The 68,895-nt window shown below is 58.3% G+C and overlaps 2 protein-coding genes across 5 annotated transcripts; both read left to right on the top strand.

Annotated features, from left to right (window-relative positions):
• Positions 1-13,992: 13,992 nt before the first annotated feature.
• Positions 13,993-32,745, top strand: NGFR (nerve growth factor receptor). Its single transcript, XM_059670687.1, has 6 exons — positions 13,993-14,159; positions 21,222-21,363; positions 24,722-25,081; positions 28,380-28,632; positions 29,816-29,976; positions 30,529-32,745. Exons 1-6 carry the CDS (start codon positions 14,097-14,099, stop codon positions 30,828-30,830), a joined length of 1,281 nt encoding a protein of 426 aa, XP_059526670.1. The 5' UTR covers positions 13,993-14,096; the 3' UTR covers positions 30,831-32,745.
• A 30,301-nt stretch (positions 32,746-63,046) lies between these two features.
• NXPH3 (neurexophilin 3) lies at positions 63,047-67,873 on the top strand. Of its 4 annotated transcripts, none has more exons than XM_059670686.1 (2): positions 63,047-63,165; positions 66,135-67,873. In XM_059670686.1, the coding sequence occupies exon 2, from the start codon at positions 66,216-66,218 to the stop codon at positions 66,837-66,839; it is 624 nt and encodes a 207-aa protein (XP_059526669.1). In that variant the 5' UTR covers positions 63,047-63,165; positions 66,135-66,215; the 3' UTR covers positions 66,840-67,873. The 4 variants fall into 4 exon arrangements, with proteins under 4 accessions (XP_059526669.1, XP_059526667.1, XP_059526668.1 ...); XM_059670684.1 differs by lacking the exon at positions 63,047-63,165 and adding an exon at positions 63,292-63,822; XM_059670685.1 differs by lacking the exon at positions 63,047-63,165 and adding an exon at positions 64,809-64,987.
• Positions 67,874-68,895: the final 1,022 nt, after the last annotated feature.

Genomic DNA, 68,895 nt, shown 5'->3' with positions numbered 1-68,895 from the left:
TGGAATGATGCATTTGTCAGGGGCATTTAGGTTGTCAGTCCAGAAAACCATCTCAACTGGCTTAAGCAAAAAAAGAGAATTTATGGTTCAACATAACTGACATTTCCTGGAGTTGGATTAGGGTCAAGGTCCAGGCAAAGCTAGACACAAGCGCTAAATATTGCCACTGAGCACCTTTTTAAAAAAAAAATTTAAATTTATTTCAGAGAGGAAGGGAGAAAGAGGGAGAGAGAGAAAAAAGACATCAATGATGAGAGAGAATCATTGATCGGCTGCCTCCTGCACTCCCCACAGTGGGGGTTGGGCATGTGGCCTGACGGGGAATCGAACTGTGACCTCCTGGTTCATAAGTCAATGCTTAACCACTGAGCCATGCCAGCCACTGGGCACCTCTTGATTCTGCCTTTCTTCTTGTGTTGGCTTTATTCTCAGCCAGGCTCTCCCCAAGGGATGGTAAGAGGGCTTACAATAGTCCACCTTGGCACCCCAATATGAAGAAAGTACTTCCCTCCTTATAGTGTCAAAGGAAGCCCAGCCCTAACTCTCATTGGGTGGATTTAGCGATATGCCCATCTTTGAGCCAATCACATGGCTGAGGGTACTGTATACACTAATTCACTCGGCTTTGGTCACATCATGACCATTCCTGGAGTGAAAATAAACTTCTCCACACAAAAGAGTTGGTAAGAGGAAATATCACATGAGCTAAAAAGGACAAAGTGATGCTAGGCAACAGATACCCATGACAAGTGAATACATGGATGATTGGACAAATGAATGGGGCCGTGAAGGATGAATAGGAGTTCACCAGATAGAGGAAAAGAGAGACAGTCACCTTATAGGTACGTGGACACACAGAGACTCTGATTTCACATTCTGTTTTATATGTGTTCCTGGCTGCCCATCCATGCCTGTCCCCATCTGTATGTCTGGATCATCCTGGAAACCCCAGAGGGCAGGGACAATGTCTGCCACACTCCGTCTGGGCACTGCCCAGGCCTGTCCATTTAGAGATTCAATCAAGGCCGTTTAGGCCCTGCGGCCGCCTTCCCCTGCAAGTAGGGTGCTCTCCTCCTCCAGCAGGTCCGGGCGAGGCCAGGCCACTGTCCAGGCCTGGAGGAGGGGGTGGAGCAGTGAGGAGCCAAGGAAGGAGATGATGGGAACCCCCTGCCCACATTCTCTTCTGTTCACGTGGGGATTCCGCCCTGCCCTTTGTAAGGCATCAGAAAGTCCTTAAAAAGCCATTTGTGAATTGTAAACATCATAACCCAACATTAAAAGAGGGTTTTAAAAAAACAACAATGTGCAATTGCTCCCTTCTGGTCCTTGAGCACATGGCATATTGAATTTAGATAGACTTGCAATTCCACTTTTTTCTACTTATTACTCTCCCCATGCTGCCCCTTGCTTCCTAATTATAGCTTTTAATGGCTACATAAAGTTCACAGAGGGGCACGCCTGCTTTGACGTCCCTAATCCTCTACAGGTGGAGTTTAGGCTGCTGTTGGTTCATTGCTCCTTCCTTCATTCACTTCTTTATCCATGCACTCATCCCCCTCTCCCCCCAGGCCTGCAGGAGGCAAGGAGGGCCCCAGAGAGATAACAGGCACAATCACTTCCCTCCCCAAGGGGCTGAGCACCCAGACAGAGAGCGAAGGCAATCACTGACCATGCCACAGTGTCCTGTGACAGGGGGTAGCAGTGTGCCTGAGGTTCAAGGGGTCAACATGGAGGGCTTCCTGGAGGAGGTGATGATTCCTGTGCCAAGTTGTGACTGGCGAGTAGGAGGGAGTGAGGCAGTTCCAAGAGGAAACACAGTGGGTGATGAGGCTGGAGAAACAGGCTGGGGGGATGAGCATCCCCGGCTTCGGTTTTTCTCTTTGGCTGAGTTCTTGTCCCTCCCTGCTACCAAGTCTTCGTTTGTTTGTTTGTTTGAGCATTCATGCAGCCCATTCATCCCTGCCTGCCTCCCTCAGTGCAGGCACAGAGCTGGGCGCCCTGGAGCCTGACAGGGACGTTCTGTGGGGCCCCAATGGGGCCGTCGACAGCCCTCTCCCCCAGACTCTGGTGGTATATGCTGCCAGTGGGGGAGGGGAGGTATAAGGAGCCCAGGGAGAAGGAGTGAGTGAGAGGGGAGATGCTTTTTTATTTAGGAAGAAAGGTGCCATCCTGCTCCCTGAGATCCAGAGTTGGGCTGAGATTGGGGGCATGTCATAAGCCCCCCCCCATAAAGTTGGGCTCTACACCCCTGTTGCTGGTCCACAGGAGGAGGGGCCTTCAAGGAGGACTGGGATGGGAGAGGGACCTCAAAAGGCAGAGGAAGGAGAGAAAAGCTGTGGGGAAATTACACGTTTCCGAAGCCGAAGCCGCCTGGGCCCTGGTAATGAGAACCAGAGAAGGGGCTAATGGAGATCAGATTGCCTGGGGGCTGGCTCCCAGCAGCCCCCTCCCCAGCTCCCTGGAAAGGGAGGCCCAGGGACAGGATGTCAGTGGGAAAAGGCCACTGTCCCCGCCTGGTCCATCCCTTCATCTCAGCTGGGGGAGGAGGACCAGGTGGACGGTAACAGGAGGCCGGAGCCTCCGGAGGTGGTGAGAGAATGAGTCAGCCCCCGAGGCCATGAGTTCCAACAACCGGCCCCCTGCCTGGGCCCCTCTGCCCACGAAAGGCCAGGGTGGGTGCTCAGAGGGAAGAGGACCTGGGCTGCCCCCGCCTCAGGGAACTCCCAGGCTGATGGAAGGAGACGGCTCAGGAAGCTCTCGGGATGGGGCGCAGGCCACAGCCCTGCTCTGGGGGACCCCAGTCTGGCTCTCACAAAGGGGTTAGATGAGGAAGATGACACTAGCATTGCCACTAGGACTAGGACTCCTACTAGTCCTGCTAGCAGTAGCGCCATCTCGAACGGAGCACTCATTCTGTGCCAGACCCTGGTTAAGATTTCTGTATGCGTTTAACCTTGTTTAATCTTCACGACAACCTCCGGAGGGATGAAAGGGCTGACGTCACAACCATTGTGCAGATGGGCAAGCGTTCGGAGGGCAGAAATCACCTGCCCAAGTTCACGGCACTCGAGGGAGCCCACCCAGCCCTGGCCTCCCAGGCCTCAGCTCCAGCTGGCCCTGTGACCGGGACCCACTGAGTCAGAGCCACCTCTCTGGGCTCCCCTCCTGTCCATCTCTATGTCTGTCTCTACGTCTCTGCTTTTCTCTCCCTTTCTCCTCCTTCCTCTCTAGCTCAGCCCCTCTTTCTCCTTCTCTCTGTGCCTCTGCTTCCATCTCCTTTCTCCCTTTCTGTCTCTCCCTTCTCTCCTCTCTTCTGACTCAATCTCTGTCCCCTCCTCCCCTGTCCTCCACCCACATCAAGCCGGGCACTGGGTCCAGAAAGACAATGAGCAGAGCCCATGGGAGGCCTGCTCCCTCTTGGCCCGGGTCCCTTCCCCCAAGGGCAGGGAGCCAGGGCCTGCCTGCTGGGGGCTGCTGGGCACTGGGGTGGGGCACACAGGCCACATGATTTCTCGAAGGATGCCAACAGCTCTGGGAGAGGAGACACGGGAGGATCTTGACTCGAGGCAGCTGGGCACGAGGCAGGATGGCGCTAGAGCAGCCGCTGGGTCTCTGGCAGGGGTCATGGCACAAGGCGGGGATGGACATGCCCCTCCCACCCCTTTTCCTCCCTGTCACTCTGTTCCCTTGCCGCCCTTTTCCTTTCTCATCTGTCTCCCTCCTTCCTCCTCCCTCATTTTTCTCCTCTCCCCTTCCCATTCTCTCCCCCTCCCTGCACTTATCTAGGGCTGGCATTTTCTCTTTCTCCCTCTCTTCCCCCTTCCCATCCCTCCTCCTCCTCCTCCTCTATCGATCAGTCTCCCCAGCTCTAGCCAACATAGAGGCCTTGGATGGTGCTCACGGTCTTGCTTTAAATTTATTGCCCAGTAAAGGAGGAGGCAGATGGAAGTCTCCATCACCCCACCCCCACCCTCCATGTCTCCTCATTACAAGAAAAGCCAATCCAGCCCATCAAATGCACCAACGTGGGGTTATTTATAGGCTACCTCCTTCCAAGAAAGCTGAGTGGTCTCTCTCTCTCTCTCTCTCTCTCTCTCTCTCTCCCTCCTCTTTGTGCATTCCCAGCTCATGAGTGAGGGGGACAGTCAAGTTCAATATTTGAAAAAGCTGCACAATGAGGTTCCCATCCCTCCGATTCTAGGGTAGGGGGGCGCAGAGGTGTCTTGATTGAAAATGAATTAATTAGAAGTGAGGCTCTTCAAGTCTCCGCGTTGGGTTATTTATAGAGTTCGGTTAATTTTGATAATTAACAGTGGGGAGGAAAAGCGAGTTCCGGGCAAGGCAGTGCCCGCCAACAGAGACACGCTACCGGCCCTGTCAGCTACCCTCCCCGTGCTGCTCCATTTGGATGATCAAAATAGGCTACTTACTCCCAGCCACGGAGTCCCTGGTTTTTCTAAAAGTAGAACAAAGGACGGAAGGCCAAAGGCACGGGGGCTGCTTGGGTGAGTAGCTGTTTCAGAGAAGTGGGGCTGTGGGAACCCAGGTGCCAGGTCTCCCATCCACTTAGAGTGAGGCCAGCACCCCTCTCCTCTCCTGGCAAATTTTCTTCCTGGACAAGCAGGTGCCAGGATGCTCGTCTAGGTGGGACGTGCAGTGCAGCCCATGAACTGGGGGAGTGGGAGAGGCGACACCCAAGGTCCAGGCAGACAGGCCCATCCCACGACAGCAGCCAGGGAGAGAGGCCAGCGGACCAGGCTGATGGGCGCCAGAGACAGCCAGACCGGGTCACTAAATTTGGAAGGAGAGAGGGTGGACCGGAGCCATTCTCGGAGAAGTAGGAGGTTTTGACTTGGAGCCTGCTGCCTGTGCCTGGGCAGGATGGGCATTTCAATGAGAGAGAGAGAGAGAGAGAGAGAGAGAGAGAGAGAGAGAGAGAGAGAGAGAGAGAGAAAGAGAGAGAGATCCATGACTAACAAGAAAAAAGGGGCCTTTGGGGTACCCCAAGATGCATAGCCAGCTCCATCTCCACCCATTTGCTTCCCGCATCCCTAATGCTGCCCCCAAACGGATCCCTCAGCATTTCATGCTTCCTTCCAGCCCGTGTGCTCAGACGTCCCTCCCCTCCCCGTCCCAGTGAGGTCCTCTCCCCTGGTCAAGGCCCAGCGCATGTGACCTCCCCCGGGAGCCGTGCTGAGTGGGTGGTTCCCCCTCCTCCTGTTCCCCTAACATTGTCAGGTGGAGCTCGCAGTGGTGGTAGGAGAACGGGTGGTAAAGATGGGGCTGGAAAGACACGGGGCGGGCTTGGGGTGCTCTGAAGGGTCCCGGACGCCTCTCTGCAGGCCCCTTTCCCAAAGCTGACCGGAGCTGCTTGCTTCCTGGCCTGGGAGCTGGGTGGTGGGGTGGGCTCTGGGCTGCCCCCCAACACCAGGATGACTGACTCACTAGGAAGGGTGAGTCTTCTTCCCGGGGTTCGGGGCCAACTCTGCTCCTGAAGGGAAGGCAGACGGGACCACGCAGCACAGGTACAGGCAGTGGAAGAAGACCTTTCCCTCAGGCCCAGTCTGTTCTCCGCAGGGCGCAGAGATGTCAAATGCAACCGCCCTCTCTTACACTCTCTTACACTCTGCTCCAGGGCTTGCCCAGGGCTGGGGCCAGACCGGAAATGGGACGGGTGAGCAAGGGCCGTGGGTTCCTGTGGTTCCTGCAGCCTGTGCCAGCTCCCCCGCCCGCCCCTCCCTCCCTCCCCCCGCTGCGGATGTTCTCAGGTGTCTCAACCAAATCCCTTCCCCTGCCACTCACTCCTCCTCTTGAATCCTGATCTCTGGCAGAAGGTGGGGAGGAGAGGGTAGAGTCCTCCTGCTGGCTTCTTCCTGCTCCCCATCATCTTTCTGTTTATTCTCCAATAGATTTTTATTGATTTCAGAGAGGAAGGGAGAGGGAGAGAGGGAGAGATAGAAACATAATGATGAGAGAGAATTATGGATCGGCTGCCTCCCACACGCCCCACTCTGGGGGTCCAGCCCACAACCTGGGCATGTACCTTGACCGGGAATGGAACCTTGACCTCCTGGTTCATAAGTCGACCCTCAACCACCGAGCCACGCTGGCCAGGCCCATCTCCTCATCTTTGTAACAAGATGCACTGTGTCCCTGTCTCACCCCTTCCCATACCCTTCCTACCGCTGCCCTGCACGCAGCCTCCCAGCCACTGTACGGCTCTGTGGTCCTCCTGCTGAAAGCCTGTGAGGCCACTGCTGGCTGCCCCTCTCACCACCTCGTTGCTCATGGCACCCTGGGCCACTCCAATGTTTGCTTCCAGGTAGTTTGGGGGAGCCACATGACCATTTCTCACTTACCCCAGCCCTTCTTGAGGACACTGACCTGTTCCTACTCCAGACCGGGGGCTCCCCAGCAGTGAGGGTCTATGAAGTGGAACTCCTTCTGCTCCCCACTCCACTCCCACCCCAGATCCAGGGTGCAGACCTGCTCACCCGCCCCCTGCCCCTGTTTTGGCTCTGTCTCCGGTGCCCAGAGGCCGTGGGGCTCCTGCTGCCCCCTGTGGACAGGGCCTGTGGGCACACGGGCACACGGCAGCTCCAGGCAGGCCCCCGACCCCAGGCCACCCAGGGCCAGCCCTCCGACATCTTGGAGTGTCCCCCCCCCGCCCCCCACACACACATTTCAGCCCAGGGGCCTTCGGGAGCTACGGTTCCGTCTCCAGCTTCCTCTGAACGAAGAGCACATTTTTAATTAAAGTAGAAAAAGAGCTAAAATCTGTTCGCATTTAATCATCTTGACGACCTTTTTGCTTAAGAGTTTCCAGCTGAGGGGGGGTGTGGAGTGGGGGGAGGCAAAGGCATTTCTCGAGCCCGGGCCTGGGTCGGGCGGAGGGAGAGCCTCTTACAGGGATGAATAATGGAACAGGAGCGGAGGTGGCTGGGGCTCCGAGTGCCGACTCAGCGCTTTCCTCTCCCCACTGGCTCCTGCAGGAGGTGACCCCGCCGGCCTGCACCTGCCCCCCTCCCCGGGCCCCCGTGTCTGGGCCAGGCTGGGCTGGACTAGAACCTGGCCGGCCTCAGGCCTCCCCGGGAACAGGGGCAGGGGCAGTCTTGGAGGACAGGTTTACTGTGTCACAGGTGGAAACCGTCCTGAGAGGCCCAGCGAGTGGTGCCAGATCCCGCAGGGAGCTGGGGCGATGCTGAAGAGAGAACCCCCCTCCCCAGCCTCCCCGCCCCCCCAGGGCCTTCTCCAGGGCACCCTGCGGAAACTGATCCGAAATTCTCTTCTTTGCAGCAGACCCACCTAGTGACTTCGAGCCAGTCAGGTACTTCTCTGGGCCTCAGTGTCCCCGACTGTGGTGGCTTCCGCTTCCGAAATCTGAGTCCTGGCCTTCCTGCCAGGGGTGTGAACCTCTCCTGTTTGATTGGGGAACCCCTTGGACTAGGAGACCCCCAAGGTCATGGCCAGTCTTCCACTCTCACTCCTTTGAGCGTGTGGGAAGAGACAGTGGCTTTGAGGTTCCTCTCCGGGTCCCAGGCGCATCTCTGTGCTCCCCTGGGAGAGGCGCCGGCAGCCTGGAGACTGTGCCTCCCTCTTTAGAGTAAGGGGACTTCCAGGCAAGAGCTGTCTCCCCCGCAGACTGGAGTTTCCCCCAGGCCAGGGCTGTGTCTTCTCTCAGACGGGGGCATCCATCAGCAAGGGGAGTGGATGTGGCTGAGCCGCTGCAGGAAGAGTGGACCACCCAGGCCACTGTTCTTCAATGTCCAGCCCCGCCTCAGGGTTCCCGGCCCAACGGGTCCCCTTGGGATAGTGGGACGGGGAAGGGATCCTCTTCCTCCAGCTCCTCCCCCATCTGAGCCCTCTTGGGGGTCTTCTCTCGCCTGGAAGACTTAACAGACTGTACACCCATGCCCTTTACCCTCCCCTGCTGGAAACCAACCCAGACAATTGCACTTGACCCCACTTCCCAGACCAGCCAGAGTGAAGATAAGCTCGGTCTGGGATGCCTCCTCCCTCAGCGATTCCCGTGGGAATTGTGCTGAGCCCGAGAACTGTCACAGCTCTGGCTCTTATCTGCCGCAGGAAGGTCCGAAGCCCGGGTCTCCAGTGCTGAATGTCATCTCACCCCTCATCCGGTCCCCAGCCTGCAGGCCAGAAGCCACCACCCAGCAGCAGCAGCGCAGGCAACAGAACGAGAGTAATTGACAACTTTCCAGCTCCCTTGACTTACAAAGCACATTCATTCAATACCTTCCTGACTCCTCGAACTAAATGAGACTGGCATCGTATGCCCATTTTATTTATTTTTTATTGATTTCAGAGAGGAAGGGAGAGGGAGAGAGAAACAGCAATGATGAGAGAGAATCATTGATTGGATGCTTCCTGCACACACTGGGGATGGAGCCCAAAACCCAGCATGTGCCCTGACTGGGAATCAAACTGTGACCTCCTGGTTCATAGGTCAACGCTCAACCAACTGAACCGTGCCTGCGTAATGCCCATTTTACAAAGAAGGAAACTGAGGTAGGGGAAGGGATTGGCTTGAGGGCACATAGCAAATAAATGGTAGCCTGCCCCCGACCCCCCCCTCCCCCGCCCGCCCCCGGCCCGCCCGGGTCTTCTGATGGCGCACCCTCTTATCTTCCCACCTGCTGACTTTATAGGGCTCTGGCCTTGGTGTAGCCCTCTCTTTAGTGTGGTCTTGAGTATCCTTGGGTGCAGGGTAGAAAGTGAGAGAGAAGACTGAATCCCTCAGAGCTGCCGGCAGCTCTGCAATCCCGCAGGGCTGGGAAGGATCAAAGTTGAGCGTCAGGAGGGATTTCCTAAAGGAAAGCTACTTCAGGGGTTGTGTGCCACGGAGATGAGGCAGAGGCTGGCTCAGAGGGCTGGGAGGGGTGGCCCCTGGGTCAGCAAGGAAGGCGGCTGCCCTGAAGGAGGTGGTACCCTCTCTCTCCATGTGCCCTTACCACAGGCCTGGGGCGCACTCCCCATTCAAGCTCTTGGGTGTAGCGTTGCCGTCTCTGGACAGGCCTTCTCCAAGACACAACTTCTGGGGAAACTAAGCCCCTTCTGTCTCCACGAATGGATCGGATCCTGTGGCTCCTTGGCAAGAGATATGGGTGCAGAATGGGGCACAGGTAGGAGGGAGGTTGGCCTCTGAGGGAAGAGGCTGCACATGAGATGCTGGGAGACTGGCCTATTCTACTGTTAAGTCAAAGGCAGAGCGGAGACAGCTCTCAGGGGAGTGTAACCCACAGAAGGGCTTGGGGGCGGGAAGGCTGGCGAATGTGGGTCAGACAGGCCCCTTGCAGGACAGGGTGGAGGTAGGAAGGGAGCCCTGGCCTTAGGCGGGAGCAGACGGTGGGGGAGGGCACAGTGCAACTGGCCCACTTTGATGCTCCAGTTAATCTAACTGGGCTCCAAAACTGACTAATTCCTCCCACCCCTCTCACTACTCCTGCAGCTCCAGAATCAAACCGCACTGACCCCAAACCAGTCCCTGGGCCCCACCCTGCCCCCCTCACTGGTCAAGCCCCCCGCCCGCCCCCTGCGGCCCAGAAGGAGTCCGCTCCGATGTAATCACTGCATCACGCTTCAAAGCCACCGAGCCAGCTCCTAATGGGGGGCAGCAGGTTTCACTTACCTTGCCTGGCTGCCTGCCCAGGGCAGATGGGATGCAGCTGGGGAGGCCCCGCCCCTCCCCTCCCTTCCTCCCCTTCGGAAATCGTTGTCTCCTTGTTCATCTCCCTTCACCCTTTCTCTGGTTGGACATTGAAACTGGTGGTAGGGGAAGTGATTCTCCCAAAGCAGGAAAAGTGAGCACTCGCTAACAGAGCTTAGAAATCACACCTTTGATCAAAAGGCAGAGGTCACCCCCTGGCTTGCCTCTGCCCATCTGTGCTAGGCCCCCCCAAGAACAGATTCTGCAGTGCATGTCTGGAGGGGCACCTGGGGGTGACATTGAAGGGCAGAGTGCTGCCCCTCTGACATGCAGGTTCTATCTCCCCAACTCATTGGGGTGAAGGTTAGGGGTGGGGGGTGGCTGGGATGGAGAGGAGGAGTGAACAGACATGGGGGTTAACACTGAAAAAATGTGGCTGTGGAGGGCCTCGTGCGATATAGTGGCCAGTTATGGTACCACTGCTTCCTTCTGGGGGTTCGTCAAGCCTCAGTCTTTCCATCTGTAAAATGGTGATCCCGGCACCTCCTTCACGGAAGTGGGGATTAAAGGAGCTGATTGGGTGACTCTCCCAGCCCATAGGACGTCTCAATAGATGTGTTTTCCTTTCTGCTGTCCCATTTCTGCTGGGAAGTGGGTTGGGCTGCAGGCTGGTTCCCTAGGGATGGGCAAGGGAGGTGTGAGCCATGCTCTGCAGAAGGCCGGCAGTGAGGGGTCCCAATGAGATGGGAGGACAGGGAGCGTGTGTCTGGAGCTTGCCTTCCTGGAAGTGTGTGACAGAGGGGTGGGGAGATGAACAGGGGAGTGGCAAAGCCATTTCAACTCTGACAATGCAATGCCACTCACCACTCCCATTCCCAGCTCCATGTAGAACTGCAATGATTTCCTCCACCCTTTCCCTTTAGGGTACCTATCAGGCTCAGGAAACCTTGGTGTATGTGTTGGGGGTGGGGGTCGGGGGTCAGGGCCCTCTATATGTGCAACTCTGTCATGGGAAATGGTTCTGGGGGGCCCTCCCATGAAAGCAGCTGCCTCCTTGACGCTGCCTGTCTGATCCCACTTGCTGGTCAGCTCCCAAGCCCACTCCCATGTCCACCCCACAGTGGCGGCTGCAAGTGCTAAGGATTAGGGGCAAGGGGGCTGGGTCAGGGAGAAATTTATTTAAAAAAATTTTTTGTTAAAAAAATATATTTTTAATTGATTTCAGAGAGAGGATGGGTGAGGGAGATCAATGATGAGAATCATTGATTGGCTGCCTCCTGCACGCCCCCTACTGGGGATAGAGCCTGCAACGCAGGCATGTGCCCTGACTGGAATGGAACCATGACCTCCCAGTTCATGGGTTGATGCTCAACTACTGAGCCACACTGGCCAGGCTGGAGAGAAATGTTTGAAGGACACTCATGTTTGAGGCCCGGAGTCATGACTCTTAGGAAATTAAGATGAGGCAGGCAGTGGCTCCATAGGGCCTCTGATATTGCTCCAAGGAAAAGGGACAGACCCCTTAGGAGCAGGAATCCCTGCTGCTTGTGATGGTGCAGATGAAGGAAGGCAGGTGGTGGTGGTAGCCATGACCTTGGCAGCTGTGATGATGATGGGGATGGTGGTGCCGATGGTGTGGCAGTCATGGTAGCGATGGGGAAGATGGTGGGAGTGGGAGTGATGGCAGCGTAGCTGCGGTGTTACTGGTATTGATGCTGGTGTCATGATGACGGTGGTCATGGTGGTGCTGGTTTTGGTATAGGTGGCTGTGATGGTGGTGGTGGTCACGGTGGTGGTCCCAGCAAAGGAACATCCTGATTGCAGCTGTGCTATCTACAGAATGGTCAAGCCGAGGTGTCACATCCTGAAACAATCCTGCACATCACATACCTAAACACACTAGAACCTCAGCTCCTTGAGAGCAGCTGCTATTGTTCGCTGCTGAGTCCCCAGTGCCTAGAACAGTGTGCGCCCTGTATTGTGTGCTCCACAAATATGCGTTGAGTGAGTAAAAGGGGATGGAGTCTCTCTCTGTGATGAACACGGTTACCTCATTTGTTCGTCACCATGCCCATTCATGATAGGATCTTTTTTAAAATTCCCATTTTATAGATGAGGAGACGGAGGCAGAGAGAGATGGCTTAACCTGCCTACAGCCGCCCAGGAGTAAGCCATGCGAGGTGGGGTGAGCTGTGTAGGCTTTTACTGCCAGGTTGGTCTGACTCTCAGTTCAGTGCTCTTTCCTCCATGTACTCTGCAGAGCCACTCTCCCCACCAGCACTCAGCATTTCATCGTGGTTGTGCGTGTGGGCTTACTCATAGGAACACTACTAATAATAGTAACAATTGCTCCTTGTAATTGTTCGAGTACGGCTTAAATGATCATGACCATGGAAATTATTAATAACCCCGGCTCAGCCATGGTTCTGTGGGTCATATTAAATTGTGTCGAGATGGATAACCTTGGCAATAATAATAACTGGGATCATAAATTAATAACAGGAGGATTTAAATTAATGCCACACCATGTATACCCTTGGTAGTAAGCAGCGCACTGCTGCTGTTAGTACTAATGTTGCCCCTTCCTGCCTTCCATGAATTCAGCTGAAAGGAAAGGATGGGCCGTAAAAGCCGAGGGAAAAGGAAACAGCTCAGAGGTAGGTCCCTGTCCCAGAGGAGGGACTCCTCAGGGATTTCTGAAGATGGGCTGGCTTCCTGGCCTCTTCTGCCAGCCAGCCAGGTGGTGGCTCATCCACATTCGTGCACAATGGTGCCTACCTGTCCTTCCTGGGTCTGCCCCCGGACTTAGTTGGTTGCCCAGGAAAGAAATTCACGGGGCAAAAATTTCCCTGCATGAATGAATGAATGACCTCCGGCTGATCTAGGAAGTCACCGACCAACTGCCAGCATGTCCTCTTCACAAGGGCACTGATCTCTCCTTCTGGTAACTTGGGAGATTAGCACTATTTTTTTTTTTCCAAAGTCAAAACTGAGGTACACACACACACACACACACACACACACACACACTTACACAAAGACACATGTTCAAGATCAGGGGGCTGGGATGGACTTTGTAGACATGCCCCCCGCATGTGCTACTGGGCCTTCATATCTGGGAACCAGGAAAGGGTGGGGCCAGGCCATGGCGAGCATCACGGTGGTGGTGGGAAGACGGCTGGCACATTCCCTGGCACATTCCCTGACTTGGACCTGTTAAGGCTTCTGGGACATGGTGAGTGTGGGATGATAGCACAGCACACGGATGTGTACTTGGATGTGAGTCCATCCAACCGCTTTCCCATTTGTTCTCTTCTACAGACCTTTATTGAGCACTTACTAGTACTGTGCACCAGGCATTCCAATAAGAAACCATAGTCATAAGCTAATGGAAACATCTGGCCTCGTAAAGGTATGCTGCTGAGGATACATCTGTGTGTGTGTGTGTGCGCGCATAAATGTGTGTGCATTTGTGCAAGCGACTATGCACATGGGGCTTGCGTGGTGACTGTACATGCACACAGGCCTGTGTGAATGTGTAGGTGAGCATGCGTGTTTGTTATGACCACATGTGCAATGAGTGTGTGTGTGTGCTTGAGTGTGGAGGTGCACACACATATGTAGGATGCGCAGGTCTACATGAGTGCATGAGGATGGTGTGGGCATATGTGGTACATAAGTATGTGAGCTTGAGACTGTGTGTCTTCCTGTGTTATGTGTGTACACTTGTGATCCCTTCAAACCCATCATTTGAGAATGATGTAGGGATGGGCTCCCCCTTGAATGCCACCCCCCTCATTCAAATAGCCACCTGCTACTCTTCCCTTCCCCTCCTCCTAGGCCTTTGCACTGGGAAGGGGCAGAGGTAGGGTCTGGACCAGAGGAGGAAGGGCAGGGCGGGCAGTGGACATCTTGCCGATAAAGGCTGGGTAGAGAGCAGCACACCAGGAAGAAGCTGAGGCCAGACGCTGGGATGGAGGGCAGAGGAAGATGGGTAAGAGCGTGAGTCCCGCGGGTGGGCGCAGCCGGAGGGGAATGGGAGCCGCCCTGGTCCAGGGCCCACAGTATCCGGGACAGACGTGCCCTGGGGCGGGCCTGGCACTCTGGGTCCCGGGGCGAGGTGAGGGAGAGGCTCTGAGGGCTAGGGCGATGAGAAACGGCAGCGGGGCGCGCGGCCGCAGCTCGCCGCACACCCTCTCTTCCCTTCTCTCCCCTCCCGGAGGCAGCGGAGCAGGCGGGCAAGGTTCCGGGGGTGGGCGGGCTGGGCGGGGAGGAGGCGGGGCCGCCGCACTGGCTTCTCCCGGCCCCTCCCGCCCGCAGCCAGAGGGAGTGGAGCCTCCGCCAGCTCCGGGGGGCGGGTGCCGGAGCAGCGCAGCCCGATCCGTCCGCAGCGCGACTAACTGGAAGTCGGCGTGGCCGCGGGAGGCGGACGATGCGGGCAGGTGCCGCCGGCTGCGCCATGGACCCGCCGCGCCTGCTGCTGCTGCTGCTGGGGGTGAGTGCTAGCCGGAGGGGAGCCCGTTCTCTTTCCCTGGACCGGAACCCTAGGGGTCCAGGTTTCCCCGAGGGAAAACAGAACCAAGCGCTGGGCTCCCAGATGCTGGGGATGGATGGCGGGAGAGGAGCTCCGATGCCAGGGTCCACGGAGGAGCGTCTAGGGTTCTCAGGGCGCAGAGGAGACCCTGAGATCCAGGGTAGAGATGCGGACCAGAGGTGCGCACGGATGCGGGCACTCCGGAACCTGGGTGTGTGAGTGTGGAGGTGCTGGGAGGGTCTCAGAGGAAGGGGTCCTGCGGTTCTTGGAACCTGGGTTCCTTGGAAGAGGGCGCTTGAATGCCAGGACCTCAAGGCGACTCCCCCCCGCCCCCCAGCATCTTGATTTCTGGGGGGTCGTAGGACAGAACTCAGGCTAGAGAAGGATGAGGAATGCGACGGGGACTAGAGATGTGAGGGGCAAGTGGGGCTGGAGATGCGGGGCTGGAACAATGGGGAGGAGGTTGGAACGACCGAGGGGACCGGGCAGCGGACAATGGGGACTGGCCAGACAATGGGGGGAGGGGCGTGGGAGGCATAGCCTCGGGGAGTGGGGGTCGTCGGGTGAAGAGAGAAAAGTGGGTTGGGTAGGGCAAAAGAGGAACGGCGGCGAGAGAGGTAGAGAGATGGAAGCAAAATGAAAGAGGACGGAGAAGGAAGAGCGGCCCCTAAGGTGGTGGGGCCCCGCGGGTGTGCCGAGGGGCAGTGCGGGGAGAAGCGGAGCAGAGGAAGGGCCGTTTTCCGCTTTTCCGCTCCCGTCGTGCGCTCTTTCTGGCGGCCTCGCCCATTCGGGGAATTGCTCGGGGGACGGGAGGCTGGGAAGGGAGCGCCCACTTGGCCGGGGCGAACCCTGTCCCCAACCCACGGGCTGCTTCGAAGCGCTTAGTCTCGCGTTTTGAAGAAGCGCAGCGGACAGGAGGGGATGGAGTGGGCGTCGTCCGACCGGGTCTGGCGGCCGCGGGGTCTCGGGTGCAGAGCGCCCCGGACGCGCCGGGAGGGGAAAGTCCCGGCAGCGCGCAGCCCAGGGTCGCGGAGGCGGAGGCGGCCCCCAGGGGGCGCTGCGGTACGAGGGTTGCGCCCTTCGCAGCTGCGGGCGCCACTGGGGCTGCGCACCCGCCCCCCATTAAGTTAAGTGACCCAAGCGCCGCGCCCGCCGTTCCCTCGGCTCCCGCACCCGGGCGGGTGGGGATTCCGCCCCTGCCCGGCCCAACTTTCGGATGCCGACGCTGAGCCCTGAATGAGACAGAGGTGCCCCGGACGCCCCGGTTCTGTCTGGGCGAAGGACTGCGGTCCTCTGAAGCATCCAAGTCCGCCCTGTAGTTCTGACAAGATATTCAGGATGGGTGACCTGGTGTGTGGCCACGAGCGGAGTGCCCCGGGGGTTTGGCATTGGAGGGGGTGTCCTCACTCTCCCTGACATCTTCACCCCTCATCGGAGCATCGCGCCCCCAGGCCCCCCTCTGACTGATATGGAGGCTGAGGCTCTGAGAGTTTAAACAACTTGGCTAGGATCCCACCGCCAGTTGTGCCAGAGTCCTGGCTGCACTGCCCCGCACCCGATTCCCAGCCCGGCACTGCCCGTACCTTCGGAAGGGGCAGCCCGGTGTCCCAGCTCGGCAGGGAGCTGCGTTTCCCGGCGGCGGGGCGGGCTGGACACCATCCCACGTCAGGCCAGCGGTGGGTATGAAGGCTGGGGGGACCGAGACCTTCTTCGGGCGCGGGCCCCCCTTTCCGCGGCTTAGCGGTGGATACCTGTGGCTTCGTCCGAGGGTTTGGGAGTGACGGCGGGCACCTCTGCTGGCAGACGCCGCGGGCGAGAGGCGCTTCTCCACCGGGAAGGGGGCGGGAGGTGGGACTGGGGTGGACAGTAGTCGTGTGGATCCCGGAGGGGCGGGCGGGTGTCCCCCGAGTGGAGGAGAGGCGAGGAAGGAGGAGAGCTGGGCGTGGAGGGCCTGGGGGAAGTGGACCCGCGCAGAGTCTGCCGCCTGCAGTCCCTGCGGCTCTCGCCTCCGCCTCGCGGCTCCCGGGCCGGCTGTGCGCACCGCGCGCTCCGAGTTCTTCCAGGGCCGGAGCGGAGCGAGCGCGCTGAAACCAGAGCGCGTCCCGGCGGGTCCGCGGGCGGGCGCGCCGGTAATGGAGGCACTTTGTCATTCAGACGTCTGTAACCGGAGCCGCCGGGCTGGCTAATGCGCCTAATAGGGATGCAGCGAGGGCAGCAAATAGGAGGACGCGAGCGGCCGGGCGGGGAGGAGAGAAGGGGTTCCCACCCGGCTGTACCATCCCGGTCCCACTCACGTGCATAGATTCTTCCCTGGGGGAGGGGCGGGCGCGGGAATAAAATTGGTTGAGTGCCTACTATGTGCCGCGCATTGCCTGGGTAATTTCTCTTGCATTATTGAACCCTCCTAAGGTGCCATCAGCGTAAATCTAGTTATTCCCGTTCTACAGTTGATGGAGCCGAACCTCCCAGACTTTCAGGCCCGAAACCAGGCTCCGCAGTTAGGCAGTGGTGGAGGCTTTGGAACCGAGGAGGCGTGGCTTGGAGCTTACTCTGTCCTCCCTACGCCAGCCCCGCCCCCTTCTCGATCACGGAGGGCGAGACCGGCCCTGGAGGGTTGCATCGGTGTCCTATGCCCACACATTTGGAGCTGAGTCCCCTGGCCCCACGCAGCACAGCCCTCTCAGAGTCCCCATGCAGCATCCTCCTCCGTCATGAGCTCTTGTCCCCTACCCAGACTCAACCCCGGTCTGAAGGGGTGGGGAGCATGTGCCAGTGCCCCCCCACCCCCCTCACCCCCGCCCCGCGGGTTTGCAGCGACCTCAAAAGACCCTGCCCATATGTGAAAACTCTTCAACCCTGATGGCTCCATTCACCTAAAGAACCCTTTGCTGAAGCTGTTGTGAACAGTTAGGATTCAACACACTGAAGCATTCATATTCAATTCTTTCAACTATTTTTGGTGTGCTTTCTATTTTGTCTAATTAAAAAAGCATTTTTTAGATTTTTAAATCAGTTTATCTAAGAGTACTTCCACCTTAGTTTCTTGAAAGCCTTGAAATGGCAAAATAAATAAATAAAGAGATTGCATACATTTTCAAAAAATGGGATGAAATCATTCAAACGGGAAATGAATAAATGTAATCAGGTAAATCTCAGGCAATGCATCTATCATTTTGGTAAATTGGTCATTTTGGAACAATTAGCCTGGATCCTAGTCATCCCTCCCGGCTCCCCAGGATTGCCCTGGCGTGAACCAATAGAAGGTGTGGCATCAGCCACGCAGCAGAGGGACCTCTGTGGGCCTCAGTTTCCCCATCCGTCAGAGAGGGGATGAAGACAATCCCTCAAGTGTTTCCCCCTCAGCATCTTGGCTTCTAGAATGGCTGTTTGGGTGACATTTCCTTTCCCCCATGGGACTGTGGTTCCCCACAGAAATCAGGGACCATGTCGCTTTGGAAACTCTTATTCCAACGCTCAGTAAATAGTTGTTGAATTACTTAACTTCAAGAAGAGCAATTACCCATCCTCCTTTGGTCCCCATGCCGTCCTCAGACTCCCTGGGAGCAAAGACTTGCTTCATGTCTACCCTGCCCCTGACTCTTAGGTGGTTTCCTCTTTTAGGGGGTGGCTAACGCTCCCCTCCCACTACCTCCCGCCCAGGCTCAGCAGCTTGCTCTCCCCAAGACAGGATGCTTCTTTGATACCTAACAGTTTTAACTCCTACTATACACCACACAGATTTGCATAAATGATTTCACTTCATTTTCACAGCAACCCTGCGCAGCAGATACAAGCGCCCAGTGTGATTGGGGGGTGGGGTGGGGGGAGGGAAGCACTGAGGCTCAGAGAGATTGAGAATTTACCCCAAATAATGTACTATGAAGAAGCAGATCTAGGGTGTTTTGAAATAGGGAACATAAAACAAGCACAGGAAATACATGGTCAGTAATTACATGGACTCGATTCCAAATGCAAGAGTTGGGAGAGGAGAAATGACACCAGCTGCAGCAGGAAGAGCAGGCCTGAAAGAAGAGGGAGGAAGAGGGGCTTGTACAAGGCTGCCACCTCGATGACTATTATGCAATATACAGATTGCGTGTCATAGAAATGTACACTTCAAACCTATATGATCTTACCCAGCCGGCATGGCTCAGTGGTTGAGTTTCAACCTATGAACCAAGAGATCACAGTTCCAATCCTGGTACTGGCTCGATCCCCAGTCACGGGTGTGCAGGGGGCAGCCAATCAATGATTCTCTCTAACATTGATGTTCCTATCTCTCCCTCTCCTTCTCCCTTTCTCTCTGAAATCAATAAAAAAGTGTTTTAAAGAAACCTATATGATCTTATTAACCAATGTCGCCCCAATAAATGTAATTAAAAAATAAATAAAATCACTTGCCAATTAGGAAATAGAGAAAAGAAAGAAAGACCTCGGAAAAGAGAAAAGAGATTTCCCAAGCGTATGAACACCTTACTCATTCATGTAATGCTTACAGCAACCCTATGAGGCAGGTCCGGTCTTAATGACCTAATGCAGAAGATACTGAGGCACAGAGAAATTCAAGACTGACCCCAGATCGCCTAGTGCAAAGTGATGAGCCAGGATACGGAGCCACAGAGGCCGCTGAGGACGAGGGCAGTGTAGCTAGCTCACACTTTCTACTCCGAGAATTGCCCCTCCTGGTTCGAAGCCTCCTTGCACTCATTTCATACACCTTCCTACGGAGGCTAGTGCCATAGTTCCCAAAGATCCCCTGAGACCTAGAAGGTTAGAATGGTGCGGGAGGGGCCCTGCAGGTCACACTCTGGTAGCAGCAAGAGCTGCCCACTGATAATCTCAGCAGGAAGGGAGGAGACAGAAAAGTATTTTATTTTTTAAAATATATCTTATTGATTTTTTTACAGAGAGGAAGGGAGAGGGATAGAGAGTTAGAAACATCAATGAGAGAGAAACATCGACCAGCTGCCTCCTGCACACCCCCTCCTGGGGATGTGCCCGCAACCAAGGTACGTGCCCTTGACCGGAATGGAACCTGGGACCCTTCAGTCCGCAGGCCGATGCTCTATCCACTGAGCCAAACCAGTCAGGGCAGGAGAAGCTGAAAGGAGAACTGAAAGAGACGATCGTGTGGTAGTAATTTGGGATAAAGAACACAAGGGCTTCGCCGCACAGCAGCCCGGAGTAATCACGGGTGTGAATACCGAGTCCCTGAGTCACGGGGAAACCATGAAGCTATGTTCCAGTCGGGAAAGGTGCAGCCACTCTGGTGAAAATGGAAAACAGGAGGTGACTAGAGCGGCAGCGCCTTAGCTCTCGGGAAGCTCGGCCATCCAGAAGTCATCCCGCCGAGTTCTAGTTAAGTGAGCTGCCTGTTTAGTGCCAGGTACCCTGCCAGGCTCTGGGACAACAGCCTGGCCCTCAGGGAGTTGACAGTCCAGTGCGGGATCCTGTGCAGTGTCAGAGCAGACACGAATAGTCCACAGGGAGAACGCATAAGCGGGCAGCCCGCCTGATCTGGGGTGGGGGTGGGGAAGACACTGGCCCACTTCCTTGAGGAAGTGATACTTAAACGGAGCCCTAAAGGATGAAAAGAAATCCAAACAGACTCTCCTATAATCTCACGCGCCTCCTGGGGAAAGCCTGTATCTGGGACTCCGCCTACCCCTGAGACTTCTGGTCTGCAGATGTTCCCAGCACCGTGTTCCTGCCACCTGGGAGGAGATGGTGGCAACACCCGAGGTCCCCCCCTCCTGTGCTGCCTGCACCCTCCTGCTGGTCTCTTGAGGACCAAAGGCTGCCTCGTAGACGGATCCAATCTGTCCACCCCCTGCCTCCACCTAACCCTGGTGAGATCTCAGGATAGCTTAAAGGTCTAGAGCGAGGCGAGTGTTCTTGGCCATGACCTGGTCAGCGAGGAAGCGGAGGGATGTCCAAAAGGACCTTTAAGGCTCCCTCTGCTCCCACGACCTGAGAGCCCACACTTCCTGTCGATATCAAGTGGGAGCTGCGTGGTCTGGGGCCAGGGAAACGGGCTTGGGAGTTTTATTAGACATGAAGTATTTTTTTTTTTAAGGAGCAGAAATATAAAGCAAGCTGCCAGCAGCCCCTTCCTCTAGGGAATCTGGTGCTAAATTGTTCCATCCATGAGCAAAGATGCCTCGGCGGCAGGAATCTGACTCCCCTTTCCCCTGGTTCCAGAGCTGTTCCCACTGGCTGCATGGGGGGCAGGGAGTGGGGAGGGCTGGTGGCTGGAAATCAAACCCTCGTGGAGCTGGACTGCCAGGTGATGACAGCCGCCACTTTCTCATCATTGATAACAGGCGACCCTTTCTCACATCTTGGCGCCACACTCTTGCCGATTGGCTGGTCTTTGCTCTGGCCCTGAGCTGTAGCCATCTCTATCTAGCTGGAGAGATGGAGACAGAGAGGGAGAGCAGGGCAGGCCAGAGCTCCCAATGCAGAATCCGGATTTGAACCCCAGACGCCACCCCTCGGCCTTCTGCTGGATATATAATATGTGGAATGGTTTTCGAACGGAGGACCTGGAGTAGGGAGGGCCCTGCTGGCCTTTGTTAGAAAAAGGCTCCCCTCCGGGCAGATGCAGCCCTGCAGGCGCGCAGCTTAGGCAGTGGCATTTGGGACTAAATTTCAGCTGCCAGTTGCCCCCTTGGCTGGAAGCCCCGTGCGAGCTGCAACCTGAAGGCCCTCCGCTGGGCCTCAAGCCTCCTTCCCCATGTGGTGTCTCCTTGAGGTTCCAAGAGCTGCTGTGACCCCGAAATGAACTGTGCAGAGGGTCAGCCTGGGAGGCTCTGACCTCACACCCCCAGCAGCCTGCAGGGGTGCACTGCCCCCCACTGCCTTTCTTCCGGCCAGCTTTGATGTGCCTCATACCTCCCCGGTGAGCTCATCCGGGCCCAGGTGGTTCCAATAGGAGGCTTTGGGGAGGCGTGTTTGATTCCTCGGGAGATACCCCCTCCCCTTTCTCCTGCCAGTCTGACCTTCTGATCTCTCCCCACCCAGGTGTCCTTCGGAAGTGCCCAGGAGGCGTGCCTCACGGGCCTGTACACCCACAGCGGCGAGTGCTGCAAAGCCTGCTACCTAGGAGAGGGTGTGGCCCAGCCTTGTGGAGCCAACCAGACCGTGTGTGAGCCCTGCCTGGACAGTGAGTAAAGGGTGGCAGGTGGGGGAGAGGGGAGAGGAATGGAAGGGAGGGGCCGGGGCTGGGGAAGAGAGGCCTTACAAGTCCTCTGCCTCCTGGCAGGGTCTCCTGCCCACAGCTGTATGGGCACCGGACATGGGTCTGATGCAGGATAGGAGGCAGAAAGGGGAAGCTGAGAATGGATGAGAGAGGTATGCAGAGGAAGGAGGGGGCCTGATGGGGGACCCCAAGGGGGAGCCCCTTCCCAGCCCCCAAGCAGAGAAGCCGGCTAGAAGAGTGTGGCCAGGTGGGAGGAGTAGCTGACACTAAGAGGAGCTAAAAATATCATCCGCACTGCAAAATCAATGGCTGCCACTTACCCTCGGTGTTTTGGGGGGAGGGGAGGAGGATCAAATACTAGCTGCCCTGGAGACTGACCTTGGGGGATCCTGGGAGGGTGTGGCTACCCTCCTCCCAGGCCAGCTGTTCTCCAGCTCTGACTAAGGACGAAGAGCTTTCCCCAGGCAGCAGGGGTGGGGGTGGAGCACTATAGGGATGGCCTTCTTGTGGGGAGAGGGGCACTGTGGCCATTCCTACCTGAGATTTCCTTGGGGAGGGGAGAGAATCCTGTCTTCCTACTGGGTGAGGGAGGCCGTGGGGTGGTGCGTCTGGGGTCTGGAGTCTGTGTGCTGTGGAGTCAGGGGTCTCAGCTCTGCTGGCTGCCCCCAGCCTCAGTCGCTGTCTTCAGCCTATGGGCTCAGTTGCTGACCCTGCCCAGAAAGCTTTCCTCGCTGTCAGATCAGATCTGCCTTCTCCCAGCCACTCACGGCCCATCTGAGGGCCTGTGGTAACCATATCCAGCTATTCTATAATCAGGCTGGGAACCAGGTACAGCAACTGGGGACTGAACCCACCTGCCAGCCTAGTCTTACCTCTGGATGCCTCCCCACCACCTCTACCAACACCTGCGTGCCCAGTCGGCCTGGCTCAGTGGGTGAGCGTAGATCTATGAACCAGGAGGTTACTGTTTGATTCCCGGACAGGGCACATGCTTGGGTTGTGGGCTTGATCCCCAGTGTGGGGCATGCAGGAGGCAGCCAGTCAATGATTCTTATCATTGATGTTGCTATCTCTCCCTCTCCCTTCCTTTCTGAAATCAATAGGAATATATATAAAAACAAAACAGGAAAAACCCTGCACACCTCTCCATCCTTCAGACAACCACAACTCCTTGGTGTTCCCCAACATACTCTTTTCCGCTCTCTGTGCTTATGATTCCTACAACTCCATCCCCCAGCAGAGGGATGCTGGGACTGGGTGGGGAGGCTGGACATCCTGTAATGTTTCTGTCATCTGGCCACCTGCCCTGGCCCTAGCCTAACAGGGTTTCCATCCCAGGGACGGGTTGGCCAACCATTGCCTACCCCGGAAGCTCCCACGACTGCCTCTCTCACTTCCTAGACTCCATCCCAGGGCCTCTCCTCCCTGGACCCGAAGTCTCCCCATGGGCCCCCACTCATCTTCCGTGAAAGCAAAGGGTGGGGTAGAGGAGCCTGGGGGAGGGAGGCTCTGGGATCGGGAGGGGAGCAAGCTCAGAGGTGGTGGCAGGAATCCTCCCTCCCATTTCCTCCTGCCCCCCTCCTCTTCCCTCCTCCCCTCACTCCCCAGCAGCTGCGTTAACAGGCTGCCTTTACAAGCCCACTTTATGGAATAGAGACCCCAGTGGACTTTCTATCCTCAAACGTTTCCACAAGGAAACCCATTAAGCTCCTGCCTTCATTCTCTGCCAAAAAAGACCACATTCCCCCACCCCTTAAAACCCTTTCCCAGGAGTTTTCTGCAAATTTTCTGTATTTTCCCATGAGCAAGGCCCTCCCTTCCCCTTCAGGGTGACTCTACCCCGCCCCCCTCGGCCCCCCACCACATGCCAACCAGATAGGAGCCTCTTGTTTATCTAAACTGGAAGTAAGTCCTGCCTCGGCTGATTGTGTGGGAAGTCCTTTCTGCTGTCTGACTGAAGTTCACCATACTTATCACTGCCCACCCCAGGGGCCCGACCTTTATAGATCCCTGTGTGTCAAGCCCTTTACAGTGGAATTCCACTTATTCCTCACCGCAACCTGTGAGTGGAGATATTTTATTCCCTATTTTACAGAGAAAGAAAAAAGCTCAGAGAGGTTACGTAAAACACCCAGTCACACAGCTAATAAGGGACGGAAGCAGTTTTGAATCCAGATCTGCCTGATTCTTAGGAAGAGAAATACAGGGCTCCCTCTGCCAGAACGGACTCTGTTCTCTTCTCCCCCCAATTTATTCCCCTTTCACCTCTGTCTGGCTTTCTTCTTTGCTTCTTTACCCCCTACACCCAACCCCCACCCACCAAGTGCTCCATGTTGTCTCTTGTGATCAGACCCCACAACAGGCCTTGATTTCCCTAAAGTGGCCTCTGATACTTTCTCCACTTCTGCTTCCACATTCTGAGCAGACCTTCCCTGGTTCTCAGGTTGCTAAACCCCTGCTCTTCCTCCCCTGGGAGCAAGGATGCATCCTCCTGGATTCAGATTGGCACGAGTTCTCCAGCCTGGGCCCCCTCTCCTCTGCACCAGAAGGAGAGGACCTGGCACCCCTGGCACCCCTCCCCCCATTATTAAGAGAGCTGCCTTAGGAGTGAGCTTGGAAATCTCCCCTCTATGGCCTTTGAAAGGGCAGAGGACGATATATGCAAGTCCTTCTTTCTTTCTAGCTCCAGTCCCTCCTGCTGTACCTGAACTTGCTTGCCAGGATTCCCATCCTACCCTCAAGCCTTTCAGCAGCGTGGGGGAGCGCCATGGGTGGGAACTTAAGCTGTCCAACCCTAGTTACTCCCATTGGGGCCACACCTGAGCTCCCCCCCCCCCCCCCACCTGTGGAAGGGCAGCTGAGGCAGGAGGCTCCATGCCTGGGCCGGGCTCACAATCCAGCTCTGGCCTGCGGGGAGGGCTGGGTGGGAACCACCTGTAGATTATTCCTTAATCTTGCTGGGAACTCTCTAAGAGAATTTACCAAGTAATTTACCTGCCCCAGCCGGGTTACCCCACCAAGCCTCAGGGCCACGGCTTCCCCGCCTGGAGCAGGGGCTCCTCGTCCCCTGCCTCCTTCCCAGTGGGTTGCCGCCAGCTTTCCCAGACTTGGGAGCAGGGCCCCGAGGGGAGAGAGAGGGTGGGAATCCATGAGGGGGCGAGGCTGAACCAGGGAGTCAGCGCCCTGGCAGAGGCCCTGGCAGAGGTGGGCGAGGGAGGGAGGGAGGGAGGGAGGGCCTGCAGCCCTTGCGTTCCAGCTGCCCAACAGGCAGGCGACTGAAATCGGGGCCCACGAGAGCTCCCCCACATCCCTTCGCCCGCAGGCGTGACGTTCTCCGACGTGGTGAGCGCCACGGAGCCCTGCAAGCCGTGCACCGAGTGCGTGGGGCTGCAGAGCATGTCGGCGCCCTGCGTGGAGGCCGACGACGCCGTGTGCCGCTGCGCCTACGGCTACTACCAGAACGAGACCACGGGCCGCTGCGAGGCGTGCCGCGTGTGCGAGGCGGGCTCGGGCCTCGTGTACTCCTGCCAGGACAAGCAGAACACCGTGTGCGAGGAGTGCCCCGACGGCACCTACTCCGACGAGGCCAACCACGTGGACCCGTGCCTGCCGTGCACCGTGTGCGAGGACACCGAGCGCCAGCTGCGCGAGTGCACGCGCTGGGCCGACGCCGAGTGCGAGGGTGAGCGCGCCGCGGGCGCCCCCCGGGGGCCGGGGAGGGCCAGGCCTGGCTTGAGCGGGGACCACCTTCCCTGAGACCTGATGGAGGGGTGGCTCCCGATCCTTCTCACCAAAGGCCACCTCTTCCTCTTCCCTCCTTTGAGCTAAGCGTTTGGAAAGCCATCCTCCTCCTCCTCCCAGGCCCAGCTGCCTCTGGCTGACCGCTGGCACTGGGCAGGTGGCAGATAAGCAGCTGGGCAGTGGCCACTGTGACCACAGCTCAGAGCGGCTTCCGGAACCGGAAAAGGGGCTCGAGGACCAGGAGCTGGGCCCCTCCGCAGGGAGGCCTGGTCTAGGTCCATGGCGGTCGGTGGCTCTGGGACCTAAGGCGGAATCCACCCTGTCACTTGCTGCCTGAGGGATAGTCGTTGGAGAGGTCACTCCCGTCTGGGACCCCATTTCCTCACTGGGCAGTGCTGTGGGTTAGAGAAGGCGGCCTGTCCGCTTCAACCTGCGGCATCTGGGAGGGGGCGTGTCTGCAGTCATTTTCTGTTTAGTCGGGGATGAAGTTGGGCCCGGGGACACTAAGGAAGCGTGGGGGTGGGACTTTGGGGTGGAGGGGGAGTGGCAGGAGCCCCAGGATGAGAGGCGGGGTGCAGTGAGGCCTCAGCCCCCCCCCCCCAGGACCCAGAGGAGGGTGGGAGGGAGTTGTGTGTGCCCCCCTGAGCCAGGCCCAGGCCGGAAGGAGGTGGGGTGGCAGTGAGAGCAGACGGTGTGGGTCTCTGGTTGGTGCCCTGTCTCGGGGAGATGGGCGGGCTTTTCCGCTGCGGGGAGAGGCCGGCTATGCTTCACCCTGTGCCGGGGCCTCGTAGCTACTCCCCTAACCCTCAGGATACCCAGCAGGCAGTGCAGCACCTCCTTAGGGAACCCCAAGTGTGGTGGGAGAGAGACAGCCTCTGCCTGGTCTGATGAGGGCGTCAAGGCCCCAGCACCCATTCCCCGGAGAGCCCTCATTCTGGTGGCGGCAGCACAGCCTCTGCCTTCAGTCGGTCCCCAGTCAGATGGGGGGGAGGTCCCCCTTGTGGGGAGCCTGCAGTCTGACATTGGCTCCCACACAACCTTCCTCCATGATCTCTGGCTCAGGCCGAGGGGCTGTTCAGTTGGGCTGAGCCAGGTGTGTGTGTGACCCTTCCTTGTATTGGGCTGGGGGTGGAAAGAGGATGGGGGTACAGAACATGGTGGTTCCGGTGGTTCCGGTTGCCCTGGGCCAGGAGACAGGCAAGTGGCGCCAGGCGCAGGGCAGGGAGGGAGTTTCAGCTGCTGGCAACAGGCAGGCACCAGCACAGCTCCCTGGGCAGGTCCAGACCGGCTGGTGGGGGGACTTAGTCAGCGGCGCGGTTAAAGCAAAGAAAGGTGGTGGCTGGGGGAGGGGTGGGCTCTGCCTCTTGGGGGCACTCATAGACCCCTCCCAGATCGCACCCCACTTTCCCAGCCACCCTGAAGGGGGAAGGTCCCCCTGAGAGCTGTGTTTACCCTCTGCCCCTCTACGCGAGCCTCTGAAGGGTTAAGTGTGGGCTCGGGGGCAGAGGGACCCTTCAGGAAACGGAATTTGATTCACTCCCTGGGTTGCCCCTTCCCCTGCAGTGCATTGTACTTTCTCGAATATACATTTCAGGTGTCAATATGGTGACTCACCCACCCTTGGGGCAGGACCCCCCCCCCCCCATTGCCTAACCTGGTCCCTCTTCCCACCCCCAAGTCTGGCAGCTCCCATTCCGGAAACGGCTGTCAGGACCTGCCAAGGGCTTAGGGGCTGGAATGCTAGTGGACATGGCCACATCTGGATCTCATCCCCAGCCCCCACCGGGGGGATTGGAGCAATGTGGGGAAATGCCCGGGACAGCTCTGTCTTTAGCCCGGCCTGTCCCTTGCCACCCGCTGGCAGCCCTTCCCCACTGCAATGGTCCGGTTCACTGCCACACCTTCAGCTGATGAGTGGGGTCATCTCAGGGCTCAGGCTGCCCTGCCAGTTCCCTAGCAGGACAAGAGGAGGCCCCCCCCTCCTGGGTCAAATGCCCTCTTTGGGCTATGAAAGACAGGGCTACGTCTCCTCCCTTTTCTGCCCCGCCCCCTCCCAGCACTGAGATGGGGGAATGGGGCAGCAGATGGCAGCCCCGTCCCCAGTGCCAGCCAAATGGATTCCAGATTCACATCTGGGGGCCTCACCCCTCAGAAGGTGCTGAAAACAAGGCTCTTTGAAGCATCCTAGTCTGGAGCCAGGAGGCCCAGAGACCATTGGGCAGCTCTGACTCCAACTTGGGTGGGCAAACTGGGAGCTGGGTGAGGCTGAGCTGAAGGGCAGAGCACCTTCCCCATCACCCCATCGGTATGTCCCGTCCGCTTTCCCCCCCTGCCCTAGGAGTGGGAAGTGAAGACGGATTCGGTAAGCAGCGTTGCCCAGACAGGCACCCCCAGGCAGACCAGAGCCCACACCCCCGGGAACTGCCCCCAGCTGGGTGACAGAGTGGAAAATCCCGCCCACTGGTGCCAGGAGGTACCTGGGTCCCCTGCCAGAGAGGCTGGCAATACCCAGCTGGCATGAGAAGGCCTAGGTGGGTGGCGAGGCACGGTCTCCGTCCCCCGAGGTGCTGGGCAGTACCTGCTTCACCCGCCCTCTCTCCACCAACAGCCTGCCTCCTGCCCAGGGAGGGTTCGGGCTACTTGATACTCTTCCCTGGGTGGCAAGATCAGAGGGTGCGAGGGCCACGCGGGGCAGGAAACGGCTAGCGCTGTCCAAGGACTGGCTGGCTGGAAGCAAGCTCACATGGCATCCCCGCCCTGCCCAAGCTAGAGCTAAGACAACAGAGACTGGAAAGGAGGCTGAGTGCCAACTCTGGGGTGGGGATTGGGGGAGGGGAGTACCCGAGTACCCTCATCCTTCCTTAGGACAGGGGGGACTGAGGCCATTGGGGCAACCTAGGGCCAGAGAGGTCACAACAGTTCCCAGAGTGACTCCAGCTAGAGGCTTCCCGGGGCTGACGCCCTCTTCTTTGTGTGCCAGGTTCTGGGCCCCCAATTTCTAGGACCACAGCTACCTCCGGGATGGAAAGGAGCTTAGAGACCATCTCTCTTAATATCCCCATTCTATGGGCAGGGAATGGAGGGGACCTAGGTCACCTGCGTCCCAGGCTCTTGCTCTCCACGATATGGGTAACAGCTGGGCACATGAGCACCTGGAGTGGGCTGGGGACTTGAGACTCAGATCACAAAGGGAAGGGCTGAGGGGAATGGGCACTCAATCCTGTCACCGTCCCTCCCAGAGATCCCTGGCCGCTGGGCCACACGGGCCACGCCCCCAGAGGGCTCGGACAGCACCGTCCCCAGCACCCAGGAGCCCGAGGTACCTCCAGACCCAGACCTTGTGGCCAGCACAGTGGCAGACGTGGTGACGACAGTGATGGGCAGCTCCCAGCCCGTGGTGACCCGGGGCTCCAACGACAACCTCATCCCCGTCTACTGCTCCATCCTGGCCGCGGTGGTTGTGGGCCTCGTAGCCTACATCGCCTTCAAGAGGTGAGGGGGCGGGGCAGAGGAAGAGACCTTTGCTCTCAAGGTGGGCTTTACTGTGACCTTGACCTGAAAATGCAGACAGACACTCTTAACCCCAAAGCAAGCTCATCCTCACTCACCATCAGCTGCTCCACTCCCAGGCGTGGCAGTCAGCAGGCAGGGAGGGGGACTGCCCCTGTCCCTCCAGGAGTCAGTCCCCCCCACCCCCCGACTCAGCCGGGAGCTGAGCTGCACACAGTAGGCTTGCTCTACCAACTGCCTCTGTCCTCATTCCCTGAACCCCATTGACCCACACAGGTACCTACACGTGCACGCGTCTTTTCCTTCCCAAGTCACACTTGGGGGGCTGTGGCATCCACATCCAGAAATCCAGGACTGCCAGAAAGCATTTTAAAATGTTTAAGTGCATTTTTCATTCTTAAAAAGAAACAAAACATCAAAGTAATATAGGCTTGTTTGGGAAAATGCACACAAGAGTAATGTCTTGTGAAGCCAAAAGCAAAAGCTCCCTTTTATCTCCTCAAATCCTACCCCTCTCATCATCGGAATCTGTTTGAGTCCCTTCCAACCATGTTCTGTGCATTTATAAACACATGCACATAAAACTTTCTAGTTGCATGTAAACGCGCAGGTTTAGCACCACTGGGATCACACTTACATATTCTACAACTTACTTTTCACCCATCTCCCTCAGGCGAGCTTTCCTTGAGACATACAGATCATCCGGTCATTTCTAACCACTCACGCAATAATATGGGTGGGTCATAACGTATTTAACCAGTTCCCTATGGATGGACCTTTGGCTTGTTGGCCGCTTTTTCTTGGTGCTTGTAATAGCAGAGGAAGTCCTCGTACTCCATGTGTCCTGCCCACATGTGCGAGCATTTTACAAGAGTAGATCGGGCAAGTGGAATTCTGGGAAGTCATTTATTTGTGCGTCATTCATCCCAGGAGCATGTATTGAACCCTTGCAGTGTGCACCGAGCCCTGGGCGCCCCTCTGCCCTCACGATGCTTTCTGTGTAGGCCCAGGCAGCTATGCAGAGAAAGGGGAACCTTAGGCACCGTGGCAGGGGTGATAGTTGGGTGCCCACCGAGCCCCTGGCTCACACATCAGATGCCTTAGCCAGTGCGCCCCCGCCCCCACCCCCACCCCCCCTGAGGCTGGGCCTGTCCTCTGGCTCCAGGTGGAACAGCTGCAAGCAGAACAAGCAAGGAGCCAACAGCCGGCCGGTGAACCAGACACCCCCGCCCGAGGGAGAAAAACTCCACAGCGACAGCGGCATCTCTGTGGACAGCCAGAGCCTGCACGACCAGCAGCCCCACACGCAGACGGCCGCGGGCCAGGGTGAGCCAAGGCCGGGCGGGGGACTGAAGCAGGGCCATTAGGGGTGATGGGTGGAAGGATGGGAGAGTGGGGGGTGAGGGAAGTCCTTTTCCCAGAGCGACTGGAGAAATGGAGGCTTTGACAAGCTGGAGCATCCAGACTCATCAAGCTAATTGTCCCCCCTAGGGTTAATTACTCCCCCAAGTGGCTGCTATTAGCCTCCTGCCCTGGACTTCTGGGGAACAAGTAGTTAATTATGTCCCCTAATTAGCGGCCCAGCTCCAGGACACTTGCTACAGCTGAGTCTGGGACTGAGAAGTCTTGTCTCCTCCTCTGTCTTGGTTAATTGCTGGGGGACAGGAAGGGGTCAGGGGGTGGAGATAGTGCTGGACTCTGGGTGGGGAGGCTCATGAGTCAGCATCCCCCCAGACCTCCTCCACAGCTTGCACCCCCCACCCCCCCACCGATCCAGGACCCCATCTTGGCCATCCCTCTGCCTGTAGGCCCCGGGGAAGGGCAGAGGGGCGCCCAGGGCTTGGCGGGCAGTGTCTGACTCCCCCTGGTTCTTGGCAGCCCTCAAGGGGGATGGAGGCCTCTACAGCAGCCTGCCACCGGCCAAGCGGGAGGAGGTGGAGAAGCTGCTCAACGGCTCTGCGGGGGACACCTGGCGGCACCTGGCAGACGAGCTGGGCTACCAGCCTGAGCACATAGACTCCTTCACCCACGAGGCCTGCCCTGTCCGCGCCCTGCTCGCCAGCTGGGCCGCCCAGGACAGCGCCACGCTCGACGCCCTCCTGGCTGCCCTGCGCCGCATCCAGCGAGCCGACATCGTGGAGAGCCTGTGCAGCGAGTCTACCGCCACGTCCCCTGTGTGAGCTGACCCGGGGGCCCCTGCCCTGCCCCACATTCCGGTGACTGATGCTCCAGCCAACCCCCAGGGGCCAGCATCAGAGCTGAGCTCCTGTGGGCAGGGCTGTGGAGCCCGGGCCCCTACACCACAGCCCTGCCATTGACCCCTGTGGCCCCATCGCTTCGACCACACTCCCACTGCAGCGCCAGAAGTGCCCCTGCTGCCTGCCCCCCCTGCCCCTGCCCCTCGCCATCTCCAGCCTTCCGCTCCTTCTGCCCTCACTTCGAGGCGGGCCAGCCCCTCCCACCATAGCAGGTGTCAGAGCTGGGGGGGCTGACACCAGGGATGGTGTTGGGGTGATGACAAGGCCCCAGAGACTCAGAGAGAGACTGAGGAACCAGAGCCATGGACTCTACACTGTGAGCCTGGGGAAAGAGGGAGCATCACTGTGGCCTAAACCCTCCCTCAGCCCCTCACACCCCCCTCTGGCCAAAGATGAAGAGGCTCGAAGGCTTGTCGGAGCGGAGCGGGAAGGGGGCACTGAAATCTAGTCCACCCGCTTGTTTACCTACAGGACAGCGAGGCCCAGAGAGAGGCAGTGACTGGCCCAAAGCCACCCAGCAACGGGGTGGCCAAGTGTGGGCTGGCCTCCTCCTCTCTGAACGAGGGGTGCAAGCCTCAGCTTTGCTTAAAGGCTGGGAGAGGGGGGCCAGGCGACCCTCTGGGGAGTGTTGTACAGCCAGATCCGGTCCACCCTCCACCGTCTCCAGGCCTGTCCAACCCTGGGGGACACAGGACGCTTTACCCAAGGCTTGGCCCATGGATCCATCATGACCCGAGTCAGCTTGGGGTTTGTGGGAAGGGGCGCCGCTTCCCCCTTCCTGCCCCCCTCAGGCATGTCAGTGTGGCATCTTGGGTGTGGCCCAGTCTGTAGGTGCCTTCCATCCTGGCACAGGCCCAGAGTCAACACAGGCAGTACTTGGGGTTAGGGGCTAAGGACCCCCCACATACAACACACACACACACACACTCTCTCTCACACACAGCGGATGAGAAATCTTTTCTCCACGAGTTCTTTCTCTTGGGCTGGGACCGGATCCTGCCCCGGGGCAGCTGCCAGAGAAGCATCACAGGGAATTGAACTCTGCTCGGCCGTCTTCCCTCGCCCCCGGGTTTGGCGGGCCAAGGACGGCTGAGGCTCGAGCTGGCGCCTGCCTTCCAAGGGCCTGCACATGGAGGAATGCTGCCCCCGCCTCCCCTCCCCGAAGCCACGGGTTTGGCTGGGCCCCGAAGGTTGCGATGAAGAAACTCGGACCAGTCTGGGAATGCAGCAAGAAGGAATGGAGTTAAACTGCGGGCCCTGGACGGTCTGTCCAAAGTCTCGAGGGCCCCACAAAGGACAGCTTTTCCCCTAGCTTGGTGCCAGGAAGGAGCCTGGAGGGCCCTCCTGGCCTGTTCTGTTTTGCTTGATGTTGGAATGAATGGCTCTCCCCTCTATTTAGCATGAAGGAGCCCAGAGCAGGGGGTGCGCCGACAGCCACCCCCTCCCCCGCCCAGGGTCCTCCCAACCCCCTGCCAGGGACCGGGAACATTGTATGTAGATGGCGTTCCTTGGACCTCAGTCTGTGATGGGAGGCGGAAACTCACCCGCGGGCCCCTCGCCTGTGCGCCCGGGACAGAGTCTGAGGGTATTTATTTTCCGCCCCAGCAGTTGGGAGCGGTTGGAGGGAGGCAGGTATGTTTTAGCATGTGTTTGGTTCTGGGGCCCCTCCTACCTCCCTTTGGGCGGAGATGGAACCCTCTGGGCCCCCCAGCTGGGGGGCTGTGAGCTCCAGACTCCCGACACCTTCCCCTCGCACCCTGTGTAACCATTTCTTGGGCCCTCCTGAAACTTACACATAAAACATAAATGATGAACATTAAATAGCAAAGAAAGAAAACGGGTGTGTTTTGAGTTGGCGGAGGTTGGCTGTGTCATAAGGACCCAGGTGTCATTTCCAACTCGGGTCCCGTCCCGTTTCTCTGCCCCGTCTCCCTCCTGTACGCGTACCACATGGGGAAGTTTTAACAGACACCCAGCAAATGCACACGTATAGTAGCCATGGAGTTAACTTGCGTGGGGGAGGGAGGGAGTGGGAGCGCTTTGTCCCCCGATCTGGGAGAGGGAAAGTGAACATGGCCCTGCAGGAAGCTGGCCAGCTGCAAACTTGACCAGATGTCAGAAGTGAAAGTGACCACAGGGGAGCCAGGGGCTTGCTGGAACAGCCAGATATCACAGCCCTGCGGCTCCCAGCCACCCACACGGCCTGGGAGACACTCCCCCCCCCCCCCCCCCCCGCCTCCTCAAACACTCGCACAGGCTCTGGCTCCAGATGGCCCCAAGGAAGCCTGGCTGACCCGACCTGGAGTTAGGCAAGCCCTCCCTGTGGCTCTCCCAACTCTGGCTCCTGCCAGCCTGGCTTTGAGCCCTGCTTGGCCCCGGGCCTGGGAGCTCCCTGAGCTGCGGGGTTCCGGGCCCCAGGCCTGTTCCCCTCTCCAAGGCTGGCCAGGCAGCTGGTCAGAGCCGCTCAGCCCCTGCTGGTCCCTCGGCCAGGTCCTCCGACCTCTGGCGGGGCTGGCTCACGGTTGTTGGGAAAAGCAGGGGAGGCTTGGTCTTCCCAGAAAGAAAAACAAACAGCCTTCCTGACCTCAGATTCCCGGAGGGGTCAGCCGGGCCCCAGCCAAGAGTGAGGCTCGAGTTGGGAGGGGCGGCTGTCTTCCATCTTCCACCCCCAGATGGAGTTGTGAGGAAGGTGTGTTGGGGATGCGATAGGTGGGAGAAATGACCCTGGAACTTGGGTAGCACCCAGGGTGCAGTGTGATGGGGAGATGGTCTCTGTCCTGAGTGAACCTCCCATCTGATGGAGAGGCACAGTCCTGGGCTTGAGGATACTTCTAATCTGACGAGGGAGGCACCATTCCTGTCCTAAGGGAGTCTCCGTTCTGATGGGGGAGACATGGCACCTGGGGAAGGAGAGCCCGGCGCTGCCTACGTGGATAAGGGAGACACAAGTCCCTGCCTGCAGCGACCTTGCCGTCTTGAGGGGGATGCAGCAGACAGGCCCCATACGGTGTGCAGCGCCATGCAAGGGGTGCGTGGGAGGTCCCAGCCGAGCCCCACCCCTGCCAGGGACTAGGGAAGGTCTGTTAGAAAAGGGCCGTTGAACTGAGTCCTTTGGGCTGAGTGGAATCGATGAGCTGGGGGAGGACAGTGTCCCTGGCAGAGGAGCCAGCTCAGCAAAGGCCCTGAGAGACAGAAGAGCCAGGGGCTGTAGCAGGTGCTGTCCTTTCTGCCTGGGACACTCCCCTTCTTTTCCAAGTTACCCCCCAGCTCGGTGCTTCGCTGGGAAGCTCTCACCACACCCTGGGCCCAACGCAGGCTTCGTGATCCCAGGTTCAGAGAAGACCACGCTCCACTCTTTCTCTCTCGAGCACTTGTCTCTCTGCAATTAGGCACCCGTCTGAGTGATTATTTGATTACTGTAAACTCCAGGAAACCAGAGACAGGGTCTGGTTTTGCTCACTTTCTAATCCCCAGCACCTTGCCTGGCATAGAGCTAGCACCCAATAAAACCTTGTTGACTGAATGAGTGGCGTGCTCTGAAGCAGCCCCGTCTGATAGAAATAGGATGCAAGTGGCATATGTGATTCTCAATTTTTTAGTAGCCACCTTACAAAAGTAAAAAGAAGCAGAATGAGATTTACTTACCGTATTTTATTTAGCCCAATATGTCCAAAGCATCATTCAACATGTAATCAATATTTTAAAATGACCAATGAAGTGTTACTTTTTTTCCCTACTAAGCTTTCAAAATTCAGGATGTATTCTGCTCTTACAGTACATCTCAGTTGGGCTAGCCCAGTGGTCGGCAAACTGCGGCTCGCGAGCCACATGCGGCTCTTTGGCCCCTTGAGTGTGGCTCTTCCACAAAATACCACGTGCAGGTGCGCACGTACAGTGCGGTTGAAACTTCGTGGCCCATGTGCAGAAGTCGGTATTTTGTGGAAGAGCCACACTCAAGGGGCCAAAGAGCCGCATGTGGCTCTCGAGCTGTGGTTTGCCGAGCCGCAGTTTGCCGACCACTGGGCTAGCCCGTTGCCAGTGCTCAGTAGCTCTATGTGGCTGTCACCTCGGACAGCTCCAGAGCTTCATCCTCCCAGAGGAGGACTCATTCTGGGTCCAGCCAGCTGTGAACTTGACCAGATGTGGGCTCAGAGAACAGATAGGTGCTCCCTTGCTTCTTCCTGTGTCAGTCTCCTTGGGCCTGAGGCCTAGAGTTCTCCTTCCCACCCCACCCGCCACCCCCAAGGCCTCTCTCCTCTCGCCCAGGTTGGGGGAACATTTTTGTCTCCTTCATCCTCTAGGCCAGAGGGTGAGACCTTTCACCTCGGCTGGCCCATCAGAGCCCCTTCTCTTCCCCTAGGGCCTCCCCCGCCTCTTTCATGCAGACCAGTGAGGCCCAGATGAGACTGGGGCGGGGTGTGGTGGGGCCACTGAGCTCGGAGCCCCAGGCTCTAGGGCAGCGGTTCTCAACCTGGGGTCGCGACCCCTTTGGCGGTGGAACGACCCTTTCACAGGGGTCGCCTAAGACCATCCTGCATATCAGATATTTACATGACGATTCTGTAGCAACATGACAGTTATGAAGTAGCAACGAAAATAATTTTATGGTTGGGTCACCACATGAGGAACTGTATTAAAGGGCCAGAAGGTTGAGAACCACTGCTCTAGGGGAAGAAGGGGCTGGGCCAGAGCTGGGGTCAGGAGAAGACATTTCCCATGATGCTCCTGGCTGGGGGGTCTGCTGACCATATGCCTGGGGGACGCGGCTCCTCTGATAATGCAAAGCAGATTCCTCCCTCGCTCTGTGGCAGCTGGTGGGCAGAAGGCCAGGGGGGAAGACCGAGCTCTCAGGAATCTGGGTGTAGAAGAGCGGAAGCAAGGAGGGCTCCTTCAGCCTCATGCCCCCTTATCTCTGACTCCCCCAACACCCTTGCCTCATGCTGACCCCTCCCGGCTACACCAGGCTCCTCTTCAGCAAGCTGCCTGCCCTGGGCCCTGCCTCAGACCCCAGATCACTCTCCAGATTCATAAAAGGCCCCCCAGTTCTCAGCACAAATCCTTGGGGGGCCTCTGATGCAGCACCTTCATTCAGATGGGCACCCAGTCGTCTTCCCCAGGCAGACCCTGAGCAGCCCTTCCATCCCCACATCTATGGTGATTCCTCCCAGGTTCAACGGGAAGTTAGGGCTCCCCACTTCCACACCTCAATCTACCTGTCCCAGCCCCCCACCATGTCAGAGGAGAGGCCGGGAGCATTTCCCTAAGGCTCCATCATGAAAGAACATTCAGGAACATTCCGCTCTCAACCCCCATCCCTCCCAGGGCACTCAGTCCTGCCCTCTTCCCACAGCATCCGGGCACTTCCCAATCCCTGTGCTCCCTTCCCGGTAACCCCTGCTCCAGCTGTTTCCAGCTATATTCCCCAAGGGCTCCTGGGAAAGGTGGGATTGAGCCTCCTCCCATCCCCCTCCCATATTCTAATGACTCATAGCGTCTGGGGATCTTTTGTTTCAGGCAGCAGGAGCCTGATGCCCCCTCAACACTCTCCATCCTGAGCCAGGGCTCAGCATCCACATTCCAGAGACCCAGCCCTGCCTCGGGGTCTAAGGCTTCACTCCGTGGTCCAGATGGTTCTCATCTACTCCTACGGACCTTGGGGTGCCGGCGGCCAGGGCACAGGGCAGCCAGGGCACAGGGCAGCCAGGCTTCCATGGCTCAACCTTGGAACCAAGGGAGGTCACACCATGACCTCCTGGAAGATGCTGCTGAGATCCCTCTTCTCACCCTGGGCACCAGCTCAGCATCTTTGTAAGGCAAGGAGGAAGAAACCAAACCCAGGGTGGGTCAAGGGAATTTACTCTCAGAAGTGATTGGGGGGTGGGGGGGGGTAGGGCTGACTCTAGGCGCAGCTTGATTCAGAGGCTCAACCAACATCCCAGGACCCAGTGTCTCCCTCTCCATCGCTTGCCTCCATTTCCTTCTGTAGACAAGTCCCTTGTGCTGATAAAAGGCTGCACAGCTTCAGGTTCAAGCTCCTGGGAAAGGCAGCCTCAAGTCCTAGAACTCCTGCAGAAAGTCTCCAGGCGTCCTTGGTTCTGATTGGCCCATCCCCAGGAATGTCAATCACTGATTGGCTAAGATGGAGGTCCATTTCCAGGCTCCATTTCCTGGGCAGGGGTATGCCCTGCCTGCAGCATGGGGACTGAGAGTGGGAGAAGTTGAGGTACAATTATGAAAAGGGGGCCCCCCAAAAACAAATGTAGCTCCTTCCTCCTCACCAGGCAATCTGAGTGACATCCCGCCCCTAGACCCAGGTGTGTCTTTCTCGTAAGAATCATGAAACAGCACGGACATAGGGCACAGAGCACCCAGGAGGCACTGGGGATCTGAGGAGGAACTCCTCACAGGGACCTGGGGAGGGTCTGGGAGGGGGAGGCCTTGATCTGCGTTTTGAAGTTCTGAAGGATGGACAGGATTTGGGTTGTGGGGATGGAAAATGGGCGGGGAGAATATTTCCAGCAAAGGAAACAGCTGGAGCAAAGGCACAAGAACGGGGAGCGAGGACGGGTTAGCTTTGACCATAAGTTATCATGGGAACAAGGTGACAATCAGGCCAGATCTGGCAGGGACCAGAATGCCCGGCGGAGGAATTTGGACTGAACGGGTTGGTGCTGAGGTTGGTTGAGCAGCAAAGCATCGTGTAGGGAGGAAGGAACCAGAGGCAGGAGACCAGCCGGGAGGCTGGTGCGTCAGGCACAGAAACGAGCAGTGGGGAGGGAAAAGAGGGAAGCAATTCAGGAAACATTAAGAAGGAAGAATGAACTCCGCTTGGCACGAGATCAGATGGGAAGTAGGAAGGCGGAGGGGCGTCTCCGGGACTCCCAGCCTCCAGCGTTGGCAGCTGCGGGGAGACAGAGGCCTGGAGGAGAGGCAGGCTTTGGTGGAGGATCCAGAATTCCCTGCTGAGTTTGGGAAGTCGGTGGGACCTCCATGGAAAAAGGCAGGAGACACTTATACAAGTCAGGAGCTCCAGAAAATTCCAGGGCCACAGGAAATCCCAGGGAGTGTTTTGTGATCGTCTGCCAGGCACAGGGTGAGGACCCCTGGGACAGAGGGAGAGAGAGCCCTGAGGCTCGGCCTGCTGAGGTGACCCAGGAGGATGAGGAGGCAGAGATGGTCAAGAAGGGCTGGTCAGTGATCTGGGGCACCAGATCTTGCAGCATCAAGGAGGCCTAAGGAAGGAGCCAGTCTCCAGGAGGGAGCAGCAGGTGACCCCAGTGCAGGTGCTGCAGGGAGGTCTGGGAGGAGAAGGCGGGGATGAGCCCGTGGATGGGACCGTGGGAGATGCAGAAACCAGTGAATGGTGGGAGGGGAGGTGGCAGGTGAGACAGTGGAGATACCGCTGCATAGAAGGGTTTCTCCTTAAAGCTTTGCTGAGAGGGGGAGCAAATGGGGCATGTCCTAGGATGAGGAGGGACTTCTTTGTGGGGAAGAGGAAGGAGGGTGTGACCTCCATGGTCAGGAGGCTTAAAGGTTTCAAGCTGGGTGGCTTGAGCCATCCCTCTCAACTTGGGCTCCCCAGCGTAGGTCCACCAGCCAGCCCCTCTGTGTGAGGGTCCAAGCCAGCTTAAAGGGGTCAGCTTTGGTCCTCAGGGTCCTACCTCTCTGGTTGTCCCAACCATCTTGCTCTGTACCCCCCTCACATCCATCTCAGTGCCACTGGGGCAGGATTAATGAGCAAGAACCAGTGCCTTGGTCTCAAGGAGCTCAAAGTTCAGTTAGAATGAAGAGGGAAATTGTCTGAAAATCTCAGTGGGATTGGATTCTGCCAGAAGAACCACAACCTAGAACCCCTGTCAAAATGCCACCTCACTGAGGCTCTACTCAGCAGCCACTGGGCTCTGGGAGTGAGAGCCTCACTCCATCCCTTCCAGGGGAAAGGCTGAAGGCCGGGCAGGACCGAAGAAGCTGCCAGAGTCACAATAGGTTCATGCAGAAGCCACCTCGGCAGCTCTGCATGTCCAGCCCCGCCCCTTCCTGGGGTAACACATGGGCTGGGCACGTGCCCAGAGTGCCCCATGCCTGTCAGGCTGGAGCCTGTCTCATGCCTCTCCGGGGAGGCTGCCGGAAGCCCCAGAACAGTGACTCAGGTGAGGAGGGGGGGCTGGGAGGGAGGGCTGCAGGCCAGGCCAGCTTGTGGCACCCACCCCCCTCCCACCAGTGTCTGGCTAGTCAAGGGACAGGGGAGGGAGCATGGGTGCCAGGAGCAGGGGCTTGGCTCCCCCATCTGGGAGCATGGCAATGCCTCTCTTGGCAAGAAAGAGGTCTGCTTGGCAGACTGGCATAGAGGCTGTCTTGGGCTGACCCAAACTCAGATTTGATGCCCAAATGCCAGGCAGCCCTCCATCAAGGAAGAATCTCCATTAAGGACACAGGGGCAGCCACAGTCCAGGCCTGGGAGGGTGTGCCCCTGAGCCCTGCAGTGAGGTTAAGGGTCAGGGTAGGGGGTGTCAGTGGGAGCCATAGCCTGAGTCCTTAGACTCTGGCTCCTGGTTTGGCCTCAAAGTGAGGGAGAGGACCTGGAGAGCTAGGGGACCCTGAGGGACCGAGGCTAACCACAGCCACTGAAGTGGGCGAACCAGGCAACACAGCAGCTGTAACTGGGCGTCTGGCGACACTGCTTAATGATGACAGAATACACTTTAACTTTATTCACGGCTGTGGTTTCACACGGCTGTCTCCTTAGCCCTGTCAGAGAGCCATTATTGGACCCACTTTATAGATGAGACGACTGACACCCAAAGGTCTGCCCCAGGGCCCCTGATAGTAAGTGGCAGAGCCAAGCCGGGAGCCATAGCTGCCCCCCCTGGCACCCCCATCTCCTGTTCTTCCCCCAAGGCAGGCCGAGTCTGCCACCATTGGGCTGAGGGTGAGGTGGGCATGAAGGGCGGGACAAGGGGCTGGTGTGGGGAGACTGGGAACCTGGGGTGGGGACTGGAAATACCCCGTTTGGGTATTTCCAAAGGTTCATTTCCTTCCAGAATCCCCTGCCCCCTCCGGCAAAGAGTGGCAGGGACAGCTGGCACCCACAAGGGGAAGAAGAAAGGGGATCCCGGTTCTGAGCCTGGTGTCTTAACCTTGGTGCCGCCACCAGCATCCCCGCCCCTGCCCTGCGCCCAGCCCCCACCCAGGCTGCAGGAAGCTGGCGCCACTGGGAGCCTGGCACAGAGCCACACAGGCCAGGCCTGGTGGAGGGGGCAGGAGGCCAGCACGGCCGCAGTGCAGCTCCGAGTCCCACCCCGGGGGGGCCTGGCCGGACCCCTCTGCCTAGTCCCAAATGCCCCCCATGCTGCCTGTCCACGGAGACTCCTCAGGGCTGAGCCCTCAGTCTGGGATTCAGACAAGCCTGCTTTCTCAAGACACCGCACCCCCGCCCTACTCTGGGCTCTGCTGGGCCCTCCCTGGGTCCCTGAAACAGAGGCGCGAGGCCCACCTGGGAGAAGACCCTTCCCACTTTGGCTGCTGGTTATTTTGGCCTCATCACCCAAGGACTCAGGTGGGAAGGATGTGAGCCTAAGAGTCACACAGTCCTGGGTGCAAACCCTGGCCTGGGGTCGAGGGGAAGGTAGTCCCATATGGTCATTTAGCCTTTGTTTCTCAGATGTACAATGGGAGGCTACAGCAGCTCCCTCGGAAATTTGCAGCAAAACTTAACGCTTTAAGGCTAGACCTAGCACAACTGTGGGTCACAGTGGATATCTGAGTCACTGTCATCCCATCCTGGCATTAGAGGCCCCCATAAGAGCCCCACCCTGCCCTTCCGGCCTATCTCCCAGCGGCAGTCTCACTGGGTGGCTTGTGTTCCCCAAATACAGCTCACGCTTCCCATTGGGGCCTTTGTTGCTGCTCCGGCTGCCTGCAGAGCCCTCTCCCCAGCCCTACCTGTAGCCATGTCCCTTTCCCAGCTCCGCCCGGAAGCCCTCCGGGATCTCACTCTTACTTCCCCCAGGAGCTCCTCAGCACTTTGCATAGAAAGGGCTCGATTCTATACCGAGTCCTTGCTTGATATCTTTTATTAAATTATAAGCCGATTCATCTCTGCCACTGTCTCTATCCACACCGAACCCTTCCCCCAGCCCCTTGTGCATTGAAACCTCCTTGCCCACAGAGCCCTCCCACCAGGCAGCCAGGACTGAGCCTGCTAATCAACGAGAACTTGGAACCCACCTGTGCGCAGAGGGAAAGACGGAGAGTGGGAGAGTGCAGGGAGAGAAGTGTGTTAATGGGGGACCAGCCCTGGGACTTAATCCAGCTTGACACGGTTTGGCAAAGCCATTCACATCGTCCCTCTGACTCCAGCCAGACCAGCAGCTCGCGCCTTCCCCCACTCTTGGCCCACGAAGCAGAGAAGGAAAAGCCACCCACAGACACTAATTGTGAGACAGACATAACCGGGGCCTCCAGGCAGGAGCTGGAAGAAGGCTGGGGGCAGGGGGAGTAAGTGGAGGGACGATGGCTGAGCTTGGCTGCAGCTGACATGGAGCTGGAGACTAATGCATCAGACACCTGTCCGCCTTCTGGGCTGTGCTCCTCCTACACACCATCTCCACTCCAACCCCCTTAGATTTCCACTCACGTCTCTTCTTCATTTCACCGGAACTGGAAGCTCCTGGAGAACTGGGGACTGGCCATTACTAATGAATCCCCCACACCCCGTGCTGGGCTGAGGAACAATATTGTACTCATCCCATTGTACAGATGAGGAAACTGAGGCCCAGAGGGGTATATGACTCTCGCAAGTTCACGCCATGGATGCACAGCGCACATGGGAACCCATTTGAGGCCTGGGACCCCCAAATACCTGGACCCTTCTCACAAATGCCCTGGAGATGGCGGATCTCAAGGGCAAGATAGTACTATCTGCAAACAAATTCCCAAAACTCAGCAAATTCCGGAGCATTCGGGAGCATAAAGCAGGCTCCTTCCTCCCCACCCATGAACTCCCAGGTCTCTCCCAAAATGACCTCCTAGCTCCGAAGGCCCTGAGCAAGGTCATTGGCCACTGACCAGAGGAGCTTCTCTCCCAGTTTTGCAAAAACAACAACACACAAACCCTACCCCAACTCCCAGCCTTGGTTCCACCAGGGAGGACCCCGGGCCCCGGTTCCACCAGGGAGGACCCCTGGCCCTGGTGCAGCGAGGCAGCCAGTGATGCGTGTGGTCAGCAGCTCACGGGTGTGACTCCGGGTCCCAGCTTCCTGCAGCTCCGTGTACAAATAGCAAAGCTCTGCCCTCTCCCTCCCACCGCCCTAGGTCTAACCTCAGTGCCTTCTGCTCCTTAGCGCAGATAAAGGTGCCTGGAGCAACCCTTCAGAAGCTCAGGCTAACGGAAAACACATGGTTCTCTTGTCTCTTGTCAGCTCCCAATCGGATGGTGGGAACAGGTCACACTTGGAGGACAGCAGCCAGCCAAGGGGCAGTGGGCACCAGTGCAGGACATGTGGGGGAGGGCAGCGGGGAAGCGATGTGCCTGGCAGGGTAGGAGGGGGAGAAAGGCTGGGTTGGGGGAGAGCTCTTGGCCAGAGGAGAGGCCTTGGGGAGAAGGGGAAACTTGTGTGGGTGGCAGTGGAGGCCGCCTGCCAGGACTTGTAGAGGGAACCGAGGTGGCTGAACGGATGGGGTCGGGGGCAGGACCCCAGGAGGCCCCAGATCCTGGACTGGGCTCCAGCAGAGAAACCTAAGCCCGAGGCCCCTCCCCCTTCCCAATCCTCTGGTGCTAAAAAGCCCAGGACATTTACGACTTCAGGAGGGTAAAGAGCCTGAGAAACAATCGCAGACCATATGGATTTGTTTCCTGGGTTTAAAAAAAAAAAAAATCCCTCTAATTAGGCAGGGAAAAGCCATTGGCCTGTGTCTCAAGGCCCCTGGATTCAATTACCACCCAGCCCCCCACCAGCGCTGTGGCCCTTCCACCCCCTTCACGCGGGGTTCAGGGTGGTACCCTGCTAAGGGGTGGCCCGGGGAAGACAGCCGTTGGAGAGGGACCTGGACCAGGAGCTGGTGAGGGAGGTGTGGGGGGGAAGGGGGGGCAGGGCTCAATGTTTCACTCAAGTCTGATAGATTCGATGTGAAAGCCCCTCGCAGCTGTGTGAGTCCTCAGTGCCCAGCCCCTCTTCTCCTCCCTGGGGAGGATGAGGTCCTGGGACAGCACCTCCTTGGAGTCCCTGCCTCTCTCTGCCAGGAAAAACTCGACATCGTTGAGTGAGGTGAGAGGTGGAATTATGAGTGTTTGCACCCCCCCAAAAATTTTTTTTATTGGCGTAATAGTTTTTCTACAATAAATGGAAACAATGCATGACAAAGTCCCTACTCCTCCACCTGTGCTCTGGGTCCCCTCTGAGGGCTGTCCCCTCAGTCTATAAACAGCCTCCCACTTCCCTCATCCTATAAACACCTTCTCTGAACCCCCACACCCTCAAACCCCCGTCCTCTCACTTCCCTGCCAAACTATAGATTCAGGGAAAGAGAGGCGCACCCCTCCTCCCTTCCAGCCTCAACCAACAGCACCCAGCCGACCTCCAGTCCCCCACCCCTCTCCTGCCCAAGCTGGCCTCCTTCCGGGTGGCATCCAACTCTGCACTCCCAGGCCTCACCCTCTCAGCCTTCTGAGATCAGAGGGGAAAACCTTCTAGAAACGGACACCCACCTTCCCGGGAACAGAACCCCTGTCTTCGCTGCGCTGGCCCTGCCCCTGCCCCTGCCCCGCTGCCCAGACACGGAACTGCCTCTCCACCAGCACCTCCGCTCACTGCAGCCACCCCAGAGCGTGTGGGTCCCCTTCTATGCCGTGTACTCTCTCCAGGCCGGGCTGCCTTCCTGTGTCACATGACCCACTGCCCGTGTGGGCCCCATCCCCACTCTAAATGGCCCGCGTGTGTTACCTCCACACCATCTCTCTCCAAACCCCATCTCCTGGTTGCCTGTCAGATACTGCCTTTTGCATGTTCTCCCAACATCTCAACGTCAACGTGCTCAGCATGCAACAAGAATTCGTTTATCTTCACCCCTCCTCCCAAACCAAATCAATAACAGAAGCTGCTCCTTCCGTGCTCTGTTCTTTTAAAAAAAATTAATAGACTTTATTGTGTAGAGCAACTTTAGGATCCCAGCAAACGGAGCGGAAAGTACCGAGTTTCCATAGGTCCCCTGTCTCTGTCCCCCAGCACAGCCCTCCCCACTGTCTCCATCCTACACTCCAGCGGTGCACGTGGGACATTGATGAAGCTACGTGAAAACATTATCATCACCTAAAGCCCGTATTTACATGAGCTCACTTTTAGGGTTGTATAGTCTATGGGTTTAGACAAACAAATAATGACATGTATCCACCGTGCTAGTATCATACAGAATAATTTCACTGCCCTAAAACTCGCTGTGCTCTCCCTTCCACTCCCCACCCCCTGGCCACCATGGGGGAGGGGGAGGGGGAGGGTGTCAGGCACCTGCGCACTCAGCATGCTGCCAGGTGGACACTCTAGGCCAGGGGTGGGCAAACTTTTTGACTCGAGGGCCACAATGGGTTCTTAAGCTGGACCGGAGGGCCGGAACAGAAGCATGGATGGAGTGTTTGTGTGAACTAATATAAATTCAAAGTAAACATCATTACATAAAAGGGTACGGTCTTTTTTTTTTTTTAGTTTTATTCATTTCAAACGGGCCGGATCTGGCCCTTGGGTCGTAGTTTGCCCACAGCTGTTATAGGGCCTGCCTCGGGGGAGGAACAGGAGATGGGATGCCAGGGGCGCAGCTATGGCTCCCGGCTTGGCTCTGCCACTTACTATCAGGGGACCTGGGGCAGACCTTTGGGTGTCAGTCGTCTCATCTATAAAGTGGGTCCAATAATGGCTCTCTGCTAGGGCCAACGAGACAGCCGTGTGAAACCACAGCTGTGAAAGGGCTTCGTAAAGTCCGGATTCAGGCTTGCTGGCGAGGGGGACTGAGAGCACTGGCGGATGCACAGGGAGGGAGCCGAGGCGAGCAGGCAGAGGTGAGCTGGGGCAGGGGGCTGTCGGCACTCCTCTGAAGTCCCTGCGCCCTGGACTCCCTCCCATCCCAGATCTTATCTTTGGGTGCCTGTCCCTGGATGGAGCTTTGCCTGGGGCACCCCAGCACCCCCAGGGTGGGAGGAGGGGGCAGATCAAAGGGCAAGCTCCCCGACAAGGGAACCTGAGATGCCTTCTTTGTGTCCTGGAGAGGCCCAGCCTGAGACAGGATGGATGGGAGCCCTGGGCCAGTGGCTGGGCTGGGGGGAGGGTAGGGGGGTGGCGGGAGGAGTGTCAGTGGAGAAACCAAATCCTGCCGTATTCACTGTGGACAAAAGGAAGGGCTTGAGAGGGGGTCCGGCTCCTCTCACAGCTGCTCTGGCTGGAGGATTCTGGCAGGGTCTTGGGACATCCGAGTCAGGTTCTCTTCACGGGCAGGAAAGACTCCAAGCAGGTGGAGGCTTGTCCCCCTATTGGTTGGGGACCTGGGTCCATTCATCAAGCTCCCCCAGTTACCCACATCCAGGAAGGGGCCTAGGAGCAGAGCTGGGGGAGGGGGGAGTAGGAATTAGCCCCTCCCCTGATTCTCCAATCCCAGACACCCCCCGACATTCCCGTCCCTCCCGGGAAAGGAAACGGACCACTTGGGTGTAACCCTACCTCCAGGCTCCGGGCTCCCCCACATCTGGAGCCCCAGCTGCCAGCCTGCCATGGGGGCTGTGAACTCTTGCCCTGCAGCCCGCCTGGTCCCAACAGCAGGAGCGGAGCCCAGGGGAGCAGCAGCTGTCTGCGTGGGGCTGTCTGGGCCACAAGCAGGCGCCTGGGCTCTGGACGGGGGTGTTGTGGGGGGAGGATCCATGTTACACCTGCCTCTATGGTAATTTGGGGCCTTACAGTTGGTGTTAGGATGGGGGGGGGTGTTTGTGATACAGTTTCATCCCAAATTTGGTCTGAATTCAAAGACACTCAGAGACTAGAACCCCCAAACCAAGTCCCTCACGGAGACGAGTTGGATTCCACATAGACTCACAGGCAGGCCCAGGGTAGGAGAGGAGTGGGGGCGGGAGGAGGTAAACCCCGGCGGTGCGCATGTGAAGGCCCAAATTCCGCCTCCTGTTCCCAGGGTTCTCTCTCTCTCACACCCCATGACCCTCCCCTCGGTATTGCTCCTTATGGCTGGTTGTCTTGAGCCCGTCCATCCGGGTTAATTGCCCAGTAACAAATTAACACTAATTTAGTAGCTTAAAATAGCACAATTTTTTTTAAAAAAACACCTCAGTTTCCATGGGTCAGAGTCTGGGTCCGGCTTACCTGGCCCTGCTGCCGGGGTCTCACCAGGTGTAGGCCAGGCTGCACTGTCCCTGAGTTCAAGGTCCTCTCCAGCTCACACTGTTGTTGGCAGCATTCCGTTCCTGCAACCTCAGGACTGAGGTTCTGGTTTCCTTGCTGCCAGCCAGGGGCGCGCTCAGCTCCTAGAGCAGCGGTTCTCAACCTTCCTCATGCCTCGACCCTTTCATACAGTTCCTCATGTGTGGTGACCCCCAACCATAAAATTATTTTTGTTGCTACTTCACCACTGTAATTTTGCTACTGTGATGAATCGTCATGTAAATATCTGATATGCAGGATGTATTTTCATTCTTATAAATTGAACATAACTAAAGCATAGTGATTAATCACAAAAACAATATGTGATTATATATGTGTTTTCCGATGGTCTCAGGCGACCCCTGTGAAAGGGTAGTTCGACCCCCAAAGGGGTCGCAACCCACAGGTTGAGAACCGCTGACCTAGAGGCTGCCCACCGTGCGGGCCTCACAACCCTCTCCTAAGCCCCCTCCCTACAGGTTACTCCTCAAGCCCAGCAAGAGGATCTCACGCCCCTTTTAAGGGATTTCACCTGGTTCACCCGGCCCAACAGAATCATCTTCCTTCGCTAACTCAGAATCAACTGATGTGGAATCTTAATTGCATGTCAGAGTCTATGCGCTAGGTGCCTCCGCCACACCAGACACTGAGGGTCTTGGTACGGTCACTCCGCCGCCTCCCACAGCCGTCTGCAGTCTCTGACCCGTGAGGCAGTGAGCCCGCTGAGAGTCCATGGAGGGGCCGGGTGTGGGCCCTTTCGTTGTCAATTTCCACTCAACAAAGGGCTGTTGAGCCCAGCTGGCATGGCTCAGTGGTTGAGCATCTACCTATGAACCAAGAGGTCAGTTTTATTCCCCGTCAGGTCACATGCCCTGGTTGTGGGCTCAATCCCCAGTTAGGGGGCGTGCAGGAGGCAGTTGATCAATGATTCTCTCTCATCATTGATGTTTCTATCTCTCGCTCCCTCTCCCTTCCTCTCTTAAATCAATACAAATATATATATTTTTAAAATACCCCCCCCACACACACACACACAAAGGGCTGTTGAATGTGTGCAAGGCATGCTGGGAATATGCAGGTTGATGAGGCCATGACCTCAGCTGGTCACTGGGACATCCATCCTCGAGAGAGAGGCCAACCCCACCTAAAGAAGCCAGTTCAGACCTTCAGGGGAGACCAGGAAAGCGTGTCAGGGGAGGGATACTCTGAGCTGGTCCTGCTGGGATTTTGAAGACAACCAAAGTGGGGGGGGGGGGTTTGGGGTGGGCAGAAGAAAGGGCTGTTCCGGCTAAAGGAGAGCTTAAGGGAAGTGAATTTGGGGAACAATGTGGCTGTTGACTGCAGGCCTTTCAGTTAGAAAGCCGATGAGGGAGGCCCAGGGAGCCGTGAATGTGAACTTGTGTGAGCAGGGGAAGGATATGATGATATCTTGTCATGGACACCTCTTGAGAGCCCGTCTCCCCGTCTATACTGAGCTCCCACTCCAAGCCAGACACCGAGGCTGACGCTGGGAACGCAATATTAAATCAGCAGAGAGGGGACCTCAGGGATCTTAGAGAAGAGTCAGGGACAGACATTAACCAAATCATCAATTACATCTGGAATATGAGCTGGAAAGGAAGAACAGGGTATTGTAAGAGCAATGATCAGGGGCCCTGACCTAGTCTGGCGAGTCCACAGAGGCCTGGGGTGGGGTGGGGGTGGGCCATGGTGGTGGCTGGTATATCACAGCCCAGCCGTGAAAAGAGAAAGAGCAGGTGGGCACCCCGCCTGCTCTCACACACCCTTCTTCAGTCTGAAAGCAGCCTCCCTCCCCGTCCTCCCTTATCCCCGTCCTCTCTCATAGCAAGGACCACAAACACGTACTCCTGTGTGCCCAGCTCTGAGCGAGCGCACTCCCTGTGCCTTCACACTCTGAAGGAAAAGAACCTGGACTTTGCTGCACAGACACCGAGACCCTCCGTCAGCCAGGGCACAACCGCGTGTCCCCACACGAGGAGCACTCCCTCGGACCTTTGCCCCTCTGTGCTACCATGGCAGGCCCAGGGGACCCTACCCCACTGCCTGGCCGTTCGGCACACTCAGCCCCAGATGTTCTCACGCCCCACTGCCCCAGACACTGCCCCAGACAGCTGCACAGCTGGCCATCGGCTTGTGGGACAACGGGCCTGCCAATAGCCCTGGGAAGGAGGGCAAACAGGGGACACCTCAGACAAGCAGCGGACTCCCCGAGCCAAAGCATACACTGGTCAGAGGCCCGAGCGGCAGGCTGTTGGTGGTAGTAAGGGGGCAGGGTTGGGGGGGTGCTTAACCGCTTCTCTCCCAGCACAGCTCCCAGGAGTCCCCCCTGTACTCATCACTCCTATTCCCTTGCCCTCCAGCCCGATGTCCCGCCCTTCCACCATCCCAGCAAACTCTTCTAGCTGAACAAGGGGACTCTCTCCGTGTTCCCAGGGGAAGTTTCATTCATTCATTCACTCACTCACTCATTCACTGTTACAGAAATAAGACACAGGTCTCATCCCCAAGGAGACAGGGTTTGGAAGTTCTCCCGTTGGCCGACCTTGCTCCCTCTCTGACTTGGTCACTGCTGTCCATCTGCTGTGGCAGCCGCTGACTGCCCCTCTCTGACCTCCAGTTCCCCCTCCACTTCCAAGCAGAGAAACGAGAAATGGGCTGAGGAACGGCAGTAGCAGGAGGAACGGCAGAGGCAGGGTCTGAAGGAGGCTCCAGCACCTTCCTGTCGCAAAGGTGTTGCTTTCCTGTGGAGGCAGCACCGTGCAGCGCAGCGGGGGAAGCTTGGGTTCCCATCTCAGCCCCTCACCCACTAACCGAGCATCCCTGGGCGAGTGACTGAGGTCTCTGCAAACCTGTCTCTAAGATGTCAGTGAGTGTCGGAGCTGCCTGAGCCGGGCTCAGGGGGTGAAAGGAGGTGATATGTGCAAAGGCCCTAGGTTGGCGCTGGCACACACACAACTGCTCAGCCAGTGCTACCTGGACAGGCTCGGTGCCGAGCAGCTCCAGGTGGGGACGGTGCCGGAGCCATCTTGAACTCACACTCTAGCGCAGCGGTCGCTAACCGGTGGTCCATGGACCACGGGTGGCCCGTGAGGTCCGAAAGGTTGGTGACCACTGCTCTAGTGGCCCAGGCAGACACTGAGCAGGTGAACAACCAGCAAGTAACATCATCCCAGGCTGTGACAGGTGACAGGAAAGAACTCAGGGCAGGTGGGCAGGAGTCTGGACAGATGGGTAGGAAGCAGCGTGGGAAGGGCCGGGCTGTGTAGAGAGTGGCTGTTTGCCCGTCGCTCCAGACTGTGTCCTGGCGGGCAGATGGAGAGTCACAGGTGAGCAGCAGCCAGGCCCTGCCCGGAAGACCTTGCAGCCTGGCAAATGCTCAGAGGCACAGGGTGCCAGGAGCCCGGAGCAGGCACCCTCCATCCCTGGGCAGGCAGCGGGAGAAGCCAGCCTTGGGGCTATTGGAGAGGACGTTGGAGGCTGGGATGAGAGAGGGAACCCTGTGAGACCACGTTTGAAAGGAACGGGGATAGAGAGGTGGGACGTTCTCCTGGGGCACTGGGGAGCCATGGAAGGTTTGAGGTCCAGAAGTGACTGTTCAGATGTGGGTTTGGGGAAGATCACTCTGGCTGCGGTGAGGAAGAGATTGGAAGGGCTGGCCCAGGGGAGGCAGGGAGCCCAGGCAGGGGCCAAGTCTGTGTTCAGGAGGAACATCAGGAGCTGCTGGGAGTGACTGAACCTGCAGAGGTGGCACTGGGTTCTCCGTGGGAGCTGGCCTGTGATGCGGCCTGTGCCATGCAATTCAACACATCAATGGCATCTGCTGGGCCAGGTGAGGTGCCTTAGGGAGATGCCAGCCAGTGGGCAAAACAGACATTAGACAAACTTCATTGGGAGGATGGCTTATGAATGACTAAGGGAAAGTGGGACAGACTGCCTGCGTTAGACCTGGGCTCCCTGAGGACAGGGCAGTGCTTTCTCCATGAGGCTGGAGGCTCCCTAAGAGAGGCCCATTTTCCCGTCCAGCCACCGGGTGGTGTCTGCCCCAGTCTGTCTAATGTGGCAGACACAGCCCCTGCCTTCCAGAAGCTCCTGGCAGAGGGACAGGCGCTGACCCGGGGGAGTTCTAATCTCAGGGGGACACACAGCTCTTGTCTTCAGGGGCCCCGTTGGAACAGAGGAGCCACAGCCCTGCCTCAGGGAAAAGACGGTCACATGGAGAAATGACCCAGGAGTCAGGCAAACCCTAACCCCCACTCTGGAGGCAGCGCCCCGTCCCCCCCCCCATGTGAATCTGAAACTGGACCAGGGAGGCAGAGATGGCCGCATGCCCAGCAGTATGTTGGAGAGCTCATGAGGGTGAGGAAACCACGCTCCCCCCGCCCCTGCCTGTCGTAGGCATGTGCACGGTGTAAGGAAGAGGGGGGAGTCAGAGCCCAGCTGGAGGCCGTGTGCACATCTGTGGGCAGGTGTCCTGTACCTGCGCTCGGGCTGGGGGATGGGTGTGCCCAGGTGCTAGCGAGCACGCTCCACGCAGAGTCTGTCAGCATGTGAGGTGCAGGTGTGTGTACTGCGCGTGCAGCACATGTGCATAAGTCAGGATGCCAACCCCGGCAAAGTGGGAGGCCTGGGCCTGGTCTCTGTCTGGGTCTTGGCCCCACGAAGCCATGCTGGGTGATCTGCAAGCCCTCCCTGGGCCGCGGGTACCTTGCGCACAGGGAGGGGCGAGGGCTGTTGAGGTGTCCCCAGCTCCATCCCATCGGTCTGTGTTCTGAGCTCCAGGGAAACCCCAGGGGCCCTGCACACCCACCTCCAGGCCTTCTGTCTGCCCTGAATCCCTTGCCTTGGCGCCCAACAACTGTGCCTGACCAGTGCATGCAGCCTAGGCCAGCTGTCACTGTGACATCCATTCTCCATGGTGGGTCTGGGAGCTCCCACCCAGCTCCCCCAGTTCTCTCACCCTTCTCCCTCCCCATGGCACCCACAGCAGGGAACTAGGCAGGCGGCACCTGGAAGCTTCTGTGGCCATGGCCTTTCTCACGGGGTTTAGAGCCTTAGTCTACAAACTGGAAAGGACCAAAGTAGAAAGGAGCTCTGCTCCCAGCACCCCCAGAGTCCTACTTGCCACTTCCCCTGCCCCCAGGGCTTCAGGAGGACTCCCTGGGCCCCAGCACTGGCCAGGAAGAAGTGTGCTCGTTTGCATATGATCTACACATGATTTGCATGTGCCTCCTGGTTGGCCATTTCTAAGCAACCCTAGAATTCTGATCTCACAGGATGCTGAGCCTTTTCCCAGGTGTGTGCTCTTGACCAGGAATCCAACCCCTGACTCTTCAGTCCGAGGGCCGACACTCTCACCACTGAGCAAGACTGGCCAGGGCAAGGATTTGGCCGACTCTTAACCATATGTCAGGATGTGACAGTTCTAGGCAAACTGGTCAAATGGCAGGCCCAGGACTGCCTGATACCGATGGTTTACACATGGCCACACCCCTCACCGTGTCCCTATAGCCCACAGGCCTGCGCTCCATCTGGTCTCAGAAACTGAAGACAGCATGGGCCACCCTGAAAAGGACTGCCCGTTGGCCTGACCCCCAAGGCCAACTGAGGTTCATCGGTATAATCCTGAGAACAGGATTCCACGTGGAGAGGGGGAATCAGGGTGAGGGCCTGGAGTTTGGGGTCTTTGTCCCCACTGGCCCAGGGTGCTGGTCAGCCGGACCCTGCCCGCATGCCCATTCAGCACCCAGCCCAGAGCAGCCGGCTGGAGGGACACTCTCCACCTCTCACACAGTGGGCCCGGGACCCTCCTCCTGGGAAGCTTGCCCTGGGGCGTGTTCCCTGCAGCCACACTGGCCAGGCCTCACTCACACCCCACCCACTGCATACCCTGGGCCAACAGCCTACGTGGGGCCCTCTGTCCAGCTGGGGAGCCCTGGGGGCGGCGGAGGGACAGGGAGGTAGGGGCACAAGGGTTTGCCCCGCAGCAGCTGGGCAGCAGCCAGGCCAGAGAGCGACTCCTTCCCATCATACAGCAAGTCTGGGCCTGCCCAGTTTCCGGAACCAGGGGCGGCCCCCTTCCCCTGGCCCTGCTGGCGGCTTGGCCAACAGGTAGCCAGAGTCCTCAAGGTCCTGCTGGGGGCCTGGGTCCGCTCTGTGCCCAGTCAGCTTCAGGGAGGGTGGCCGAATGGCCAGAACCCCAGGGGGGAAAAACTAGACCAGCTTCCTCTGATCCTGGGACAAGACACGCCCAAGAACCTGCGAGGCCGGAGAGGGCAGAGTGAGGGGCATGAAACAGGGAAGGAGGAACTTTCCTGGGAGGAGATGAGGCGACACAGGGAGTGAGGGGCGTGCAGCTCACAGCGGAGACTGCTCACAGATGTCCCGGGAGGGGCCCAGCAGAGGGAGGGCTGCAGGGCGGGAGCCGGGTGGTGGAGATTAGAGGCAGGGGCATGGAAGGAATGACTTCTTGAAGTTCTTCAAGTTCCAGACCCAGCCCGCCCTCTTCAGCCCAGACCCAGGGAAGCGGGCACTCGAGTCCCGCGGACACTCTGGCGCGATGAGAGCTGAGACAGAAGGACCCGGTGGGCCAGGACGCACCCAGGACCGCAGTGGCAGCGAACCGCGCTGGAAGGCGCGGAGCCTGCCCGATGCGCGCTACCGCAGCGCCCTCTATTGGCCGGAGGCGGGGGCCGCCCGCTCAAAGCTTCATGGTCGCGGGAGGGATGGGGCTGCCTGCCGGGCGGGCCCAAAGCAAGTTCCCGCACGGGGAGTCAGCCCCGATGGAGCTGGGAGGACCTTGGAGACTCCTCGCCAACCCCTACGTTATTGCCGAGAACACTGAAGCCAACGGAGGGAGATGGGTTAAGTCCCAGCAGCGATGCCATAGGATGTGGGGGGGGGGGGATTCCACAGTCACCCCACCAGCCATGCTCCCCGCCAACTACCCCAAATCAACTCGTATCCAGCCAACTCCAGAGGTCTCCCAGCCCAGCCTTTATTTCCCACCCCTTCCACTCAGCCCCTCCTATAACAATTCCAGAACCTCCTGTCTCCCCACCACCCCCCTCCTCTGCCACCATCCCCTCAGTCCTCTCCAGCCCAGCCCAATCTCCCAGCCTGCGCGCCCCAAAACACCAAACAATTTCCCACATCAAGCCTTGTTGTTGTTTTTTCCTTATTCCCCCCACCCCCGCCCCCTCAGGAAAGGAAAACTTTAATTTCTTTCTTTTCTTTTTTAAATTAACTTTATTGGATTTCCCTTTTCATTACAAACCGTAGCACTACATGTTCTCTGTACAGCTTAAACGAGAGGTGTCTAAAGAAAAAATCGATCTTCTCCTCTCTCCCCTTCCAGCCCCACAACTCTGAGGTCACTAACGTGGCTGAAGGAGTGTTGTCTTTCCCTATATTTCTCTAAGGAGGTTCGCTCAACAAGTAAGAAGTTGTGAGACCTACTATGCATCGGCCCTGTACTAAGCCTGAACTACTGGGGCAAATACGCAACAGCTGTGATGCCCGCTACCCTCATGGAGCTTACATTCTAGGGGTGAAGGGAGGTAATAGACAGAGAATTAGAATATTTCAAATAGCAATGAATTCTCGGGGGGGTAGGGGGGGGTGGGGAGCAATGGTGCTGTGATCCGCGGGAGTGATGGGGCCTGGGGCAGGGACCAGGCTGCTGTAGGTGGAATTGTCAGGAAGAGCTCTCTGAAGTGGGGCATTTCAGTTGAGCTCCAGTAGAGGGCTCTGTGAGGGGCAGTGGGGGGGCGGGGGGGGGGGGGGGAAGGGGGGGAGTAAGTTAATCAAGGGCACCGGAAAGCCTCTGAGAGCAGGGGGAGGTTGCACAAGGACCCCCTGGGGTGTCCACTGGGTGCAGAATGGATTGAAGGTGGGCCAGTGTGGCTGCAGGGAGACAAATGGGAATGATAGATCGATAGTCCTTCATTTTATATAAAAATGGGCTCAGACAAACACACCTGGCTCTGCCTCTGCTCCTTTTCCTTCAGCGTTTCCAGGGCTAACATGCAGCTCTGACTGCAGGGGCAGCAGCTCACCGGGTGGCCAGCACCGGCTGCCTCGGCCCTGGTTGTTAATCTTTTCATTTTTCCAACCTGAAGGGTAAAAAAAAAAAAAAAAAAAATACATCACAACAACCAAACAAATAAAGTAGTATTGGATTATAACCTAAAGCAAAAAATAAATACTCATGAGACCACGCTGATTTAAATATGTACATGACCAAACACATTCATACATGGGGGAGAGAAGGGACAAATCTCCCTCACAAAAGAATTTCAGATAAATAATGTGGACACTTCATCCCAAAAGAGGGGGCACATACCCCTACTGCTTAGTCGTGGGCTGCACATCAGACCTTCCTTGTAAAGAGTGCAGTATAGAAAGAGGCGGCCGGGAGGGGAGGGGATCATTTCACAGTGAAGAAACCTGACAGACACTATGTCGGCCAGGTGATCAAGGTCAACTTCAATATCATAAACCACGTTGATGGGACGTAGCCTTGAGATGATGTGATAAAAGTGGAATCCCATCTCTGCGGTCACCTTCCCGGAAACCCATAGCCTGGGCACACCCAGACAGAGTCCAGCAGAGGGGCATTTTACAAAGTACCTCACCAGTGCTCCTCAGCTTAGGAACGTCACCCAAAACAAGGCTCGTCTGAGAAAAAGTCACGGCCAACTGGAGCCTACAGAGACACATGTCGTGATGGGGCCCGGAACAGAAAAAGGACATGGGGTAAAAACCGAGGACCTCTGAATACACTATGCACTTTAGCTAATAACATGCCCATCTTGGCTCTTTAATGGTAACAAAAGTACCATTTGTAACTTGTTAATAGTTGGGGAGCAGACCGTGGGAACTCTCTGTACATTCTGCTCTATTTTTCTGTTCGTCTAAAGCCGTTCTGAAAACATAAAGTCTACTGATTAAAAAAATACACATCTCATTGTTCTTTTTATTTGTATTTCCCCGACTCCTGCGGAGGCCGTCTCTTTTCATGTGTATGTCCTGCCAATTGCTTTTTATTCTTCTGCACATTCTTTATTTTTATCTTTTTCTTACTGGTTTATAAAAAAGAAAAAAAAAGTGTTTCCCAGTAAGGATATTAATTAACCCTTTGTTATACATATTGCAAATCTTTCCCCCCTAGTCTGTTGTTGGTGTTTTCATTTTGTTTATGGAAACTTACATCAGTCAAAAATACTATTTTCCCCCATAACCAAATCTTTCCTTTTCTCTTTTAAAAAAATGTTTTTTAATTAATTTCAGAAAGGAAGGGAGAGGGAGGGAGGGAGGGAGAGAGAGAGAAACATCAATGATGCGAGAGAATCATTGAGCAGCTGTTTCCTGCACGCCCCCTACTGGGGATCCAGCCCGCAACCAGGGCATGTGCCCTTGACCAGAATTGAACCTGGGACTCTTCAGTCTGCAGGCCAACCCTCTGCACTGAGCCAAACCAGCTAGGGCTCTTTTTCTCTTTTTATGGCTTCTGGGTTTCCTATTCCTAACCCGTGACCCTTCTGTGTGGGGGCCAGTGCTCTAACCATTGAGCAACCAGCCAGGGCTGCCTCTCCAAATCTCCCGCTGGGCTCTGGGCCTTTGTGGTTGCAGGTGCCTCCTCCTGGGATCTGCCAGGACTGAGGACCCCTTCAGGCTATGACCATTCCCAGGCTCATGTCTCCCCATGCACTGCCCTGCATTGCCCCCCATTGAAATCTTGGGGGGTGAGGGTTGGGGCTCCAAAGTCTAACAGTAATGACCCCAAATGGAGTGGAGGGAGAAAACTAGGGGGATGTTCCTCCTGAAGTCCCTGGTCTGTCACCTGGCTACACCCCAACCGTGCCCCTTCCTCAGTGGGCCTTGACGACCCTCACCCCACCCCCCCTCTCTGATCTGATTTGGATGTGACATCTCAGGTTCCATCTCCCCAGCAGAAGCCCCGGTCAGGGCTGCTCTGGGAATCCCTTCCACCCCCGGGGGCCCCCTGACAGTGCCTGCTTCCCTCCCCCCCCCGCCCCCCCCCCCCAGCCTGGCCTAGCTGTATGGGCGGTGAAGAGCTTCTGGGTGGGGGGCTCCTCGTGGGGTGGAGGTCGCGCTCGTGCTTCCCTCCGCCGCCAGGCGTCGCCAGCGGCCTGCGAATGGAAGGCACCGGCGTCTGGACGCCCGCGGGGCATCCCCAGAGGGAAAGAAGCGCCCAGGCAGCCCCGTGCAGGCGGGAGGGGACACTCCGGGAGGGAAGCCTTGACCTCCCGGAGGTGGCTGCCACTTGGTGCTCCAGCCCGCATGCCCCCCCCAGCTTCCAGAGGGGCGAGAGCCTCTGAACTCAGGCTGATGCGGCCGGGTTTCACGAGGTAAACCCGAGGGTCAGGGGTGCGGGCGCGCTTGGGGACCCTGGGGTGCCCGGCCTCTACCCCGTCTTGCGCCCCTCCAGTGCAGAGGAAGCGGGACTTCTCGCTGCAGAGGTTCTATTGACCCACTTTGCAAATAAGGGACCGGAGGCTCCGTTTCCGAGCCGGTTCGCAGGAACCTCTCCCCCTCCCCGTGGAGGCGATTTGCACTACAGAGCTGCCTCCCCGCGAGCTGCGGGCGTTTGAGAATCTGTGGTTGGACGGGTAACTGAACGCCAATGCAACAGTGGCGAGTTTACTGAGCATTTACTATGTGCAGGAGGCTGTTCTCGCCGCCTTACGTGGGGACCCTGTTATCACCCCCAGGAGGAAACGGAGGCACAGCGAGGGGAAGCCATCTGCCCAAGACACTGGCAAATCCGGGATTACGACCCGGGCGATCCGGCCCCAGAGCCATTCGCTGTGAGGAATCTTTACGAAGCGTCTCAGCGCGCGGAGAGCGCGGAGGACCTGAGCCCCAGCGGGCTCTTGGGGGCCGCGGGCTCTGGCGGTTCCGCCTCCTTCCTTGCTCCGCACAGCGCCCATAGGAGGCGCCCCAAGTGCTCACCAGGTGGCGCAGGAACCCCACCGGCCTCCGACGCGCTGCGCCTCTCCATCGCCCCCTGCGGGAGCTGGAGGTGACCGCAGCGACCTGGGTCCGGCCGACAGGTGGCGGACAGGGGCCCCGGCGCCAGGTGTCGGCTCCAGGCCAGGTGTCAGCGCCCCGCCAGGTCCCCTGCAGTCTGGCGGCCCAGCTCAGGCCCTGTTTGGAGAAGCAACCCGAGATGTAGCAGGAAGGGGCATGACCAGAGTCCTTTCGTTCAGGGCGGCACTGCTTTCAAAACGCTTTCCCCAGCACAATCCAGACAGAAGGTCAGGGGGTACTGTGTGCCCAGCCAGATGCTCACACTCAGCGCGTCCTCACCCAATGAGGGGGGCAGGCGGACCCCCCTTACAGACAGGGAGGCTGAGGCGCCAAAGAAGATGAGAGACTCACCCAAGATCACCCAGGAAGCAGACCGCAGAGCCAGACTCCCGATCCAGGGCTGCTGGACGCCATGTCCTTGCCCTCCCCGCTCCACACCAGCACAGGTGGCAGCCTTTCCAGGCAGCAGGTCCCTCCAGGCCCGTGAGGCCTGTGAGAGGCAGGAGCACAGACAAAATGACCTTGCAACGCCTGAGGCGGGCGGTTTGGGATTTAATGGGCAGCTTCCCTCTGGGTTTTCAGACCAGGGGTCTCCCACCTGCTTCCTCGGCTCCCTTGCCCCTCCCCCACCCTGGTGCCCCCTCTCTCTCCTCACTCCTACATGACTGGCCCTAGCAGCCCCATTTTGCACCTCGAAAGATGGGTCTTTCGCAAGCTCTTCACGCTTTCACCTGATGATTCTCGAGGCGCACGCACACACCTGCAGTCGGAACTCCACTCTGCACCCAGCTATTCAGCTACACACCTGAGCTCCCTGGACCACTCCACGCCACCTGCCCAGGTCAGGGTGCTGCATCGCCCCCTCCAGACCTGCTCTGTGTCCTGTGTCCCCAGGCAGGAGGTCACAGGTGATTCCTCAAGACTGTATCCTGGAGTCTAACTCCTCTCATTCCACCCCTTAAACTTCCTTCAAGGTCATTGCCTCCTCCCATCCCAATGGTTCTGCCCTAATTCAGGCCACCATCACCTCCCAGCTTCCAGCTTCCCCCAGCCTCTCAAATCCACCCTCCACACTATGGTCAGTGATCTTTCTAGGGATTGTTCTAAAGTGTAAACCTGACCCCTGTTTAAAACTGGAAATAAAAAAACAACAACACACCTTAATCACAGGATGAAACCCCAAACCTTGACTAGGTCCATAAAGCCCTAGACCCACTCCCCACCCCCGCTCTGGCTCTCTGGCTCCCCCTCCACTCCCCCCCCCCACCTCCTTTGCTACTCAATTCCTTCAGCTCCTCCGAAGCACTGAAGTCTCTCGTCTCCCGGGCTCAGCATGCACTGTTCCCTCTGCCTGCAGCCCCTCCCCAGCTCTGCGGCTGGCCAAGGCCTCCTCATCCTTAGATCTCAGGTGTCACATCTCTCAGACTCCCCCCCCACCCTCCTCGCGACTCCTTCCAGGGACCCCCTCCTCCGTTTCTCTGGCTCAGAACTTGCAGTTCTTCCTCATGCCACTTGCCAACCCCTCAGAGCTTGTGTTTTCTTGTGCTTAGCTGCTTAATCTGTCTCCCCAAAGCCCGCATTCTCCATGGGAATAAGTACTGCAGCCTCTCTGTTCACAGGTGTACCCCCCACCCAGCCCAGGACCGACATAAAAGTAGCCACTCTGATAACTATTTGTAGAACAAATGATTCTTTCATCTCGTCCTCATCAGAACTTCATTCCCAGGCTTGCTTTCATCGCTGGCTTTTGCATGAGTGGCTTCCTCTGCCTGGAAGGTCCTTTCCTTCCCCTCCCACCACGGCTGATCCATATATAACAAGATAATTTCTCCAGGATCCGTCCTTGGCCCCCTCATTTAAATGAGGGTTTCCCTCTGGGCGCCGGCAGCCCCCTCTCCATAGCACTCTACGGTAACCCTTTAAAACTGCAGATTGTCAGGTAAACATGAATGATTATTAATGATAATGACCTACTCCCACCTCTCCCCCTGGACCTCTCTGCTCCAGCTGGCTCAAGGGCATCCACTCTCTACCTTTCAAACCATCAGGAACCCTCTTTTCCATCCACTCAATAAGCGCTGATTAGGCCCCCACTGTGTTTTCTTTCCCGCAGCACCGGAGAGACGGGAGGGGGGGGAGTAGGATTCTTCCCAGGGTGAGACTGAAGCAGGTGAAGGTATTGATGTGCTAAGCAAACAAATGCTCAGCCCGCCCACAGCCAGGGTGCAAGTGGGCACTGAGGAGGCTGGGTGTGGGCTGAGGGGCACTAAGTCCTGTTCCTTGGGCATCGGCTGTCTGCAGGGCGTGGCGGGGAGGGGGGGGAGCTGGGGGACCCACAGAGGTGAGCCTGGATGGCAGACCTGCCTGGGTTCCCTCCAGCACAGCTGTGCGCTGTTTTCCTACCCTGCGGGGACTGAGATTGGATGCAGTTGCCCGAGGAATCCCAGCCAAACGCGGTTTCCTCTGTTCTGTCTCTACCTGTGCAGGTCACTCTGCTCTTTTGAGCTGCTTCTCATTCCCTCTTTCCCGTTGCTCCCCCCCCACACACACACACACCAGAGTTTATCGAAGTAAGAAGCCCAGAGGCCACCTCCATCGCCATCAGCGGGGGTGGGACAAGGGCTTGAAAATACATGGTCCTGGGCTCCCACCTGGGGTGGGCCCTGGAATCTGCGTGCAGAGACTCCCGCTCTGCTTGGTGCCCTCAAGTGGGAGAGCCCCATCAGCCCACCTTCCCTCCTTCCCCTGGCTGCCTGTCCCTGCCCTGGGCCGGTGGGAGCTGTTCTTCCTCAGCCCACCCCTTAAATGCCAGTGTCCATCCAAGCTTCTTGCTACTCTTGCATTAGTATATCCTGGATATCCACATCCTCAGCACCCAAGGTTAGGCTTTCTTCTGCCCTGGAATGGCCAACAGCACCCAGACTTAACAGACCCGTAGCGGACGCTGCCACCCTCTCTCCCCAGCACCCATCTTCCTTCCCTCCCCCGTGTGCCCATTTCAGTAAGCATCCTGCCTGTTGCCCAAGCTAGAAACTTGGGCGGTGAAGGATTAAAGAAGACAGACGAGAGAATAAAGCTGGGGCTAGGTGAGATGCTGCCCTCTGGTTAAAGAAACAGTGCCACGGCCTGCAAGCTGAGTCTTTTATAGCCAGATTCCACGAGGCGGGTTAAGGGCGTGGTCAGGATGTTTACCACGTTCTCCTGGGTTTCGAATCCACTCAATTACACGCACCTGATCAAGTTTTGTTTCCTTGCTGCACCTCCCGCAGCCCATATCACTCAGCCACGTGGGGCCACAGGTTCAGACCATAAGGTCAAGCTTATTAGGTTCAACCATAGCCTTTGGCTGTCATTGTGCTAGGACTTGCACGTGGCTTTGCCACGAGAGGACCGTGCCCTCTCATTAGTCCGAGGCTTGAACCTGTCCAAACGCTGTAGCCGCCCTCCACCGGGTATCATACCTGACTCCCTTTCTCCCTTCCTCCCTCATCTCAGCAACAACCAGATCCCGATTATTTTACCTCCTAAATATGCTTTCAGCTCGCCCTCTCTCTCACCCCAGACCATTGCATTTATCTCTGAACTGGTTCCCCCCTCTAGTTCCTCCTCTACTCTTTCCAGTGAATTCTCTACAAGCTTTCCAAAATGCAAATCTGACTATAATCACCTGCCCCTTATTAAAACCCTTTAAAAAATCCTCACAAACAAAAGTTCTAACTCCTTGACCTGACACATAAGACCCTGCATCAGCAGGTCCCCGCCCTCTGCTCCAGCGTCCTCTCCTCCCCGCTGTGTGCCAGTAACAGCAAATTGCTTCCACTTCTGGCCTCCAGACCTTTGACCAGTCAGTGCCCCCTGCCAGGAACAGCCCTCACCTGGCTTGTTCCTCCTCACAACTGCGGCATCACCTCTTCCAGGAAGCCATCCCTGACTCACCCTGCTCCCGTCTTTGCTGTCATTGGTGCATCCATAATGCCTGGTACAGTGATCTGTGATTCCACGCACCACGCTGAGTTATAATCATCGATTTCCATGTCTCAGCTCAGCACTAGCCAGTGAGATCCTTGAAGGCAGGGATGGTGCCCCATTCATCTCTGTATCCCAGCCCTTGGCCTGGTGCCTGGCATTGAGGACAGGCTTGGTGAGTGGTTGATGGATGGATGCTGAGGGGAAACTTGAAGGAAGTGTGAGCCAGGAATGGCCAAGAGGGCAGAGAGGGCAAGCCTGTCAGGGGAAGCAGCCAGAGCAAATGTGTGGGAAGAAGAAAAGCGAGAACTTCCCTTTCTTGCACTCCCACGACTGCCTGCCAGCCATTGTGCCTGAGCTTTGCTGGTACATGTCGTCTCATTTAGTCCTTGCAACAACAGATCAGGAAACGGGCATCAGAGAACCAACGCCACCTGCCCAAGGTCACACAGCCGGGCCTGGAGTGGAATCCAGAGCTGCCTGGCCTGCAAAGCCGTACTCTTTCTTCTGGCCACACGGCTCTCCTGGGGGCAGGGCCTTCTGGAGACGTGCAAGGAGTGGGCCCGGCTATGCCTCTGCCTAGCTGAGCGCCGGAACCAGCTGCCCACGCTCAGGCCGACCGCTTCTTCCTCCCAGCCGGACCAGAGGCCAACAGGATTTAGCTGTCCCTTCCTCCCCTGGCCTTTGGGGTCTTTAACTAGACATGCACACTCCCACCACCTCCACCACCACCATCAGGGAAGGGCTGCTGCACCTGGCACCGCCCAGGGTGCCTGGGGAACGCAGGGGGTTCTGTGATGCTGTCTGGGTTCTGCAGAAGCTGTCTCCCTCATCGCGCTTGGCCCAGGCTGGTGTTAAGATTCATCTGCATTCCCAGCGCACTGCCTGGCAGATGGTGGGGGAGGAGGCTGGGTGCCTGCGGGGGGGCGGGGGGTGGATGCAGCCGGAGACCTGCTAGGGCCACTGAGCAGAGTGCCCACCCAAATGCTGGGGTACTTCCTCGCCCTCACAGCCTTCACAGGGTGCTAGGACCTGGCCTTTGCTTTTTCTAAGGACTAAAGGGGCCCTACCTTCCAGGAAGGAGATGTGAAGATTAGTGGGGGGGGGGTGTCCCACCTTTGGGAATCTCATATCGGGGTCCTGTTCTTCCTCCTTGCCCTGGAAGTTTACAGAAAGGAGATAACCAGGGGCCTGGCATCTCTAGGAGCCCCACAGCCCAGCCTAGTGACTGCCTGGGTCACAGGGTCCATCCATGCGAGTGAAGAACGGGAACAGCCTCCACGGAGCCCTTGCCCACTTCACTGCCCAGCTTCTCAGGAGGCTCACCCCTGACCAGCCCCAAACCCCGCTTAACCCCTAGCGGCCTTTTCAGCGCAGGGCTTTAGCCGAACGTGTGTGTGCTGGGGGCGGGGGCGGGAAGGAGAACCGTTACACCAAATAACTGTGTAAAGTAGGAAAGGAAAGGGACTGACATGATACCAACAGGAGTACAGGCTAGACACCCAGAAGAACTTCCCTCCGCACAGAAGCGCGTCTTGCAGACAGAAAGTGGACTTTCGGCTGTGGGGAGCGGTGGCAATAAGGAAGTTGTTTGTTGTTGTTTTTCCAGATCCCAGGGCTTCTGGGGTTGAGGGTAGAGCAGCTGATGCGAAGGCCCTGCTAGAGGGGTGGAGAAGGTAGGGTCCCCACTCCGGGTCACCACCCTCTCACTGTATGTCCAAGAATTTCTCCGCCCCCGAGTCTTGCCCCCTTTGTCCTGGGTCCCCGAGCTGCGGGCCAGGCCGGCAGGGTAGGAGTTAACTCCGGAGGTACGAGGCGGGGAGGGCGGGGAGGGGGGAGCTCACGGTACCTGCCGCCGCAGCCGCAGCCGCCGCCGCTGGTAGGAGGGACGAGGAAGCGGGAGTCGCCTGGGCGCCCGGAGCGCTCCAGTCTGGCGGGTGCTGCGCCGGGAGCGGCGGCCGGGTTCGGCGCGGCCAGGGGCGTCCGCCAGGGGGCGCGCCACGACGGGGCGGGCGGGGCCGTCTGGTCTGGGGAATTAGCACTAGGGACGGGCGCGCGCGCGGGTCCCCAGCACATCTGGGCGAGAGCGGCGCCGCTGGAACCCAAGGGGCCGCCGAGCGCAGATCTGGAGCGGCAGAGCCGCCGTGCATCGGGGACCCCTCGAGGCGCACCGCTGGGACCCCCGGAGGGGGCCGCGCGGCGCTCAGCCGGACCGGGGGAAGGGGGCGGCGGCTGCACAGCTGGACCGAAGGGGGCGGGGTCGGTCCCAGGCGGCGGGCAGGAGCCAGGGCCGCGAGTCGCCGGCGGCCGGAGCATGGGACGGCGCGCCTGAAACGCGCCGGGGTGCGGCAGGGCCCTGGGACCCCGAGAGGAAAAGAGGAGAGAAAGGGGCGCGAGAGCCAAGGAGGAGGATGCAACTGACTCGCTGCTGCTTCGTGTTCCTAGTGCAGGGCAGCCTCTATCTGGTGAGCGGTCCGCGGGGAGCTGTGCGGCGGCTGGGGCTCGGAGGACGGGGGGAGAGCGCGGGAAGCTCCCGAGCCCGGAAACTTTCTCCCTTCCCCCCCACATCCCCGGGATGGAGGGAACGCCTGGAGGCTGGGGGAGAGGGCGGGTCCGAGGCCGAAGGAGGGACAGAACGGGTTAATAGGGGCGGGGAGCCGAGGCTTGGCTGGCCCACCCATTCGGCCGCTGGTGGCGGGAGGTGCGACCTGCAGCAGCGAAAAGGCCGGCCGCTAGGTCGCCGAGGGTCACCCGACCCCTTCCAGGAGCCCGGGCCGCTTGGAGGGGGAGAGGGGGTGAGTTGTGAGCTGGTGACCCGCCAGGTCCAGGGGCTGGGGCTTTTTCCTGATCTCGGGGCCCCGGAGGGCCCCGGGCGGTGGGTCCCCCAGCGCTCGGAGCCGGTCCAGGCGCGGTTGGCCCCCGCGTCCCTCGCTCCCGCTCCTCCCGCTCCCGCCCTCCCCGCCTGTTGTTTTCCTCTCTTCTCCCGGCTGCGCGCGGCCCGAGCCCCACAGGACCTGGGCAGGCGGCTCCCGCCCCGGGCGCTCGCGGCAGCTGAGCCGGGCGCCCAGAGCTGCTCCCCGTGCTGTCGCCCATGGCTGCCCGGGGACCCAGGACACCGGGGAACCCCACCCCAGGCCCCAGCGTAGGGCTTAACTCCCGCCGACCCAGCGCCCGCCGTCCGCGCCCCACCCCCCATCCTGTCGTGGAGAAGCCTCAGCCCCACATCTGGACCTGCCCCTTTCCTCAGAGCAATAATCCCCGTTGCCTCTGACTGTGTGCAGGAACCCTTCCCGCTCACACCCCACCTGCGGCCCTTCCCATCCTCCACCCGTTCCGCTGTGACCCCTGGGGCCAAGCGCACACCGATCTGCAGCCTTTAGTCCAGCCCCGGGAGCCCCCCCTCCTGCGGCCCCACCCACCCCTGGGGCCTGGCGGTAGGATCACCGCACACCTCCCCGGGCTTGACCAGAGCCAGAACAGGGGGCATGAAGACCCCAAACCCCTTTGGAGCCCTCCGGACCCGAGCCCTCAGGCACCCCCCCATCCTCACCCCAGGGACACCAGCAAATCCAGATGCCACCCCTTGACCTGTGCCCGGTGCCCCTGGTGCTGGTGACATAGACACTTCGGGCGAGTGCTCTGGTCAAAAGCTGAGCAGACACGCCAGGCGGCTGCCCTCAGGAAACCTGGCTTCCTGGATGCCCTCCAGAGCTGTCCCGAGCAGCTCCGTCAGGCTGCCCTGCTGCCCCTCCCTTCTCTCCCCCCACCTCCCAGCTCCCAGCTCCTCCAGGAAGCCACCCCGGTGTCCCCGGCTGCCAGAGCTGGTCCAGCAGAGCCTTGGCAGTTTTACAAGAGATTCGGGGTGGGGATGGGGCTTGGATCAAACCCCTATGGAAGGACAGGTCTGGTCTGTGAGGCTGGGAGTGTGTGGTGAAGTGGGAGGGCTGACCCCATGTGACTTCGCCTCCTGGTGATGTAACCTTTGAGTGCTGATGTCCTCATCTGTGGAATGGGAGTGACAACGCCTACCCCATCGTGCCAGCAAGGCCTGGCCTGTCCTCTTCAGGGTCCCCGTGGGAGGGTTGGGCTTTCCACGCCCTGGGCCATCCTCAGGGTGAAAGTCACTCCAGGTCTCCAGTCCTCCTGTATTTATACTTGAGAGAGAATGTCCCTGGGCTCCGTTTCCTGCTCCGCTGTCTGCTGGTCCCCATGGCCTCTGGGGGTAGAAACTGTCCTAGGACAGGATGGTGTCCCATCTTCCCAGCAGACTAGGAAGTCCCAGGAGGCAAGGGCCGTACCTCTCTGTCCACCTGGGGGCTCCCCCAGCATAGGATGGAGCTCTTCCATCTGAGGTGGGGCTCTCTGAGGGCGGTGCCTCCCCCATCAGCCTGGGGCTTCACTCCACTGCTCCTACGCCCGGGGCCCTGTGAGCGCAGGAATGTGCTGCTGCCTCACACAGCAGCTCTCCCAAGAGCAGGAGCTGGGGGACCCCGTATCCCTGGAGCCGTGGTCCACTGGAGAGAATGCTCCTCCATCCCTTTAGACTTTAAATAATGGTCAGAGGCAAGAAAGTGGGGAGAGGAGGTGGCGGGGAGGAGATGGGACCGTGACACCAGTCAGAGGATACACCCAGCCCCCCGCATGAGTGGCCAGTGCAGGGGCCCCTCAGTGCCAGGTCAGTGGGAGAGACAGGGCGAGAGATGATGCTGGCAGTGGGAGCAATGGACCAGAACTCCTGGGGACAGAGCTCTCACACTCATCACAACTCCTCCCGCAGGTCATCTGTGGCCAGGATGATGGTCCCCCCGGCTCCGAGGACCCTGAGCATGATGACCCCGAGAGCCAGCCGCGGCCCCGGATGCCTCGGAAGCGGGGCCACATCCCACCGAAGTCCCGCCCCATGACCAGCTCTACTCTCCTGGGGCTGCTGGCTCCACCTGGGGAGGCCTGGGGGTTCCTTGGGCAGCCCCCCAACCACCCGAAACATAGCCCCCCGCCGTCAGCCAAGGTGAAGAAAATCTTCGGCTGGGGCGACTTCTACTCCAACATCAAGACGGTCGCCCTGAACCTGCTCGTCACCGGGAAGATCGTGGACCACGGGAACGGGACCTTCAGCGTCCACTTCCGCCACAACGCCACGGGCCAGGGCAACATCTCCATCAGCCTCGTGCCCCCCAGCAAAGCCGTGGAGTTCCACCAGGAGCAGCAGATCTACATCGAAGCCAAGGCCTCCAAAATCTTCAACTGCCGAATGGAGTGGGAGAAGGTGGAACGGGGTCGCCGGACCTCGCTCTGCACCCACGACCCAGCCAAGACCTGCTCCCGAGACCACGCTCAGAGTTCAGCCACCTGGAGCTGCTCGCAGCCCTTCAAAGTCGTCTGCGTCTACATCGCCTTCTACAGCACGGACTACAGGCTGGTCCAGAAGGTGTGCCCAGATTACAACTACCACAGCGATGCTCCCTACTACCCCTCGGGCTGACGCTGGGCGGCCACAGAGGCCAGGCCGGGGCTGGAAGGACAGGCCTGCCCACAGGCCAGGCCATCTGTCTGGACACTGGGCAGGGAAGGGGAGGAGCCTCAGGCAGGGAGTGGGTGGAGAGAAGGAGATGCTGGATGGGGCCAGGGCCAAGTCTCACGTGTTCGGGAAGGGGTCCCAAGTGCTGGCCTCTATCCTGAGGTTGTGGAGCGAGTCCCTAGGACGCAGGCGCACTGGAGGCTGAGAGGGTCTCCAAGCAGCCTCCCGGGTGTCCCCACTGAGGACAGGCGGATGCTGTGTCCAGGAGGCCCCTGGGGCTGGCAGACCAGTGAGGCCCCAATAAAGTCATGGAGACAAGCCTAAAACCGTGGCTCCCTCCCTGCCATCCGGAGACAGGACAGCAACAAGGAGAGGGGATTTCGTCAGTGTGGACATCGAGGAGGTAGTGAGGCATGGCTGACGCGGGGCCTCCTGGGGGGCGGAGGCAGGAGGAACTCCCCAGGCCTCTCAGTGGGCAGCCCTGAGCCCCTTGTCCTGGACTGTGGACTGAGCTCGGCTTCAGGCTGACGTGGTGACTTTGGAGTCTTTGATGTCGTGACAAATAGATCCTCTGCCTCCAGCCAGGCCACCCCTTTCCAAAATCCCCTCTCCTGCCATCGCTCTTCCACCCCACTCGCGCCCTTCCTGCGGCTGAGACAGAGGGTGACCCTGGCTCTCCCAGCACCAAGGCCATAGGCGGCAGCCCGCCTGTGCGCTGTGGCCCTCCTCCGCCCCACCCCCTGCTGGCTCCTCTGCGAGCATCTTGTCCGGTGAGCCACCCTTCAGTAGTCTTGCCCGGTGCACCGGGGCTGATGGAGATGTTGCCTCGCCCTTGGCTGTGGGGCTGGGGGAGGCCAGGCTATGGAGGGTGTGCCGGCCCTGTTCCGTGGTGTCTGTCTGTAGGGGGTGGGGGGCGGGGGTCTTGTGAAATCACCTGATTGTCAGCTTCTGTGTGCAGAGTCTTGTTCTTGGAGCAGGGAATAAAGCTTTCCCGGGCATTGGATTCTTGTTGGGAAAGGGCCCCGGGGTCCGGCCAGCATTTCTCAGATGGTGGCAGGCCATGTGCTGGGGCCCAGAGCTGCAGGGCTCGGACAGCTGTGGGAGCCCATGGGGTGGCATCTGCAAAAGCAGCGGGAGGGGAGGGGGGGGAGAGCTGGTAGGTGGGGTGGGCCATAGAAGGGTGTTCCTGGTGACCTCCCTGGATTGCCGTCTGCGTGGGCCCAGTTGGGGGTCCCAGATCCGGCAGTGTTTTGCCCTGTGGCCTTGGGCAAGTCCACTCTCATTTCTTTTCTATAAAATGAGGAGCTGGGCCAGCCCAGAGGGTCTCGAATATAGTAGACGGGCCTCTGAACCCCCGAGACGGTTTGTTAAAACCGATTTCTGGGTTTCAATCCCACGGAGGTTTGGGTGGGGCCCAAGAATGTCCCCACCTAACCCGTGCCCAGGTAGAGGCCAGTGCTCCAGGCTCAGGGGTCACACTTGGAGGACCGCTCAGATGACCTCGAAGGTCCTTTCTGGCTCGGCTCCCTGGATGCGGCGATGCCTCTATGCCCTCTCCCGGCTGCGCCTTGCACCTGCTGCTCCTGGGAAGGGTCCTTTCAGAGAATGGGGGGCGGGGGGGCGTTGGGGTTGGGTTTTCAGTCTCATGACCGGCTGGTGAAGGGACAGGCCAGGATGGATTGGGGCACACGGGGCTTAAAAGCAGCCATGCCCCTGCCGCAGTCCAGAGGAGACCCTCAGAATGATGGCTTCCCAGGGCACCTCACCTGGGAGGTGGCTGGGCTCTTCGGGGCTCAGGGAGGGGAAGGCTGGGCCCTCACTACCAAGATCACGTGTCCTCTCCGGAGGGCGTTCTAGCTCTGCCTTTTTGGGAAATAGCACCCTGGGTCCCTTTTGGCCATGCAGCCCCGGTTAGGAGAGTCCTGGCGTGCGGGACAGATGGTCTCGCCACCCCCAGCCTGTCTTCCCTGCCCAGCAGCGCTCAGCACGGACCAGTGCCCCTCACAGTGCAGAGCAGAGC

This window comes from Myotis daubentonii, chromosome 16, assembly GCF_963259705.1.
Source record: "Myotis daubentonii chromosome 16, mMyoDau2.1, whole genome shotgun sequence".
Taxonomy (NCBI): domain Eukaryota; kingdom Metazoa; phylum Chordata; class Mammalia; order Chiroptera; family Vespertilionidae; genus Myotis; species Myotis daubentonii.
This window is presented reverse-complemented; position numbering and strand designations above follow the sequence as displayed.

What these genes read in the sequence shown, in the direction of transcription:
- NXPH3 (XM_059670683.1), top strand. Translation starts at nt 65,367, where the DNA reads ATGGGAGTGACAACGCCTACCCCATCGTGCCAGCAAGGCCTGGCCTGT. An exon ending in TTCAGGGTCCCCGTGGGAGG is followed by an intron (nt 65,439 to 66,134) that starts GTTGGGCTTTCC and finishes CTCCTCCCGCAG; the next exon opens with GTCATCTGTGGCCAGGATGA.
- NGFR (XM_059670687.1), top strand. Translation starts at nt 14,097, where the DNA reads ATGCGGGCAGGTGCCGCCGGCTGCGCCATGGACCCGCCGCGCCTGCTG. An exon ending in TGCTGCTGCTGCTGCTGGGG is followed by an intron (nt 14,160 to 21,221) that starts GTGAGTGCTAGC and finishes CTCCCCACCCAG; the next exon opens with GTGTCCTTCGGAAGTGCCCA. An exon ending in GTGTGAGCCCTGCCTGGACA is followed by an intron (nt 21,364 to 24,721) that starts GTGAGTAAAGGG and finishes CTTCGCCCGCAG; the next exon opens with GCGTGACGTTCTCCGACGTG.